Source organism: Phaseolus vulgaris, chromosome 2 (genome assembly GCF_051622355.1).
Source record: "Phaseolus vulgaris cultivar YP4 chromosome 2, ASM5162235v1, whole genome shotgun sequence".
In the NCBI taxonomy this organism is placed as follows: domain Eukaryota; kingdom Viridiplantae; phylum Streptophyta; class Magnoliopsida; order Fabales; family Fabaceae; genus Phaseolus; species Phaseolus vulgaris.
The window spans coordinates 34806619-34878707 of NC_143499.1; the positions used below are offsets into that span (position 1 = coordinate 34806619).

Consider the following 72089-nt stretch of genomic DNA (forward strand, 5'->3'; position numbering starts at 1 on the left):
TTCTCTCTGAAGCCTTGTAAATTTGTATAGAGTAATTAGGATTTTCTAATTCAGTCTTTTAAAATTCTGTATTAGACTTTTTGGGCCTTGTATTTTTGCTAATTTTTAGATTAGAGTTGAAGAACTTAAAGGGAAGTCTACTTGGCATCCACATATGTGCCACATGAACACCTACATGGAACCTTTTCCTTCCTTTTTTTTCAAAGTGATTATTCTTCTTCTACATGGAGCAATGGACGCCTACTACTTTCCTTCTCCTATTTCTTATGCCACTTGTCACATCTTGAATGGAGAGCTTTGAGATACATGGATTGCCACATGACAACTCATGAATGGAGAATTTTTAGGTGTCACATGTCACTACATGAATGGAGAGTTTTTTAGTTCCATTAGTCACTTTTGACTCTATAAATATAAGCTCTTCTATTGTAAAAATAAGACTTGAATTGAGTAATGAATTTATACCTAAATGGTTTTCAAAAATTTTCTCAAATCTCACTTTTCTTTTGCACTCACTCTCTAAGTGTAAAAGCCTTAGAAAAAGCTAAAAGTTTGGTCTAACCTCCTTCCTAGCATCATTCTCCAAACCCAAACATATCTTCTCCAATATCATTCAATCATCTATAATCGAAGAACTTAAAGAAAGAGAGGGAGAACTTCATCAGTAGGTTTTTGTCTCTAAAATACCCCTATTTATTCAATTTATTCTCCGATAATTTTATTTTTATTTTTTCCTAATATTATTATAAAATAACCACTACTTTGACATTCTTAACCAATATAAAATTTCAGACTATTCTTTTACTAATATTCACACAAATAACTTTAACCATTTCTTTACAATACACATCATCTTCAACAACTTCTTAACAAGTTTTACCAATATCACTTTTAAGTAATTGATTTCTTTCCCATATAAACTTATTTCTAACGAACCCCTTATGACATATTTTTTGGGAAACACTATCACAAAGAGGAAGAAAATATGCCATTCATTCTTTAACCCCTTGAGATATCAAAACATGCCTCATTAGCATAAAAGAATTAACAATAAAAAATATTATTGGGAGTAAACTTTGATAACCACTTCAGCTCTATCATTCTATGTACAACAGCTAATTTAAATGATAGAATAGTGAACTATACAACATTTGGTGGTGTTGAAATAGTGACCAAATTTGAATCAGGTGAAGGTGGAGGTGGTTCATTCTTGAGCAAAGCAGAATCATCTTCTGATATATCCAGCACCTCATGCTTGCTCTTACACTTCCCATCACTTCTTATATCCTCGAGTCTATCTAACACTTCTGCCATGGAGGGTCTGGCATCTTTGGAACTCTGCAAGCACTGAAACGCCAACTCAGCCACTGCATTGATCATCTTCCTGACCTTGAAATCAGAGTCAAACCCAAGAGTGGGATCCACAATCTCATGCAACGCACCACTTTGGATCTTCTTGATGGCCATGTTAGACAAGTTGATCTCATGCCTGCGCCTTGAGATATCAACCGCATGCATGGATGATACGAGCTCAATGAGCACCACCCCAAAGCTATAAACATCACTCTTATCAGTGAGGTGGTAGTACTCATGATACTCCGGATCCACATAACCAGGAGTCCCTTGTGGGGCAGTGGAAATGTGTGTGGCATGGGTTGGGAAGAGACGTGAGAGGCCAAAATCTGCTACTTTGACACTGAAGTGGTTGTCAAGGAGAATGTTGTTGGTTTTGACGTCTCTGTGAATGATGTCAGAAGCGTGGAGATACACCAATGCACTAGCAGTCTCAATGGCAATGTTCATTCTGATGTGCCAAGGGAGTGTGCCAGGTTTTGCTCTTTGACCATGAAGATGATCAGCAACGGTTCCATTTGGAACGTATTCGTATACCAACATAAGTTCTCTACTGTGGCGAGGAGTGCATCCGTATAGAGACACAAGGTTTTGGTGGTGTAGCCCAGTTAAGATCTCCACTTCATTCACGAATTGCTCAATTTTCAAACTGTTCTCGTACATTCTCTTCACTGCAACTAATCGTCCATCATGAAGTTTCCCTACACAACAAATTAATATATCACAATTCAAACCACACAAAGTTTTATCTCCTTATTCTCCTTGTATGCAAAGTTTTATAGAAATTAAGTTACTTAATTGTTAGATACCAACATTGCCTGGACCAACAACAAGATTCAAAATTGATGTTTAGTGAATAATTATAAGAAAGGACGATGAGTTTTACCAAAATACACTTTTCCAAATCCTCCGTCTCCTAGTTCTCTTTTAGGATCAAAGAAGTTTGTGGCCTCTTCAAGTTCACCATAGGTGAAGAAGTGGACTCCAAAGTATTTACTTCCCTTCTCTGAGTCTTCTAAAGAAGAACTATGTAGGATTCCTTTAGAATTACGTAGTACAGATGATGTTACTGCATGGAGATAATTCTTCTTCTTTTGACGACCATAATAGATGTAAAACCCAAGTCCAACAGCAATTGCACTCATCACAGCAGCACCAACGCCTAGCAAAAATCATTCATATATTAATGAAATATGTACAACATTGTGAATATTTTTTTCAAGGATAATTGAATATATATTACCTATAACCACCTTCCTTTTCCAGTTCCATTTATCTCCTGAGGTCAACATAGAAGACAAAGAGGTGTCATGAATATTCAAGGAGGATATTGGAGGAAAAAAACTAATTTTGATGAGTTAGTGATTAGGTAATGAGAAACTATATTAAAAAAAAGGATGAAAATTTATAAGTAACATATAGTCAAAGTCAACAAGCCAAAACAGTTTCACGCAGAATTACACTATAAAATCTGGATTAGGGGAGAAAAGAAAAAAAACCAAATCGAACATGGAAGAGTGGAATTTATGATTACACCATTATTGACTAATTCAGAGAAAGATATAGCATCAGTTTTGCAATACTTGTGAGGACCAAATTAGCAGCACTAAGGATAAAATAAACATGAGAAAAATGAATGCCCAAACACAACATAATCTCATATTATTCCCTGTGTTGACAGCAAATTCTGAAGAAATAAGTTTGAAGCCTCCTAAACCATAACCCACAAAAGACTCAACAACTTTGAAGATTCAGCAGCCACCTAAATCCTAATCATAGATTCCTGTAACAACATCTTTGAACACCAGCAATATTTTCATTAACAAAATTGTTTTCTGACTGGGTCAATGTCTATTTTTTCAGGGTTCCTAGTTCTATAGATTTCTAAAATAGCCATTGCCACAAGCTAGCGATGGTTCAATAGTCCGTTTAGAACAAAATGAATTTATTCTCAGAAGTTCAAATCCATATCTATATGTGCATGCAGGATACATGAATGAAGAGAAATGAAGAGAAGAGAAGAGAAGAGAAAGAAGGCATACTGTGAGGAGGAGAGCAATCTAAACCTTCACTTCCATTGGGGCAAAAACATAAAAACTGAGAATCATCATTGGCCCCACATGTTCCATTAGATAAAATGCATTCTAAGCAGTGTTGAACTTGTGCCTCTGAAATAAGATGTACTTCAAACCCTTTGCTCAAGGCTTGGTTGAGCCCTTCAATTCCCCCAGCAGGATCAAGTTCCTGTCCTACTTGCACTTCAATCCTAGGTCCTTCACAGTCCTGGACTTTCATAGTTGCAGGGTCCCCATAGAAAGCACCCATGTGCCCATCTTCCTTGCATGGAAAAGACCGTGTGCTATTTGAAATCAGGGAGTAGGGACAACCATAGTAGATGGTTATGTTCTTAACATTCAAGTAACTAAAGAGATTTGAATCCACGGAATTGTTAGTTACGGCCGAGGAAGAGCAATTATCATAGACAAGGCGTGTTCGAACCATTTTCACGGTGTATTGAGCTGGATCAAAGTGAAGCACTTGGAAAGTTGCTGAGCCAAGTTGAATGGTGGAGTTCTGATTACCCTCACAGTTGAGCTTGAACAGGTGGTTGCTGGCACAATAACTGGGTCTGCTCCCTCCCCAGAAAGGGTAGTAGATGGACAATAATCCGCAGCTGAATGGCTTGCTACACTCATGGTGTTTGTTCTCTTCTTGGGAACTAATGGAGGCTACCAAGACCAAGAATATTGATGCATAGAATAAGAAGGTCATTGGAGCATTATCATCATCTTGCATTACCAAATTAGCCATAGAAGAAAAGAAGATATGGGAAATGAAAGAAGTGATTAATGTCTTTTCATTCTTCTTTTTGAATATTCAATTCATTGATTCACCTTCTGATTTTTCAATATTTGAGTTTCTTCTTCAAATCCTGGTCTTCGTTATAAACCTTCAACCTCGCCACCTCAACAGCCATTACAAGACACGACAACAAGTTATAGATATATAACAAACACTTATAAAATATTGATGTTTTTTTTATTAATATACCATTAATCATGATTCACGAAACCATATTTAAGATTATAATAAAAAAATACAGTTTAATTAGATTTTTCAATTAGTATGAACACGGTATGATATAAATATTTTTGAATTTTTGAATATCTGCCGTTCATAGCCCAAAAGCTTGATTAGAAGTTTTATATATAATCTCTTATCAAGAAAGCTCATCATATTATATGGTGTGTTTAAGTGTACTCACATCACAATTCACATATTTCAACAAATATACAAATATTTCAAAGCTCTATCTGAACTACTTCTTTAATTACACATGTGATTACTTGATGTTGATCTAAATAATTTTGTCAGATATTGACTTTTCAAATTAAGGAAATGGTGGGGTCTTGAATACCGTTGTATTAAGTATTGTTTTCTGAAGTTTGACATTTCATTATAATATTGTTATTTAAGATGCTGATGTGGGCTGAGAAGACATATATATATAAAATAAGACATGATTGTGTGCGTGGTTTGACAAAGTCAAATAAATATATTAGCAGAACAAATGGACAGTTACAGGGTGTATGCAACATGAACCACTCATCAACTTTAGAAAAGGAATGAACCAAACCACCACTAACAGTTTAAAACTCGATTTCATGATTCACTTGTTAAGCTTTATTCACAGATGAAATAAACAAAACTTAAACTAAATTCATTAAAGGAATTCAACTTCAACTATGTCTAGGTTATTCATGTTTTAATTGGATATATAAGGAATAATATATTTTATATTATTATTTTATATAGATATTTTTTATAAAATAAATAAAAAATAATTATAATTTAAATGAAATCCAACTAACAAGTTAAACCAAATCATTTGCGATAAATTAAATCAAATTCATAGTTAAGTTTTGAGTTAAGTCAATTCTTATCTAATCAATTACATCCAACTTGATTCTCGAACATCTCTGTTAGCTCCCCCTCAAACAAACACTATTTGTTGAGCTCATAACATCTCCGTCTAAGCTCCACCTTAACTTAATGTTTCTTCTTCTTTTGTCTTCCACAGAGGTAGTTTTAAGACTTTAACCTTCTTATTAAGGTTTATTTCAATCTTTCTGAAGCATTTGATCTTCACCAAGTTTTTCTTTCTTTAAATTCTATATCTATCTTCTCCCCCTTAAGAACCATTGAAAGATGACTTTAGACCAAAGAAGGATGCATTCACCCCTTAAATTAGTATTATATTTTCCACCAAAGTAGAGAACATATAGTGTTCTTTTGGGTGCGAAGCTTTTTTCTTGTGGCACAATGTGCATCTAATGACTATCAAATGGTAGTTTTACCTACACAAACTCAACAAAAATATTAGTACTAAAAAAACAATCACATCATCTAGTCAAGTGACATTTGTAAAATCTATCATATCTAGACTTGCTTTAATAAAATTAAAATTGTTCTTGTGTACATATTTTCTTTGCATTTGATCCTCTCACAACGTCTGATGAATTTGATACACATGATTTTCCTTGTCATGTATGACACTTGAGTATGTAGATTTGCACACAAAAATCTTGTAGATCTAATAGTCTCCTATTAGTTTGTCCCTTTGAAGGCTACCTTGCCTCTGTCATTTTTTTTTTAGGTTTTGAAACATAGACTTTGCGCCTATCATGTGTGGTGAGCATTCATTGTTCAAGAACAAGCTTCATCCTTGACCTCTTTCCATACAACACATCAATAGAAATTACAAACTCTTTTGGTACCCAAAATTTCTTGAGTCATTTCTTGTTAGTTTTTAATGGATATTGTTTGAGTTTGCATATGACACTTGAGTGTCCAAACTTACAACTATTGTGAAAAGTAGTTTTTAGCATATTTCCTAACAAGTTTCTTACTTTCCAAGTCATACCCTAGGTCAGATTTATGAAATGCATGTCTAGTGTTAGAAAAGAGAATATCTAGAGTTCTAAACAAATTTTGAAAAATAATTTTTACAACATGTTATTTTACCTCTGAATTTTATCTTTTATTCATCTGTAATGTGAATCTACTATAGGCAAGACATCTTCCCTCCAGTGGATAATTGGTTCTCTTTTTTAGCTTTTCAGTTCCAAAGGTTAAAGTTTTAAATCTTTGTTTCAATTTCAAATATTAATTTGAGATTCGATTACAACTTTCCATAAGACCTTCATAAGAAATATCATTTTCATCATCTTCATCAGACAATGAATGTGATGAGTCAGATGGTGTTTCTAAGGAAAACTTAAGGTTAAAATTTACCTTATTCTCTACATCTTCCATGAGACATATATTTTCTTGTTATGCGTCTAACCTAGAGTCTAAGTTTTCCTATGTTTCCATCAAACTTTTCCTATTTAATCTTGACTTTCTCTTAACCTTTGGGCACCTTGTCTTCATGTGCCCTAATCTTCTGCATTCATAGTATATGATCTCTTGACTATCTTCCTTCTTTGTTATCATATCTCCTATTTCCTTTATCTTTTTATTTAAACATTTTCTTAAACTTTCTTGGCATTCAATATATTTCCTTATCAGTTGATTTGTTTTACTCAACTTTTGAATCATAGTTTTCCATATTCGACGCTTTTAGAGTTATAGTTTCCTTGCATGTGAGTTAGGTATGCTTTGATGTAGCTCTTGCATGTAGACCTTTGTCAGATGATGTTGAGGTCTCCTTTTGTTCATGATCTTGGAAATGCACCTCATGCACTCTCAAGATTCCCAAGAGCTCATCCATGTGAGCTTTTTAATATCTTATGCCTCTTGGATGGTGATGGTCTTAGGTTCCCAAATATTTGGCCTTTTATCCAACAACTTCAAGTTAATCTAAGCTTTAGATAAGCTTTGTCCTAAAGCTTCTAACCCGTTTAGAAGAATATGCATTCTTGCAAACATTTCATTTATAGTCTCACCATCATTCATGGTGAAATACTCATATTGGTGTGTGAGGGTGACAATTTTCCTCGACAGGACATCCTCTTCATAGTTGATTTTCAAAGGAGTCTCAACTCTCCTTGGACATCTTTAGCTTATAAATCTTTTTATATTCATTTTTAGATAATTCACAAATTAGAGTATAACTTGCTTTGTTATTGAATTGTACTTGATGGAACTCGTCTTGCATCCAGTCTTCCTATGGAGCTTTGATGATGACATCACCTTTTGTGATGATGGTCCATAATTGATAATATGTGTATTTTATGTACATCTCCATGCGATCCTTCTAGTAAGGATGGTCTTCCCCTAAGAATGTTAGTGTCCTTTTGAGGGATCCTCTCTTGGCAATGAGATGTCTTTCCATACCAACCATTTTCCTTTAGTCATTATAAAACGCTCAACCCTTTAGAGGCTGAACTCAAATACAAATTGTGAAAAATAGGAAAAATATACTAGAAAGGAGGGTTGAATTTTGTATTTGAAACTTTTCGCAAATCAATGTTTGATAAACAAAAAATGAAGTTTTAACTTGACAGATACAACTTCAAATTGAGAGACACATGGTTAAAAATACTTTTCGAAACTTGTTTAAGTAAAATTCTCATTCTTCATTTAGTTGTAGATTAATAAAATATTTTTAGATTGTCTAGTTCTTAATCTATACAATAAAGTTTTTTGTAAACTAATACTACAAACTACAAGACGGGTAAATATTCAAAAACCACTTTTCATTAAACACTTTATTATATAAAAATGTAATCTAAGCTTAACATAAAAAAATCAAAAGACAATATGATATTCCTCTTAAATGTAATATTTTATACAAAGAAACTTTTTCATTTCGCTTGATGATGGAAAAATATATTTCTTATCTTTGATTATTTTAAAATCCGACTTTCTTATAAACAAAGGTTATTTAGAAATTATTTTTGGATAAATTTTTTATTTGCAGGACGAGGGAAAAATAACTTTCCTAAGTTAAAATAAAATTTCTATTGAAGAATATACTATTTTACTTTTATTTAAATTATTATTATGATAAAAAAAATTAAAAGTTTTAATTAATATAATGTTGCGGTTTGATTTTTCAAAACTCTTTAATAAATATTTTCAAAAATACTTTTCATCAACTAAATAAATTTTAATAATTTCTAGAAATCACATGTGTCCAAGATTCATGATTGTCGGACATAAAACAATTTTTTCTCCTATCCAAAGCTCCTTAAAATGAAAACTTAATTTATAGATTTAAAATGCATTTCAAATTTAAAGACTTACTTAAAATTTAGGGCTAGAACAAGTGAAATTTAATTATAAATAAAGAGTAAATAATTATTAAATGCGAATAGGAGAAACAATTCCAAAAAAATTAAATATCTTTAATTTTTTTAACTGATTAAGAAAATATCTAGTGTTAACTTCTGAAAAGAAATTGATTTTTTTAGAAAAGGGGTATAATCCATTATTGCCTTTAAAGATACAAAACATAAGAAACTTAAAAATAAATAAATCTTAGCTAAATTATATTTAATTTCCCAAATATCATTATATTTATTTTAAATTGAATATTATTAAAAATATATATGATTACAGATAATTTATAAAATATAAATTTTTATATTAAATAAAAAAATGATGCAAACCTAACTAATACTTTCCATCAGGATAAATTAAATATTTTTATTTATATTTATATTGTGAGGTGGGTAGTGTTCATCCGTAGAGGTTGAGCCAAAAAAAACACGAGTCAATGAAGAGTTAGCAGCAATGTAAGGTCATCAAGAGTGACCCCGCAGCTCACACGTGTCAAATTTCGCCATTATTTTATTTAGACTTTTAAATATTTAAGTGATGATAATAACGAAGACTCTTTCAGTCTCTTGCATAAAGTCCAACTAATTCAACAAACACCCCAAAATTTCAAAGAATTAGTTAAAAACCCCAGTAAAACGGAAAATGACAGAATCTCCATCAACCTTGCTATGCACTCGTTCCTCTCTCTCTCTCTCTCTCTTCTCTCTGTGTGTTTTCTTGCAAAGAGAGTGTTGAAGTTTTTCTTTTCTCTCTTCTCTTCTTTCCTTTGCCTTCAGCCTTTCCTTTCCTTTCGACCTCTTTCTTTTCTTCCTCGTCTATTTTCGATTCGGATTCAGTACTCTTTCTTCCCTCCTTTATTTGTTGATCCTCTGCGATAACGAATTTTCTCTTCCGATACTTTCCTCCGTTTTCTCCGCGTGCAAACGGAGGACAACACAGTTTTGAAAACGATTGGAAAATGCTGGGAACTGCACTGCAATTTGGCGGGGTTCGTGGCGAGGATCGCTTTTACATTCCAGTGAAGGCGAGGAAGAACCAGAATCAGCGTAAACAAGGCCACGGAGCCAAGAATGGCGAACTTGGAAACGCCGATTTAACTTTGAAGAGCAAACTCGATGTCTCTGAGAATAACAATAGCAATAGCAATAGCAATAGCGATAGCAATCTCAGCCAATCATTGAATCCAACTCTTTCTCCGTCTATAGAGTCTGTTAGTAATATCAATAGGTTCTTGGACTCCACGATGCCGTTAGTTCCGGCTCAGTATTTCTCCAAGGTTGATCTTAATTTCTCAATTCATTTTCTTGTTTTGATTTTGAGATGTTGAGACAGTTGTCACAAATGTTTTATGGTTAGTTATTATCGGAATTCTTGTTATGATTTTATGTGGTTTATGAGAAACTCAAATTTGATTGTTTGTGGATGTAGACAACGATGAGAGGTTGGAAGTTTTGCGATGTGGAGTATCAGTCTTACTTTTCCCTGAGTGATCTCTGGGAATCTTTTAAGGAGTGGAGTGCGTATGGAGCTGGAGTGCCTTTTGTCCTTGATCAAAGTGAATCTGTTGTTCAGTATTATGTTCCGTATTTATCAGCTATTCAACTCTATGGTCAATCGGCTGAGAAGCCAAGTGCAAAGCCTAGGTATTACCATTTCACGTGCATAATAAGAATTGCTAACTTTAAGACAAGACTCACCACTGGAAGCACAGTAGAATTATGGATGGATGCTGTTCTTTTACTCATCTCTCTTAAATTTATTTGTTTATATTTATGTGTGCGCGCGTCTGTGTTTGTGCAATCAATTGATACAAGGTGTTAAACTTTTTATGTCAGAACCTCCTTTTTCCCTTCTAATGCTAAGGTTTTCTATCTTCTGGTTCTGCATTATAATGTAGCATTGGTGGACCAAAATCATTTTTATCCCTCAGCACCGCATTATTGAACCTGGTTGTACTCTTTCTGAGCAAAACATAGAATGAAAGTTGAAAACAACTACCTAGCTTACAACAACGTTTTGTTGAAAGTAAATTTTACATTAAGCAATAAGCATTCCATATATAATAATTGGAAACCATTTCTTAGTTCTCATTATCAACCATATAAAAAGTAGGGAAACATGTGTATGCTTTTTAGGTTCTGGTTGAAAGGCAGCAGTAAAAAATTGAGAAGTAAATGCATTAGAAATACAAGTGTAGTTTTAGGCTTTGTAAAATGCTTTTTAAATATTAAAAATGCAGGAGTTCATAATGTAGAATTCAGAAAGGTGATGTCATTATCTGTTCGTAGTAGTAAATTAGTTTGTTTTTACTCTGTTTTCAATCAAAATTTGTTTATAACTATTCCTTTTTTAAAAGTAGTTGTTTGGTCTCTGTAAAGAAAATGTTCAAATCTATTAGTTTATAGCCATTTGATTTTGTTAAGGGTGATCCTTGATGCAACGATGATAAGGTTGCTGCCTTGTTACTTGTTACCTGGAAATTGTGGGCTCATATCATGGAAATAATTTCTCTCTTTAGTAGGTGTCTTGTGCATTGCATTGCCTTTTTATATAAACTACAGTAATTTTACTTTGTTGTTTTGTAACTCTTTACTAATTTCCCCTTCTCTTCCAATGATTTTTGTAACAAATTTAATCACCAATTTTGATCCTCCCTTTTTCCCCTCCTTGTAAAGAAAAATGAATAACATTTATTCATTACTCTTGATTTTCCTTGAGGGTTTAATGTATAGATCATGTTATTGAAGATGGCATAAAATGATATAATTATAGGATTTTACTTACAGAAAAAAACGTCTAATTCTACTTTAAACCACTTTTGAGGGGAAGCGTTTGAAATTGTGCTTTAAAGCGCTGATTTTGTTGAAGTTACACTTCATGAAGTGCTGTCATGCTTTTACTTTTAAACTGTTTTGTTAGAATCTGGACAAAATTGCTGAGGGTACTGGGCTGTATGTGCACAGCAATTTGTTAATGATCATTGATCCTTTGCATTTTTATTAAATTTTCAAGTTATTATTACACATGAAGACATCTTTTGCTAATATTTTGTGTGCTTGTTGTGTTTACTTCACTTCTTTTGAGTGAATTATTTGATGCCAAATGCAGGTTTTTGTTCTAATGGAGTCATATTTATATGTAGCATTTTTGTTGGGTTATAGCATTAGCAAGTTACTTTTGAATTAGATTTGATATCTTTAAGTGTGAAATTATTCACTACTATAATCATTTATTGACGATTTAATGTGTTAAGTGGTTTGAGAGTCACAAAACATTGTTTCTGTATATTGATATGCAGTTTTTTTTTGCAGCATCTCCGGTTTTGTTTTGTATTTTAATTTAACTAGACATGATTGGTTGCAAAATCAGGCTGTCAGCTGGAATAGCAAATAAAATGTTTGTGAGGGATGTGATAATTGGTGTTAGAGATCTCACATTGATTAAAGACATGACTAAATTATGGTAAATAAGTAGGTGAAAACTTCATCTTATCAAGCCGATTTTGTGAAGTTAAGTTAGACATAAATTCCATTTTCTTAATATCATATTAGAGTCATTCAAAACTTAACTTATTCAAGTTTGTTGGGTCTATTGTATCACTCTCTATCGAGTTCCCCCTTAGTTTCATACTCAAGATGTCCAGCCTTCAGCATGAGAGAGTATGTTGAAGATCCCACATTGACTAGTGATATCTCCAAATTATAATATACAAGTGGTGAAAATCTCACCTTACCAAACTGGTTTTATAAGGTTTAGTTAGACTAAATTTCACTTTCCTAAGATGGTATTAGAGTGTGTTGGGCCTATTATGTCACTTGCTATCGAGTTACCCCCTAGTCCCGTGCTCGAGATGTGTAATCCTTAATTTGAGGGGTTGTATTGGAGATCTCGCATTAACTAAATATATAACTAAATTATAGTATATAAGTGAGTGTAAACTTTATCTTATGAAGTCGGTTTTGTGAGGTTGAAATAGACTTAAATTTTACTATCTTAATATGATTACTTGTCAGTTGGAAGAGTGAATAAAATTGAGGTGATAATTGGAAACACAGTATTTGAGACTATGGAGTATGGAGAGTCCTCCTGTTATTTTTTTATGTTTTGTTTATTTGATCGGTATTTAATATGATTACTTGTATTTACTGAAGGATCTCTTTAAATTGAGATTGGTAGAAATGAAACCTTGATAAATGGAACAAATATACGGCAAAAGAGTGATATATCTAGATGTTAGATATGTCTTTGTCTGATGTCTAGTCATATTTTACTTCCTTCTCTTCACTCCCTCATTTTCCGTCCTTACCCAACACAAGTGTTATCAGAACTTGACCAGTCATTGACTTGGTCAAAATACCAGGCCATTCATTGGGCGATCCAGCAAGTCATTAATTGTACTACATGAATTAGTATTTACTGAAAGTGTTCAACTTTATCTAAAGATTGTTTATACAAGTTAAACTTTGTTTAAGTTTTCACAAATATTTCGTTGGTCTGGTGGTCAAGTGTCTGTCCATCCAAAAGAACAATCTTTGAGCCCTTGTGACATCAAGTTTTGAACTCTTCTTCTTCTTCAATGCCCTTCCCAAATGGACAAGTGCACACTGGTTTACCCGTTTGATAGAAAACCAGTCAGTTCACACTGGTTTAATTCTAGTTACATCTAATTTCCTAACTAGTTCCACCTGGTAACAACAACAACAACAGTGGTTTTGGTCTAACCGTTTGGACCAGCTGATCTGAGGAAGTTTGATAACAGCCCAACGCAGTTGAAATTTAATATTTTTTTCAATTTTGCTGTTTGTATAGGATCTGTTTGGAGGAGAAGCTTTTCCATAAACCCTTTTAAGAGAGAAAATTAAGAAGAAAAAATGAAATTAATTTCTTCATAAGCTAAAACTAGCTTAGGCATAAGCTAATTGTTAGAAACTCTCTTATAGCTTCTCTAAATTCTTATTTTTAACTTGTGCATAAGCTATTTTTAGTTTATGGAGAAGCTCATTTTCTCTCTCTTTATTTTTCTCTTTTAGAAGTGTTTCTGGAGAAACTTGTCTAAATAAGTCCACTATCCATTGATTTTGACTTTTGATGAATTAATGAATCATTATGGATCTCAATGTATGTTTTTAATTTTTTATTTATACTCTCTCACCTCTTGGCTGCTGCTTCTTTTATGCAGTCAACGTAATAATAAATTTTAATTTACTTTTGCTATTTTCTTAATTTGTTGTGTAATTATAACTTGCAAGTGGTATGGGAGTGTAAGCTATTGTTATTTAGCTTGTAACTAATCAGATATGAATTTCTTAATTTCCTATGTCATTAGGTACACCAGTGAAGATAGTGATGGTGATTACTACAGAGATTCATGTAGCGATGGAAGTAGTGATTATGAATATGGAAAAAGGACTGAGTTTACAACACAAAGTAGTCAATATCTAACAGGTGGTATCTCACTGCAAATGAACAAACAATCCATAAATGACAAACACGGGGCAGTGCAAGAAGGATTTTCTAGTGATGATAGTGAAACTGGGAATCCTCAAGATTTGCTTTTTGTGTATTTGGAACAAGATCCTCCTTATAGCCGGGAACCGTTGGCTGACAAGGCAATTACTGATCTGTAGTCAATGTGTGGCTTATTTACCCAGAATCTGATCCATGGATCTTATACTTTATAATATTTTGACAGATACAAGATCTTGCATGCTATTATCCTGCCCTCAAGACATTGAGAAGCTGTGACTTATTACCAGACAGTTGGATGTCTGTGGCATGGTAATCTAATGTGTCATCACTTTTTTCCCATTAAGATTAACTTCATCTAATGTCGTAATACTGTTTTTTTGTCCATTAACATATTTTAATGTCATGTTCTAGGTATCCTATATATCGAATACCCACAGGTCCAACTTTAAAAGATTTAGATGCGTGCTTTCTGACATACCATAAACTCCATACACCCTTGACAGGTAATCATGGAACTTTAAGCCTATGTTTGATCACTCAGTGTTGCTTATACATCACTCATTTTGGTTATTGCTAGATTAAATGTATCTGTGCATTTTGAGTTAAAATCCCCATTTTTGTCGAGACTGTGTCATTGTCTGTGTCATGTTTAAGTTCCTTAACAAAGCAAAATGTCATTGATTTAGTCTCTCAAAATGGTGCAAAATGTTATCTCCTAAATCAGGACTTCATTACTCTCATTTCTGTCTCAAACGAAGGATCAGTCCGATGATACTTTACAGAATATTTACAAAAACAAATAATTTTATTTTTGCCAACTAATGTGAAAGATGGGCATCTGCTCCACTAGCATATGTATTCAATGAACTGCATGTTTTTTTTCACCTTCCTAACCATTACTTGCTCCGCAGTCAGCACACGTCATAACTGTAAATGCAATATCTTATTCTGCTTTATTTTCCCATGTGTTACAAGCTCGTTAAAGAGAAATGAAAATTTTCCAAAAACTAACCGAGGACTTGAACAGTTAAGTGCATGTCTGGATTGGTGCAAAAAAATGCATGTACTATCCCATTTTCATGTCCAAATATATGAGTGATGCAAAAGCTAGTATTATATGCACTGAAATGATAGGCATCCATTTTTGCTGATGAGCTACCAAACACATTAAATATCCAAGAATAGAAAAACAGATCCTCCTACAAGTCCTCTTTCCTTACAAACTTTCTAATTGTGTGAATGAATCTTTCTCCTCAACAATCCCTAACTACTTTTGCTCTTCCTTTTTGCCCTTACAGTATGTGTATTTTTGAAAGAAAATAGACACTCTAAATTTAAGACGGATGACATGTTATTGGTTACTTTGACAAACAAAGTATGGGCTGGGTGGGGTAGTAGAGAAAGAGATTGTTTATTAATCATAATTCTTCTTATTAACAATTAGGTGGATGTCCTCTCTTTTTTGGTCAAATCATGTCCAAACCAATTTTAAAACACGATGTCATAAGGTTTTCTAATACCATGTCATTGGGTGGAGTATCCACCAGTTTTTGTTTATAGCTAATAACCTAGTTGACCACCTTTAGCAAGGTCAACCCTACAATTTTTTTTTTTTCATTCATAATCTCGAACTTGAGACCTTGTTTAAGGGGACTATATCCAGTACCACTTAGACTAATGACTTGTTTTCATAGGCTTCGATGCTAAGCACATTAAATTTTCTTCTTAGCATTTAAGTATGGCTGATATTTAGCTAAAATGTGATCTGACCATGGTATTTGTTACTTAGACTAATTTCTTGCTTGTTTAGCTATTTCAAGCTAGCTTATAGCTTGTACTTATTTATATAGATTACCATAGTGCATGTCCCTTTCTTTGAATATCATATTTTGGGATATTCTAGGTATATTCATGTGAAAATTGACTGCATCTATTTGTCAAGTGTGCAACTAAGAACAAAATGAGTGCAAATCTGCAACTGACTTGGAACTAAACATTTTTATCTTCTAATGACGGATGATTTGTTAGACAAGAAATGACACTGGGGGATATCATTTTGCATTTGAAATTGATTGCCTCCACCACTACCATACATTTTTCCTGGAGTCAGCTACATGGATCAATTGATGTCATACTACTTTATTGTAAATAATTTCTTTTCATAAAATATTACCTCTATCTACTTCCTTTTCAATGGTTTCTCAGCTATAGTTTTTTTTACATGGTCTAGCAATAGGGCTACCTTCCATCTGTTTTACACTTAGTGGGTCTACTACAAATCTTCTCCAGACATGCCAAAACTCTTAAGGTTAACTACTGGGTTTTTCCATACAATAGTTATTACTCAACTCCTCTCTATTCCATTCATTCCCATTCTTATTTTTCTAGTATGTCCACTCACCCGATGCATCATTCTCATCTCTGTCACGTGGAGTTTATTCTTTCATCTGTTTTATTATTGCCCAACACTCAATCTCCATACTACATCACGGGACTTATAGTTGCACGGTAGCTTGAGGGCTTCCTCTTAGCCATACATAACACTAGAGATGCTTTATTTCATCCAGCCTGCTTCAATCCTATGAATTAGATCACCATCTATTTCTTTGTCATTTTTCTATGATGAGCGCAAGATACTTGTGCAATTTGTGATAATGGCCTCCAATTTTTCCTAAACTTACAGTCCATTCTCCGTACAAACCTCATCTTAAGCCGGTTTTCTAAAGTTAGGTTAGGCTTAAAAATCACTTCTTAATATGGTATTAGAATCATTTTGAGTCTATTCTAGCGAGAGTTTGTTGGTTTTATTAGGCCAGCTCGAGTTTGTTGGCCTTATCAGGCTACCCACTACCGGGCTGGTATCGGATCACCCATAATATATAAGTGGGTTTAAACCTCACCTTATAAGCTGGTTTTATAAGGTTGAGTTAGGCTTAAAGTTCACTTCTTAATAGTATCAAATCAAACCGATTTATAACCACCCAAATTATGTTCTTTTAGAAAAATATGGGTTTGGATTTATAAAAGTCTAAACTAGTTCTTAAAAAATATGAATTTGGAATTAATTCTAATTCTAATTAAAAAAAATTTGATCTATAATGTATTGGATTAGTTCAGTAATAGAACATATCTAATTTTATGGATTTTTTGCCCACCCATAATACCAATTTGGACTATATTATTTATAAAAGAGACTGTTAATTCTTGGACATGCTCAGTAAGCAAATCCAAGACTCAGGAGGTTGTAACAAGTTGAGCAGATGCAAATATATTGTTGCAGGAAATTTGCTCTGACCCTACCCTGTGTTTTCACTTCTCACTTATGTTTTACCCCTAGTACATATCCCTGATTACTTAAATATAGACAATATGAACTCTTTATTCTCGAAGGCCTTCCAAAACCTATTTTCTGTTGTATGGTTTTTCTAAATTAATAAATAACCACATGAAAGTTATTTTTATTTATTTTACCATCGATCATTGTGGCAACTATTATGCTTCCATAGTCCCTCCCAGCATAAACCAATCGTTTGTTGTCTTATCTCTTACTTTATGGTCATTTATCCTCAATTTGAAATTGACAAATATGGAAAAGCAGAAGTTAATTCTTAATCTTATTGTGCAGTAATACTTTGCTGGTTCATGTTATATCAGCTTATAGCAAAAACAGTTCTTTCTGCCAGAAACATGACATAGTTGTTGCTTGATCACTTTGATGAAACACTGACTAATTTATTTCACTTTGCAGGAAGTGGTCGTACTGATGGTCCAACACTTGTTTATCCCAGTGAGATAGATGCTGCACCAAAGATTTCTATACCTACTTTTGCAATGGCTTCCTATAAGTTAAAGGGGTCTATTTGGATGAAAAAAGGAGTTGGTGAGACTCAACAAGTGAGTTCCTTCTTGCAGGCTGCCGATAAATGGTTAAGGCTTGTTCAGGTTAATCACCCGGATTTTCAGTTCTTTAAATCACATGGTATCTATCATAGATGAACTGGATAAGACGACATGCCATTCCTGCTTTTGGCTGAAATTGAACATTAATTTCTGTTCATTGCTTTGGTGCAAACTTGATAAAAGTCTATCCATCTGTAGAGGTTGTGATGGCGTGATGACTGCCTAATTGAGGATTCTTGTGATATGCCTAAGCAGTACAAAAGATCAAGCAATAAACTTAGAGAGATTGCTTAAGTGAAAAAGAAAAAAGAAAAGATGTTTTATACGAAGGAGAAACTATCAGATAAGTTGACGGTCCTAATGAAATGAGAGAAACTAGAATATGGCAAACTCCTTCACTGGAAGGATATGTGGGATTAAGCCAAACTGTACAAGCCTTTCGGTTAGTGGTTGAGATCCCTTTAATTCTAGAGATAAAATATTTACAGATGTTGCGATTTGGAAGAAAATGGATGAAATGCTAAGATTTGGCTGTGTTGCGTGGCCCAATTTGGTACAATATCTGATGATCGTGATGTTATTCTGGTGATGGGAGAGATGGTACTGTAAGTGTACAATACTGTTTCAAAATAAGTTTTAGACTTGCGATGTTTAACGGTTGGCTTACCCCAGCTATTGGGGTAAACTTGTTCCTGTAGACTTAAAGATGTTCATAGTTAGCTCGATATTGGAGGAATACTCGGTAGAGAACGTATGATACTAATGTAGTTATCAGTTTTCACTCTGGTGAATCTGAACTAGTTGTATTGAGAAACAGTATGAAAAATATTTTTCGAGTTCCTTGCTTTAAAAGTGCGGAGTATTTGATATAATAAATGATTCATTGGCCACACACAGTTACATAGCATGCCTCTTGAAATACCGAATTTGTTTCTATGTTGTAGAATTGTACAAGGTGCATAAAGTACAGCTTCAGGGAAGCCGAAGTCAGTGAGGTAATGTAACTAGGTAAACCAAAGAGTATTATGTTTTAGTTTTTCTAATCATGGTTTTGGACTATACAAATACAGATTAACTTTTGCTCAAATTGTAGTTACGGACTTTAAAACTTGAAACCGAACTTATCAGAGACTATTTACTATACTAAATACTGCACATTATACATTCCGGGATCCGAACCATTGATACATCCTTAGTGGGGCCAGAAGGGGGTTCCTTTACATTCATAACCTTATGGCATGCTCAGATGATGCCCTGTGAATCTTTGTTGTCTTTCTACATGCCTACAAATTGAGTAACTAAAAGGAAAATACATTCTTTTACGGTTAAATATGTTTTTAATATCATACAATTTGCCTTTTTTGATCTTTATAGTTTTAGATAAGTGAAATAATGGCTCTTATTGATAGACAGCATTAATGTTTGCTAATGATATTCCACTTCAGACTTACACATATACACATAAGGTATGCATATTTTGTTTGCAGTAGTATGTAAACCGGTAGAAAATCGTTAGTCACAAAAGCAAAATGTAACCTGTTTTTTTATAACTGAAAGAACATAAATACATATTATTATGTGTTAAAGGCTGTGTTTAAATTAGTGAAAAATGATGGATTGAAGTGGCATGCAATGAAATTTTAATACTTGATTTTGTCAACTTTGAATAAAATGGAATGATAAACAACGAAGGAGTGAAATAACTCGAGCGAATCCAAGTCTACTTTTAGAATTTTGCAAATTTTATCTCCCACTGATTTTCTTAATTTGGGAGATGGAATAACTTAACTATGTGAAACAAAAAAAAATAAATCGAAGTATCAATATTAGTCAGTTTAAATTATTGAAATCAACAGTGCAAAGTTGAAGTCTAATATCTTAAGTTTGCTGTATTTCCATGTCCATATTATATAATCATAATGTGCGATTCCTAGCTCTTATTGGGTGCAAGATATCTAAGGGTAGTTTCTTTTCCAGAATAAGGTGAGGAATCTATTACACATAGTTGTGGATAGGTAGTAGCTACTCATTCCGCACAAGAAATCTTTCATCAATGGTTGTTTTTGTAATATTTAACGTTCACAGTTGTCATAGTTGCACGTCTTATTTTTCATGCACAAGCCCATCACTGGTTATTCTTCTTTTCTTGTCAACATTTATGCTTTTCCAGATTCTTGTGTTGGCATAAGCATATCTATCATCTGCGCATAATTTAATAAAGATGTCAATAATGAAGGTAGCATATACAAAAAGTCATTGCATGTCACATAAGCACGATTAAGACTCCATCCTCCACGTTCAAAAGAACAAATTTGATTCATCGGAATATACACAACTTTTTATAAGAATGTCCAAAATAAATAAATAATATCGAAAAAACATCAGTTTCTTCATTCTGGCCAGAAGAATTGATATTAAAGGTAAACTTTTTGGCTTTAAAATTCTAAAAGATTGGGCAGACACAAGTTGGTTTTATGTCTCTAGCATGCCCTGTCATGCAAGAACACTTTTGTGCTTGTAAGGTGGACTAGCACAGTCCCACTATACAAATTCAATTGAATTTGAAGAATGTGACTAAGATCAAACTCTAGACCATTAACGCATACATCCTTAAAGTATTCTTATCCTCTGATACTTACACCAAGATCACCTAACATATATTAGGAACTATGCTGGATTATCTAGAGTCATATTGTGCCAGAAAATCACAACTTACAATGCAATGTTGTCCCAGTGAAGGAATCCACCATGTCCCCTAGCGTTTGAGAACTTATAAGTGGCACCTGAAACTGTTCAAGAGAAATACTACGTGTGATCAGATTGCAAAGATATCATTCAAACCAATATTTACAAAAAAAATTATATGAAAATTAGGCAGAGTGTACCTTCATAGCCTTCAAGAACTGGATCATCTGACAGCAGAAGTGGTGTGTCTAAGTCAATGAACCTACAAGAGTTTAGAATATTCAAATGCATTATTAAAATAGTAGGTGGATAAAACAGAAGGAAAATAATATGAACCTATGTTCGGATAAACTTCTCTAAAAGACTTTTAAGAGAAGAAAAATAAAAAGATGAAATGAATTAAGATTCTCTCACAAGTGAAAAATCAACTTATACAAGTATGATTTAACTTTTATAGAATTTTTTCACCTTATATTTCTCTAAAAGTTGGAGTATACAAAATTTATATAGAAGTTTATGAATGAAAAAATGGCTTATACATACTTAAAACACCCAAGGCCAGCAGCAAGTTGGCCAGCAAAACCCATGGCAAGTCTAGTCTCAACCATACCACCAATCATCAAATCTAATCCTGCTGCTTTGGCCTTTTCAATAATTTCAAGGGCACCCATAACGCCAACTTTGGCAAGCTTTATGTTAATGACGTCTAAAACATTCCCTTCCACAATTTTGTAAATATCAAGTATACTTCTGCAACTCTCATCAGCTGCAACAGATACACCATATCTCTCTCTTGCTATACTACTCACATACCGAAGACCATCCCAATCATCTCTGTGAACTGGTTGCTCAAATAGAATAGGAGTCAACCCCATATCTGCAGTAGAAAATAAATCTAAGTTCAATGCCAAAGTGCCTAAAATATTGCAATAAAGTTTCATGAGTATATTAGTGCACGTGTGCTAGCATTTTCTCGCAAGACTGACAATTATTTGGATGGAGAAAAAACTTTAACTATGTAGTAGTTTTTAACCGTGTAATTTCTCAAGAACTTCCACTGCTTCCTCAGAGTTATACCCTTCATTAGCATCAAGAATAAACTGACACTCGGGGTGTGCAACACGTATAGCTTGGAGCACTTCTATATCTGCATTGAGATTCTTGCCCACTTTCAGCTTTAAAGTCTTGAACCCTTCTTTATAGTACTTTGAAGCCAATTCAGATGCCTCAGCTGGAGAAACAATTGGGATCTGCAATTATAAGCTGGATTAGATTTCCTTTTAGCACATAGTTCTTTTCTTATATTTTTGAAAAATTATTTTCATCATAATCATTTTGTTTGAGATTGAAGAAGAACTTAACTGTTATGTCAGTGGTTATGGTATTAGAAGCCCCACCAAAAAGCCTCCACAATGGTACACGAATACTATTTGCAGCAGCATCAATTATTGCCATCTCCACACCAGCCCTAACCTTCAATCACAGAGGGACCCCCATGAGAATGTAAAAGGTTTTAGTAACACATTTACTAAGAAAGTGAGCTATATTAACCAGTTATTCCTTCAAGAGCAATAAAATCATAAACATGAATTCCTTCAGAAACGTTTTAAACTTCAGAAGCCAATATCCACTATAAAATCCCTGGTTGCCTTTCCATGAAAATGTAAACTACTAATTTCTTAAAATAGAATAAAATAAGGATGGGGAAAAGAGGTTAAGTCCTATATATATAGGAAAAAATGGAATAGTTACTGATGTTAATTAAATTAGTAGTCTTGTAAAATTTGAAGGAAAATGCGTGAAGGAGATAATTGTGAATGCAAAAGATCTTAATGATAATCTGATGTACAAGAATCCATGCATATAATGGAAGTCTACGTACACAAGACCTCACTTATTTATGACTGTCATTAGCGATCCTGCCAAACAACCCGTGATACACTTTAATGCTCTCTCTTAGTCCCATGACATCTCTCCTTTACCTCAAAACATGTATGCATATACTGGTTGAGTGTAACCACGCTAATAGTCACACCCTTCTCAAATCAAGCATGCCCTAAAAGATTCTCAGTAATAGAAAGATCTAACATCTGGACTCTATTCTTCTCCCACTCTCCTCTCTTCACGCCAAGATTATGCTTTATCTTTCTTTCATGGTAAAAATAAAAAGAAAATGTATTAATCTGAAAAGAGAGTATGATCCATACAAAGAGGGGACTAAGAAAAAGACTCTTGTCCCTTCTTTCTCTTGAATAATCTTAATATAACCACAAAAGAAAAAAAGCTAGCAACTTTTAAGCAAAGAAAGATGTTTACAAAATAAGAACTTTCTTAAAATCAAGGAGAGAAAAGAAATAGACCAGTGGTCCAAAATAAATGTCACACAAGGGAAAAGCCAGGCAGGTAAAGATTACAAAATACAAATATTCAGATTTTCCCAAGATATGCTACCCTCCTTTTAAGTCCTCAGTGATCAAATAGAAAACTAAAACTGTTATTCAAAATTCAAGGAATTTGCTTAAGAAAAGGTTCAAAGACACCATTTCAAAAGCAGAAAAAGTTATACAGCAGGTGATAAAACCAATAGAGGATTAGAATGATTAACAACAACAGAAGCAGTAGAGAAACATGAATACAGATTATTCTCACTCACTGAAGCAAATTGATGCCCGGGAAGAATACTTCCAATCTCCCCCAGCATGGAACCCAAAGTTAGTGCAGGGCATCTCCTCAAGAAGGCGCATGCCTCAGAAGCCTTGGCCATGGCGGTGGTTTGGTCCTCTGCAGTAACAAAAGGCAAAATCGGTGCCTCTCCCCACCCCACCGCACCATTGCTCAACTCAACTCTTATGGCCACGTTCTCCACCTTGTCCAATCTAGAGGTAGCAATGGTAAAAGGAGCAATTAAGGGCACGTTCAGTTGTCTATTCTCTGCTCTATGCACATCAACAGTGAATGTTTCCAACAAACTCCTGAATCCAAAGGTGATGGGGGCTGCTGTAGGTGTAGCAGAAGCCATCATCTTGGCAGAAGGCCCAGAATTCTTGGCAAAACACTAAATGAGTGTGGAAGAATTGGAGTTCTTTGGGTTGTGGGGCAATGACTTCATCGAAGGTGAGTCCATTGGGTGTTGTATTATGCAACTTAGTGTTTGAGACATGTTGGATCTTGCGATTGGCAGCATATGATTAGGTTGTGATAAACTCAGTTTTAGCTGCAACTTGTAATCCTCTGATGCTCTGCTATGTGGGGGAATTTCAATATTTAATTCTAACCAATCTCATCTTTGCCTCCTATGTTCTTGTTCTTTTCTTCCTAACATCACTACACCTTTATGCCTTTTTTTAAAGGTTGTCTTTTTAATAATTCGTTATTTGAACTATAAAAATAGTACCACGTTAAGTTCTATCAAACTAAAATAGTAACTAAATAGAACAAATATAGAAGTCCAATGCTGAGCGTGAATCCTTTAGGTTCGACCGTACTATTCAACACTTTCTAGTCAGATTTTTTCAAAAAATCTACATTCATTAAGAAAGCTAATTAATTTATCAACAATTTGTGTTGATCTTCAAAAAATATCCTTAATGTTTTTAATTAATTATCATATTCTCTAAACTTTATTGTTTCTTAATTAATTAAAGTTTGAAGAGATAATAATAATATTTGTGTTTAATTGTACTTTTGATTCCATTATAAAAATGCCATTTTGTCTCTCACTTTTTTTTTATTCAATGTGGTTTCTATTGTTTTTTAAATGACTAAATTTGGTTTGTTTTATTAATGTCGTTTAGGTGGTACCTATATGGCACTTTAAGTTAACATAGAAAATGTGAATTCTTTGTAGGCGTTTTTTTGAGGTGGAAAAAACTTAATTTTCTAAACATTAAAGAGAGATTAAAATAAAGCTTTTGACATTCTGAGTTAAAAGTTTTTACTATTAGTTTTGTCACGCTTTGATTTTTACCCCTTATTTGTCTATTGGATTAGTACTATTATTTGTTCAGCTGTGCATTCAATCAGAATAAATGAAAATTTGTTGAGATTTTTTCTTTGTAGTAGAGGTGTGAGACAAGGTGATCCTTTTGTTATAATATATGGTCTTAAACGAGAGGGGGTGAATTGTTTAAGAGGGGTTTTTGAAAACTTTTTCAGCTACAACAAAATCCTTTGTATGAAACTCAATCAGAAATTCAGTTAGCCAAAATATAAAGCACAAAACAGCAAAGCACCAGAAAAACAATTGGTTGTTTCTTCGAAACAATCGGTTGTTTATACCAGCAAAGCAATAACAACTGAATTTAAGGGAAGAAAGAGATACACAAACAGTTTATACTGGTTCACTCTTAAACCAAGAGCTACATCCAGTCCCCAGAAGCCACTGACAATCCACTAAGCAATCAAAACAAATTACACACAAACCACCAAAGAAGTGACCTTAAACCCTTCAAGAAACACACTTCCTTTGGCACAACACACACCAAGAATGTTGATCTTGACAACCTCAAGAGCACACAACACTCCTTGGCAACAACACCAGAATTTACAAAATGTTCAGAATGAATTACACTTGTTTACAAAACAATCTGAAATCAGTACAAATGTAATCATATTCCACTCTCTCTTGAGAAAACCCAAAGCTTGATGTGAATGTTCAAAACTTGAAAGCAATCTTTCACAACTGAAAAACTCAAATCTGTTTTTCTTATTTGTTATAAAACATAAACAAACTATTTATAGCTTTCAAAGATTGGTCAAAACATTTAATAGATGAGTGTATTCAGTTGGAAATCATTTAAAGCACACTCAACTAACAAAACAAAATTCTGTTAGGATTTTCAAAGAAACAATCGATTGAAACAATGAAACAATCGATTGTTTTGGTTTGACAGCAAGTCAACCAACCAAAACAGTTTTCAACCTTTTCAAAAACACCTAAGAGCAAAACAATTGGTTGTTTCGACAAAACAACAGGTTGTTTTTCACTTAGTTTGAAAAACACTTTATACTCAAAAAGGTTTTAAAAACACATTAGCTTTAGATTCAACAAAGAGTGGATTACACAAATAAACTACCCAGATCCTTTCCTAAACACAACAGCAACTTCAGCCTTGCATCAAACACTTGGATTTGGAATCTTCAAAGACTTTGATCACTCTTGATCAACAATCTCCCCCTATTTGATGAAGACAAATCTTTGTTGCTTGTGTTGGACTTTGTTTGAATCTGAGGCAGTTCCTGCAAAACAAAACTTATGCAATACACAACATCTATGGCAACAAGTTAGAATAGCACATTTAGCTTGTTTTCTGCATAACCATTACAAGAGAGAAAACCAGCCAAAAAGGCAAATCACTTTCAAACTATAAAACATCAGCAGCAGCAGCAGAATAAAAACCAACACAAATTCTCCCCCTATTTGTCTTCACAAAGAGACTTTATGAAGAGATAAAACAAAAATTGTTCTAGATAAAACAGAATATGAAAAGAAAGAGCAGTAAAGTTTCCACAAAGAAAAAACAATTGGTTGTCCCAGCATTCAATCGGTTGTTTTTCCTTTAGTCATCTTTGTCATGTTGCAGCTCAAAGATCTGGTTCTGAACAACTTCAATCTGTTCATCAAGGGCCTGAAAGCGAGTGTCCATGCTCTAGAATCTGTTGTCAATGTTCTGGAAATTTGTAACACAAAGATCATGGAGATTTCTTTGATTTTCAGCAAAGCCATCAAGTTTATCCACCATGTATCTTTCAAAAGAAGACATTGAGGGAATCCAATCCCCTTAATGTCTAGCACTTGTTCCATCATCAAAGTCAGTTGCAGGTTGTTCTTCATTATGAATATTCATATCAGCAGCTTGATCTTCTTCATCAAAATTAGCAGCTGCAGCACTTGAGGAACCACCATGATCACCATCTTTGCTTACCCATCTTCTATTTATCTTGGTGAAACCCATTTTGCTTAGTGAACCATTGTTCACTTCTTGTGTTGATTTTACCAACTCAGAGGTTTCATCTTCAAGATTCACTTCAAAATAGAGTAGAAATTTAGAAATTAAAACAACATAGGGGTAATGGTAGTCACTTAACCTCATGGACTTTTGCATATGCTCTTTAATGATATGAATCCAATTGATCTTGACTTTCTTCATGATGCAGTAGATATAGACAAGATCTTCTTCTGTTAAAAAATAATGGTTGTTCCCCCTTGGAGTTAGAATCCAAGTGACAATGAGAGCCAACACCCTCTCATCTAATTTCAGTCCTCCAACTGAACAAGTTTTTACTTGAGCTTGTGGATTCTTCAAACAGCTTTTGTAGTATTGAATCTTGTTGAAATCTTTCACAACACCAATGTTTCTTTTATTGATTCTAAGACCAGCATACTTCAACCCAGTTACAGCAGCCCACACATCATGGGTAATCTCCATGTCTACACCTTTAACATGTGAAACAAGATTGTTTCCTTCAAACTTTAAGTTTGTGTAGAACACCCGAATTAAATCAGGATATATGTTCCCCTTCATCTCCAAGAACCTCTTCAGCAGCTGATCCTTGAGAAGCCTTCTCACATTGTCCAGCTTTTGGCTTTTCAACCAATCAAAGGAGACAACTTTTGGATTGTTGATCACTTTTGTACTTGTCTCAAAGCGATATCTCTCAATTAATTCATTATCTCCTGAAAACCAGCCTTCAAGCCTTCCTTCTGACCTCACAACCCTCGTTTTGATCCTCTTGGATGTAGGTAGAGTGGAATCCATGACAGCAGAATGAGACAAAGGCACACACACAAGGAGAGAAAGAGATGTTGCAAGAGATGAGCCAATTGGTTGTTTTTGTGAAGAAAAACAGTTGCAACAGATTTTATAGCAAAGCATACACCTTCTTTGATCCTTTGGTGATTGTGGGTTTCAGTCTTCAAGAAAGAAAAGTGGTTCAAGCTCTGCACAGAAAGCGTCAGCATAGAGTAGAAAAACACATGGTCAGCACATGTGACTTTTGACTAGACATAAAGGCTCTTGAATTTCCAAGATATGGAATATATTCTTTTATGACAACTTGTAACTTCCTCCAAAACCAAATCAGACTTTCAAGATTGCTTTATTGACTCAAGATTCCTTTATTATTGAGATCTGCAACAGAAAAAATGTTTAGAGAAATTAAATCAATTCTTAACAGTGCTGTCAGAGGAGAAACAATCGGTTGTTTCAAGGAAATAATCGGTTGTTTTTCTTTAGCAGTTTAACAGAATGTGAATTTCAAGCATAAACTGAGAAAGGTTCAAAGCAGATATGATTGCTCAAACAAAATGAAATTAATCATGAATTAGTAATTTTAAAAGTAAAGATAAGGAAGGTCTTATCCTTTTATGAAGTCCTTTCAATGAGTCATTTGTTTGTGATCAAGAATGCTTTTTTTGGCTTTTGAAACAACTTGGACTGGTGTACACACCCTTAATTCAGTTCCAGTCTCAATCTTTTTCTTCCAAGAACTTGATCAGATAACTTAGAGCTTCATGTTTCTCTAGTATCCCTACATCAAAATGAGTTCAAGCAACAAGATTTGGTCCCCTTAAAAATGTGGGTTCATTTGATTTATTTTTGTAATTTGAAACCTCACAACCTTTGGGAATCCATTTCATGAAACCTCTGGGAACAGAACATTTCCTTATTTTACAGAATCTGACTGAATAATGTCTTTTCATGCAATAAAAGCATGTAACAACCGGTTGTTTCGAATTAACAATCGGTTGTTTTCCTAGCAGTTTTGAAAAAGATTTTGAAAACTTATCTTGCTTGTTCTGTGGATTGAAACCTAATCCAACTCTTTCAAAACCACAATTTTGAGATGATAAGACATTCTCAAAGTTGGATTTACCCTTTGAAAGCTTATCCACAGTTCTAACTGTTGAACCAAGTGATGTTCAATGTTTTGAAGAATCCAAATCCTTTGAAGGATGATGAAGCCTCTGCTTTGCTTGATGCTGCTGTGCTGGTTTAAGCTTTGTTCTGGGGTAGTTTAATGTTGTAATCAACCCTTAGATTAAATCTCAAAGCAATTAGCATCTCATTTTTAACAAAGCAAAATGTTTTTCAAACTAAGTTGAAACAACCGATTGTTTTGTCGAAACAACCGATTGTTTACACTTAGATGTTTTGAGAAAGTTTGAAAAATGTTTTTGAATGGTGTATTTTGTTAAGTAACAAAACAACCGATTGATTCGAGGAAACAATCGATTGTTTGTTTTAAAACCATAACAGAAAAACTGTTTTCTTTGACTGAGCTTTAAATGCTTTAACTGAATACGCTCCAGTCATTAAATGCTTTGACCAATCTATTTTAAATGCAATTAAGAGTTTGTTAAGATTTGATAACAAACTATATTCTTAGATATATTCTGAAAAACTGTTTTTAAGTTTTAAGAATCTTGAAACAAAGTTTTGGTCTAAGAGTTTTTCAAAGAGTTCTGAGATTGCAAAAAAAGAGTTGAGAGATTGATCAAGGTGCTGAATAGGATTCTACTTGTATTGATTTTAGATTTTCATCTATAACAAGTGTAATCTTTGTAAACTGCTGAACAATTCGTTTGTGTGTGTTGCTGAGATTGGTTGTGTGTTCTTGAGGTGTTCAAGATCAGCAATCTTAGTGTTGGCCAAGGAGAGTGTGTTTCTTGAGGTTTTTCAAGGTCATTCTCTTGGTTGTGGTGTAAGTGATCAAGGTGTGATTGCTTAGTGGATATCCTCAGGGTTTCTGAGAAGACTGGATGTAGCTCTAGTTTGAAGTGAACCAGTATAAACAACTGTGTACAATCTCTCTATCTCTATCTCTTTAAATTCAGTTTGTTTGTTGTTTGCTGGTATAAACAACCGATTGTTTCGAAGAAACAACCGATTGTTTTTTCTAGTATTACAATTTTGCTTGCTGTTTTGGCTAACTGAATTGCTGAATCAATTGGTTTCTGAAATAAGTTCATTCTAGCTTTGAAAAGTTTGCGAAAACCCCTTTAAACAATTCACCCCCCTCTAGTTTAAAGCCATCTTTTCTAACACTAACAAGATAATGAACTTTCTTTTCAAGGTTTTCACAATTTTCACAAACAAGAGAGTCACACACATGAGAAGAGTTTTTGCAATGTTTTTCCAACTTTTCAAAATCATTTTTTGATTTTTTCGGCTCTTCTTCAAGTGTCTTAACCCTCTTTTCAAGCCAGTTGTTCAACTCTTTCAATCGGTTGCTTGAGAGAGCCAATTGGTTAGCTTATTCATGAGTTTCTTGAAAAGCTTGAAACAATTTACTATAATTTTCAGCATTTAGGGAAGCACATGAACTTACACTGCTTGAGCTACTTGACTCATCATCTCCTTCTGCAATTAAACATATGTTTGCCTTTCATCTTCACTTGATGAGGAGCTTGATGAGGAAACTTCATTTTCATCCCATGCAATATATGCTCTTCTTGATTTTCCCTTCTTTTCCTTGTAGCTTGATTTCTTTTCATTGCTTTCTTTATTTGGGCAATCAGCTTTTATATGCACTTGTTCACCACAACCAAAGCAAGTATAATTGTTAGAATTGAAATCACTAGTTTTTTTGTTTCCATACCTTTCTTTGTTGGCTTCTTTGTTGCTATTTCTCTTCAAGAATCTACTAAACTTTTTGGACAACAAGCTAAGGTTTTCTTCCTCACTTTCATCACTTGAATCTTGTTTGCTTTTGTGCTTGGCAGCTTTCAAGGCAATGCTTCTCACATGCTTGTTTTCACTTTCTTGAACATTGAGTCTATTCATCTCTAAGCTTACCAAACAATGAAGCCGTTGTCAAGGATGTCAAATCCTTTGATTCAGAAATTGTTGTTACCTTAGGTTGCCAAGATCTATCAAGGCACTTGAGAATCTTGATGTTTAGTTCTTCTTTATCAAAGGTTTTCCCAAGGCTCATTAGATGGTTGATGATGTGAGTGAACCTCTTTTGCACTTCAGCAATAGATTCTCCCTTAAGCATTTTGAACATCCCATACTCTTGTATTAGAGCATGTTTCCTTGCTCTCTTCACATCATTTGTTCCTTCATGGGTGACTTCCAAAGTTTCCCACATTTCCTTGGCCGATGAACATTGTGATATCCTGAAAAATTCATCCGAATTCAAAGCAGATGTTATGATATTTTGGCAATACAATCAAACTTGGCCTTTTTATTTTTAGCATCAATCCATTGGGACCAAGGTTTTTCAATAGAAGATCCATCCTTTTCAAATTTAGGAATAAAAGGGCCATTTTAAATTGCATCCTAAATTCCTTTATCAAGAGATTCAACAAAGATTTTCATTCTAACTTTCCAAAATTGATAGTTCAAACCACAGAACAGAGGTGGTCTGTTAATTGAAGCACCCTCCCCAGAAGGTAGTTTTTCAGCCATTGAAAAAAACATAGGATCAAACTTGAGTATTTTTCAAGTACCAAGCTCTTGATGTCAATTGTTAGAATATATAGCCTTAAATGAGAAGGGAGTGAATTGTTTAAGAGGACTTTTTGAAAAAAAATTCAGCTACAACAAAATCCTTTGTATGAAACTCAATCAGAAATTCAGTTAGCCAATATATAAAGCACAAAACAGCAAAGCACCAGAAAAACAATTGGTTGTTTCTTCGAAACAATCGGTTGTTTATACCAGCAAAGCAATAACCACTTAATTTAAATGAGTTTAAGGGAAGAAAGAGATACACAAACAATTTATACTGGTTCACTCTTAAACCAAGAGCTACATCAAGTCCCTAGAAGCCACTGGAAATCCATTAAGCAATCAAAACAGATAGACACAAACCACCAAAGAAGTCACCTTGAACCCTTCAAGAAACACACTTCCTTTGGCACAACACACACCAAGAATGTTGATCTTGACAACCTCAAGAGCACACAACACTCCTTGGCAACAACACCAGAATTTACAAAATGTTCATAACAAATTACACTTGTTTACAGAACAATCTGAAATCAATACAGATGTAATCCTATTCCACTCTCTCTTGAGAAAACCCAAAGCTTGATGTGAATGTTCAAAACTTGAAAGCAATCTTTCACAACTGAAAAACTCAAATATGTTTTTCTTATCTGTTATAAAACATAAACAAACTATTTATAGCTTTCAAAGATTGGTCAAAGCATTTAATAGAGGAGTGTATTCAGTTGGAAATCATTTAAAGCACACTCAACTAACAAAACAAAATTATGTTTGGATTTCAAAGAAATAATCGATTGAAACCACGAAATAATCGATTGTTTTGGTTTGACAGCAAGTCAACCAACCAAAACAGTTTTCAACCTTTTCAAAAACACCTAAGAGTAAAACAATCGGTTGTTTCGACAAAACAACAGGTTGTTTTTCACTTAGTTTGAAAAACACTTTAAACTCAAAAAGGTTTTAAAAACATATTAGTTTTAGATTCAACAAAGAGTGGATTACACAAATAAACTACCCAGATCCGATCCTAAACACAGCAACAACTTTAGCCTTGCATCAAACACTTGGATTTGGAATCTTCAAAGCCTTTGATCACTCTTGATCAACACCTTTGTCTCCTCTACTTTTATGCCTTGCAGAGGAAGTTTTTAGTAGAGGTCTGTCTAAACTTGTGAATGATAACAAGATTCTACATATGGCTAGCCCGTCAGGTTTTCTCACTCCCTCTCATATTCTACATGCGGATGACATTTTTGTTTTTTGTAAGGCGGATAATAACTCTTTTAGGAATTTGAGTATTTTTCTTAAAACATATGGTGATTTTTCGGGTCAATATGTTAATAATTCTAAGAGTAGTTTTTCCACCATGGATAATTCTGCAAGATTTGTCACCAAAATTCAACACATTTTTTCTTGTAGTCATGGTTGCTTGTCTTTCACTTTAGGAATGTCTATCTTTGTTGGTGTTCCAAAGGGTCAGTTTCTTCAACTTTTGGCTGATAAAGTCAAACTGAAGCTAGCCTCTTGGAAAGGTAAATCTCTTAGCATGATGGGTCAGATTTAGTTGGTCAATACGGTGATTACGGGACTTCTAGCTTATAGTTTTAATTTGTATAAATGGCTTGTTACTCTTCTTAAGCAAGTTGAGCAGTGGTGTACAAATTTTATTTGGACTGGAGATATTCTGAAAAAAGGCATAGCTATTGGTAATTGGGCTACGCTTTGTTCTCCTTTTGAGAATGGCGGTTTGAAGATTATTAACCTTCACTATGAAAATAATGCTTATCTTCTTAAGCTTGCTTGAAACTTTTCTTATAACAATAGGCATTGGTCTTTGCTCTTGAAAGCCATGGTTCTTAAATCAAAATACGAGCTTAGAATGGTTTATAGATCCTCATCTCTTTGGCCTAGAATTAAGTAGTTTTATTCTACTATACTTGATTATACTTCTTGGACTGTTGGTACAGGTTCTTTTATTAATTTCTAGAATGATAAATGGTGTTTTACTACTTCTTTAGCACATATTGTCGGGATATATGATGGTTCTAGCATTTCGAATACAGTTTCTCAGTTTTGGACAGGTTGTGATTGGAATATTTCATTGTCTTTACAACAAATGCCTTCTCTTTTTAGTCATATCATGGTCAAGGAGGAACATAATATTCCTAATTGGATTCTAGATGAGTCTGGTCGTTTCACTCTTAAATCGGCTATGACTTTCTTCTTGGAACCAAAAGTTCCCTGTGGTTGGGGTAAATTAATTTGGTCTTCATTTATTCCGTCTTCCTAATCTCTTGTACTTTGAAAAGTTTTTCATAGGCGGCTTCCTACAGATCAGCATATTCAGAATAAAGTTTTGCATATTTGTTCTATGTGTACGCTTTGTGAAAAGCACGAGGAATCTATTTCGCATTTATTTTTTTGAATGCTCTAATGCTTTGGGTATTTAGAGTTGGGTTCGGGAGATTTTTCCTACTTCTCATTTCTCTAATAAGGATTTTCTTCTTTATTTTATTAAGAGTGATGGTAGTCCTTTGGTTAAATTGATTAAGTTTGTTGTGATAACTTTTTCTATTTGGATGATATGGCGTATGAGGAATTTTGCTCATTTTCAGGATAAGATTGAAGTTTCTCGGGCTATTTCGATTATTAAAGATTTAACTTGTCTGGTGGGTAACTCGTCTAAAGCTTCTATGAAAAAGGATATGTTGGATTTCAATGTGATCAAGTTTTTTGGTATTAATACTTGTACTGGTAAAGTTCTTCGCCCCCTTCCTGTGAGATGATAGTTTCCTTCACCAGGTTAGGTTAAAATTAACATTGATGGGGTTGCTAGGGAATATCCTGGTCTTGCTACTTGTGGAGGTATTTTCCGTGAGAGTATGGGGGAATTTATTGGAGCTTTCTCTGCGTTCCTTGAAGTTCAGATTGTTCTGGTTGTTGAGTTTTATGAGGTTATACATGCTATGGAGGAAGCTCAAAAGATGGGGCTTACTATTGTATGGTTAGAATGTGATTCTGCTTTGGTTTGTGTTGCATTTACTACTAGGACAAATGTTCCTTGGATGCTTCGGAATTGATGAAATACTTGTCTTAATTATTGTGAGAAAATCAGGTTTAAGGTTAATCATATTTTACGTGAAAGGAATGTGTGTGTTGATAAGTTGTCTAATTTAGGATTTATTCATAAAAAAATCATTTCATTGGTATAATAGGCTTCCATCTAGTCTGTTATTAGAATTCTTTATGAATAGTTATAGTCTACCTATGTATCGTTTTTGTTAACATATAGGTTTTGGCTTAATACCCCATATTTTTGTATTTTCTTTATCTTTTATTTTTTTAATAATATTTTTTTCATGTAAAAAAAGATATTAAAATTTGGGTCTTTCATCACCAAAATCTTTAGTGCACCATTTGAAGGAATTTTACTGTAGCATTTCCATTTCTGTTTTTGAATGAAACTACAAAACTAAATTAATCAAATAGTTGTACAAAACAAATGTAGGTTTAACAAAACAAAATTTCACAATTCTAACATTGTAGTTATGACAACCCTAAACTTGTTTCCTAACATTTTTAACCGTTGTAATTGTTCTCAATATTGGAAAGTTTCTACAATGACAAATAGGTGAAACAAAAGAACTCCTACTCCCATGGTACGAGTGAAATTATACTGATTTTGTAACCGTGTCCATTACAGTTGCAAAGTTGCAAGATGATAACTAGTACCAAAATATTGAGCAGTGAAACAAACCCTCCAATCCAATAAAAGAGAAGAATAATATAATTGAAAAGGGAGAAAAACATGACCTAAAAAACTATATAAAAGAGGCAAATCTTATACCATTAATTCTACTACTATACAACTAATGTAATTATATGCCTCCAACTTTATGAGTCGAGTTAACACTTACTTCACAATGTCATGATCTTCTTTACTTTAATCATTACCAGATTTTCCCTCACTACCTTCAAGATTACACCTTGAGTATGGATCGTACACCTAAGGACATCTAATTGCCCAATAGACAATAGATTCTTTTTCAAGTCCTTCACATGGCATACCCCTTGAATTGTCCGAACAGTACCATCATTCATTTTTATTTTGATAGTACTGGCTCCAACAATCTCTAAGGCATTATCATTACCCATGTCACAAATCCACATGAGATAGGTTATAAGCGTAAAATCAATCATAGCTTGAAGTCATGTGTCAAGCCACACCTAAATCCACTATCCATCTATAATGTAACTATCTTCCACCATTAGAGATAATTATTACTTTTCTCAGTAGGATATCTCAGTCTGAGGTACTTGGAAGATGTTTCAAAGTTATTTGCTTCATTCTTCCTATGCCAACAATCTTTCTTTACATGTCTTATTTCGCCACAATGGTAGCATTTGAGATGCTTCTTACTTTGAGACTTTATTCGACATTGAGTTTCACTCCCATTAAAGTCACATTATGTTGATCTACCTCTCATAATCGTCAAAATCTCTGCTTGTTTTGGACTTTTTACCCCTTCTAACTTGCTTTTTCACCTAAATCCTTCTTCAATAATAGCTTTAGCAACATCCTCAAAGTGTAGGTGTCCATCAATATTGTTATTTGTTATATTGATGATGAGTTAATCAAACAAATCAGATAAGCTCTGAAGTAGAAGCTTCGCGTGTTCATTTTCAACTATGTTGAAATTTAGCACTAGTGTATTCAGATTGTTGATTTTGTTTATCACTAATGTAGATTCACTCATTCAAAGAGTATATAATTTCCTCTTCAAGAATATTCTTGTATGAAGTGACTTATGAGAGTGTCCAAAATCTCCTTTGTCGTAGTCTTCTCTACAATGTTGGATAAAACTGCATCTGCCATTCCTAAGTGCAAATTTGTAATGGCCTTATCATTAATTTAATTCCACCTTTCATTTGTGATATCCATTGGTCTTTCTCCAATTGCATATGTATAATTCTCTTTTCTCAAAATAATCTTAATCTTCAGTTTCCACAACAAGAAATTATTCTCATTGAACTTCTTTACCTCATATTTTGTTGTCATGACTTTAAAATTGGTTTATCACTATGAATATTTTTTTCTATTGGAACAATGATTGTAGAATGTGAGTCAATACACCAGATAAGTTCCCAGGAAAGAGGGGTGGATCACCAATGGATACGCTTAAATACCAAGTCTTTCCTAGCCAAAAAATTTCTAGACATACACTTTCACACTATCATATTGTATATCCAATAAAAAGAATAATTACTTTCTTATGTGAAAGATAATACTAGCTGCAATCATAGAAAATACTCATTTTTATAGCTCTATTCTAGTCACAATAACAATGGAATACAATCAGGAACTAAGCTCTAATACTACTGTTGGGTACTAGAATAACAATACAAGAACTCACAACAAAAGATGAAAAAAGAACAAAATAGATAATAGGCAATAATGCAATTCTACTAAAGGAAAGAAAAATGTATATCATTCTTTCTAACTTCAAGGGAAAAACAATAATATTCTCTCCTAGAAATAACAAAAATAGCTAGAAGAAAAATCTTAAAGGAGAAACTAATTTCCTCTCTTAATTTTTCTCTTAAACATTAACGCAATATAAAAGAGAAAGAAGAAATTTTTGTGTCTTCCTAAGAAAATATTGTGCTCCTTTTATAACATGAAAAATAAACCAAAGTAATTTTTTTTTATGTAGAACTTCTCTCCTTATAATATACGAAATCAATTACACAATTAAAATTTGCAATGTTATTTATTTCTTTATTGAATTCACACATAAATAAACTTCTTGTATAAAAAGTATTATTATAACACCCTATCTAAATCTCATATATTCTCATCCATACCCTTGTGTTTGGATTCGGATAAATATTCTTCATCCAGATGAAATGACGCATATTTATTCTGTCTACATCTACAATTGTTATTAATTTGAGAGCACATACATAAATGTAAAGAAAGACAATTTATCCTTTCTCATACTTATTTGATGATTTGCAAAAAAATCCACATAGATAATTTATTTTTTACATTATTACCCTTATATTACTCTACTAAAGAAACATATAAAATAATTAATTATATTACAAAATAAAATATTATATATTTATAATAAAAATAAAAAATATTATATATTTATAATAAAATAAAAATATTATATATTTATAATAAAATAAAAATATTATATATGTTACTAAAAAAATTTAATAATTAACTATATTATAACATTGATACATAATAATCTATTATATATAATATATAATATAATCGATTACACATTCTATAATTATATACATAATCAATTATATATTATATATAATTGATTATGTATATAAACTTTATAATATAATCAATTATAATAATATAATATAATCACAAAATAAATCATAAAACTTTAAATATATTTATAATAATACAAAATATTATTATTAATAATAATATAAATATTAAATAATAATAATATTAAATAAAATTAATTTTTAAAATAACAAGAATAAATATAAATTAAATAATAAAAACTTTATTTTAATTTATTGGTATCAAATATTTAATAATATTTTTAATAAAAATAATTAATAATAATAAATATATAGTTATTTATATAAAATAAATAAATTTATATAATATTATTAATTATAAAAATATAAATAAATAAATAATTTTTTATTATTCAAAATATTTTGAAAGATAGAGATAAATTTGTAGACTTAGATTTTAAAAGTTTTAAAAAAAATGACAAACATCACCTCAATCACAAATTCTAATAAATTTTACTTATCTTCGTATTTTCTTTTCAAATAATTCTAAATTAATTTTCTCAAATTCAATCTCTAATTCAAAGTCCATTGTACAAATTGACACTCTAAATATGTAAAAGATATAATAAGTATCTCAAGTCTAATATTTAAATAAAGTTTCGGTTTAAAAATGTAGAATGAAATAGATTAAACCTAACTAGGTCTAGGTTTTTTTCTTATAGTTAATTAGATTAAACCTAACTAACTCTAAATGAAATAAATTAAAGTTTCGGTTTATGGATTTTTCTAACTCTAGGTATTAAATAAAGTTAACGTGTCATTTTAAATAAACATAATTAGAAAGAAAAGTAGAAGTAACAAAAAAAAAACCTTTATTAGCATATTTTAGTGTAGATAGACAATGATTATATTTGTTTAATTAATAATTAAAAGGGCACACCAAACGTCAAAGATTGTGGTCCACCATTGAATAGTAAGGACATTACTTTTGGTTATTTCTTTACCTCCACTCCACATGCATATAACCAATCATCAATTATAAAATTTAATTTCACAGTGGTTGGTGTCTTTTGGCAATGCCAAAAGGACAGAGTGAAATGGGCTCAACGTCCCTTCTACCTAATGCCTCCATCCTTTTCCTTTTCACCAAATAATTCATTCAATTCAAAAAATTAGATAAAACGATTTTATGATGTTTTACTGCCAACCTACTTTAATTTTCGAATAAAACCATCTCAACGTAAATTACTTCAACATTTTTCAAAATCAATTTTATAAAGACTCACCAAACACGTGGTTATTTATTTAAATTTAAATTATATTGAGTAAAGTTTATAATATAAGACCACTTAAAGTGTAGATAAATAATAAAAATTCATATTTTATCATAAATAATATCAATATAAATATAAGAAAAAACAGAATGTATATCAATGAGAGGGAGATTTGTATATTATCATTTGTTAGAGATTACACATTGATTAGATGTAAAACTAATTCATAGTATTTAAGTGGTGCAAATCTCACCTTTGTAAGGTTGGGTTAGACTTAAAGTTCATTTTTTTTATCATGATATCATATTCATTTAGAATCTATTCTAGCGGGAGTTTGTTGGATCTATTGTATCACTTGCTATCAAACCATTACTAAATATCAAGTCTACGTACATGTTGGTAGGTCTTGACATGATAGGGTGTTTTAGAGATCGTACATCGATTAAAGAGAAGACAAATTCATAGTATTTAAATAGGTATACACCTCATCTTATCAGTTGATTTGTAAATGGTTGAATTAGCTTAAAGTTTATCATTCAATCATAGGTTACATAAAATGAGTTTATTAACTTAATGATAATTAATTTAAGAAACATACTAAATGTGATTTTTAATTTGTTAAAAATAGATATTAACATGGTTTCCATACTATTATTCAATCATAAATAGATATTAACATGTTTTAATACATTACTTGATGAGTATTGTGATAAAATAATTCATTTTCATTTTTTATGATTAATGTTTTGAATAGTTTAAATGGAAAAATGCATTAATATACTCTCTTTTTTTCATGTTAGAAAAATAAGCAATTGTGATCAAACTAGAGACCATTTAACAATAATAGAAACTAATTTAGAAACCAAAAAGTTTTTTAAGTCTCCGAAATGATCTCTAATTTGGTCAATATAGCAACTAATTATCTTTGGTCTCCAAAATTGGTTTCTAATAAATGATTTTCTTGTAATGATATATCATACATTCAATCATATAAATTGAATTGAATTGAATCTCATTAATGAAACATGCACCCACTAATTTATTGAGTACTTTACTCGTCTCCATATGGCTACTCATAAGGTTTTTTATCATTTACATCTTAAATCATGCAACCAAGAGATTGTTCAAAAAACTAAATAAGAGTTTAATTAAATAAAAAATTGAATTATCAACATGCATTCAAAAACAATTCTCAAAACAATAATTAAACTAAAAAAACATCAGATATTTAGCATAATAAGATATTGAAGAACAAAACTTTAATTGCACGTAATCTTTGAATTCATTGTGAAATTACAAGAGAATCAATCCAAATGAGTTTATTCTTCCATACGGAGGCAAAACAAGAAGATTACAAAGAAGAAAATAAGAAAACTCTAATGCAGTATTTTTCGAATGTTGCAATCAAAAATCGAAAATGATTTCTCCTTGAAGCTTGTATCTTTTTATATAGTTTTTTTGTTTCAAGGATCTCGGAAAAATATTTTGGTTCAAATTTTGTTAACATTTTTTCAGTTTCTAACTTCCAAAATTCTCATATTTTGTTTCTAGCTTTATCACCATTTTATTTTTTTGTATTACGTAGAAGATTTGCTTCTAATTTTGTTTTTCAAATATTGTAGATTTTATTCTAACTTTCCAAAATTCTCTTATTTTGTTTCTAGTTTTATCACCATTCTATTTCTTCGTATTTTTTGGAATATTTGTTTTCAATTTTGATTTTCAAATATTGTAGATTGTATTCTCTTATTCTTCTCCTTATATTTTATTTTTTGTTTTGGTCCAAAGAAGTAACTTAGACTTTTGTCTATTTGACTCATTCATAGTGGTAAACGCTTCCTTCAAACCATCTATCCTGAAAAATATTATATTGTCTACCCTAAAAACATATAAGTAACATAAATAATAATTAAAATTTAAATAAACTCAATTAAATGAATATTAATTAAGACGATAAATTTATTTATAATTATCGTTCCAAAACTTATGATTAAAATTATTAAATATGAATAAAATTATGTTTCCCATATACTTAAAAACTTTTGAATTCATGTTATACTATTATAAAAAGTTTTCAAAGTAAAAATATGAAATTAATCATATATAATTTTGATATTACTCAATTATTTTAATAATAATAATTATGATTATAATTATTACTTTCAAATTGTTTCCAGAAGAAAATATTTACAACACAAATCAAATCCAAAATTTCCTTATATTTTGTATATTGTATTTTACTTGTACAATTATCATTATTATTTTTCTTCTACAACTTCATTTACACTTTACAGATCACTCTCCTCCTAAAAGCACTACACGCCACAAATCTATTATTCATTTATTTTCTAAAATATAGAGAGATGAAATACTTTTTGTTGAATATATTAATTATATGAATTAAATTGAATGAGATTTATCTGACTTAAAAGTTTCATGAATTTATTATCAAATTAAATTTAACTAAATACAGCAAATAACACTGAACCTAATCGAATTGGTTGGTCACACCCCTAGTTTCCACGTCACAATCGCCAACAAATGCATCATATTACAATCTAAAATTATTTTATTTTAATAAAAAAAATGATTTTCTTTTGCAGTTATAATATTTTGGACCATTCTTATTTTAACTCATTATTGGGCTGCTGGGAATTCAAGGTAGGGTTGTTTCATGTCTCACTATTTATAGCCTCCCAAACTTCCTATTTTCAACTTCTCCCTTTCTTTTATCTAATTCGTTAAACTCCTCCAATACATTACTTTCTAAATCTATTTTTTTCAAATTAAAAAAATAAAATAAAAAATAATTTATTATTTGAAGGATTAAAAATATATAATAATATCATAACATAAATTATTAACATCTATAAATTAAGTTTTAATTATTAATATGTAAAATAATTATTATTAGATTCTTTAAAGTTTAAAGTTTAGGATTTAGAATTTATAACATTTAGTATCAGTCTGATCTATTAGTGTTTTATTAGTGATAAAAGTTCTCATCTGGATTACAATGGATGAAATTTACCTCTTATCATTCTTTTAAGTATTTAAGATTTTGTTTGTTTTGAAGATTTAAGATATATGATAATTTTGGTGTGAAATATGAGTTAATAAAAATTATTTCACCTAAACCTTAAATTCTAAAGGGTTTTTTAAATCTAAATAAAAACCCTAATTAGGCATTTTAAAGGGTATGCATTTAAAGTAGAAGTAGAATCCATCGACCCTATCATCGCCTAGATAATAATGAGTGAAGTGTGTACGAAAAGAAAGGAAGGCACAACAAAACCTATGACAAAATAGAAAGAAATAGAGAGGGCTCACTTCAATCTTTTGAAGCAATTCCAAATCCAATTGTATAAAGTAATGTTAGGAAAACAAAACTTGGCCCTACAAGAGAGATGACAAAAGTAAAATAATAAATGTACTACGTTGTATGGATTATTAGAAAGAAAGAAGAAAAAGACAATTCAAGATTTTTTTTTCTCCATTTATTTGGTTAAACGCAAGAGACAGTAGATAAATAATTATATAAAAAAAATATTTCAGTTTCTCACACTACAATCAAAATTTACTCACTTCATTCATTGTTAGAGTACTTTTTTTTTTACTTTATCAACTAATGAGAATAATTTTCACCATGACTTTTAAAATAGTAATTATAAAAGTTATAAAACGTACATAGATGATAACATAAAATATTTTTTTAGTGAAATAAAAAAAATAAAAAATAAAGACATTGGTTCAGAGAGTAGATTCTTGAGGATTTATTTGGAGTCATTTAAACAGAAAAGAAAGTTTATTAGTATATATGATTGATTTGATTGTATTAATGAGCATTGGTTGATCGTTTTTTTTTAATTTTAACGTAAAAGATATTTCTTAGCTATATTTTTTAAAATATAATTTCTTTGGTTAAAAAATTAATTGAGTAAATAAAAATAAATTATTTGATAAAAATATTAATTATTTAATATTATTATTTATTAATTTCCAATAATAATTATAAAAAATTAAGGAAAGGTCAAATAAATACAATTATTTTTAAAAAATCAAATATTGGATATATTATGAATTAATCCCCGCAAATTCACTACTTTTTCTTCATCTCACATTTTATATCTCTTTCAAAACTTTTCCTACAAAAATTATAACAAATCACTTTAACCAAATACACACAATCCTCGCAAATCAATCAATCATCCATACCAAAAGAATGCATGAGTGTTTGTGAGTGAAATATTCTTATAGGTTCTATAAAAAAAATTGTTATAAAATAAACCAATAAAAAATAGTGGTGAATTTACATGTTTCAAATAAATAATAATAAAATAATAGGTAATTGCTAAGACAAAAGTCAAGATGGCCGAGTTGGTCTAAGGCGCCAGTTTCAGGTACTGGTTCGAATCCCATTCTTGACAATTTCATTTTTTTGTTCTATCAGGCTTGAACTTTCACAACATTTTAGCATTTACATATTTAAAAATAATAAATAATTATAAAAAATATGAAAATTGGTATAAAGAATTATTATTATTATTAGTAGGCTACATGTTAAAAAAAATCCCATTCTTGACAATTTCATTTTTTTGTTCTATCAGGCTTTAACTTTCACAACATTTTAGCATTTACATATTTAAAAATAATAAATAATTATAAAAAATATGAAAATTGGTATAAAGAATTATTATTATTATTAGTAGGCTACATGTTAAAAAAAATCCCATTCTTGACAATTTCATTTTTTTGTTCTATCAGGCTTTAACTTTCACAACATTTTAGCATTTACATATTTAAAAATAATAAATAATTATAAAAAATATGAAAATTGGTATAAAGAATTATTATTATTATTAGTAGGCTACATGTTAAAAAAAATCCTATATTTACTTAAGGTATTGAAATTATTTTGAAAACATAATTTTGATAGAGTTATAAGATTAGTAATAGGGATGGCAAGATGGGTCGGGTTGGCTCGTCCCGCGTAATGAAGGCGAACTATTCTTTGTCCGGGTCAATCCACAAGTTTGCGGGTCAGTCCACAAGTTTGCGGGTCAGTCTGCATTTGAGTTTTTTGTTTTTTTATAAATTTAATGAAAATATTTTTTACTTTTTTCTCTTAAAAAATTATCAAATTGAACTTATATATTTGTTATTATCAAACATCAATATTTTTTTCTAAATATCAATATTCTTCCATTTCAAAAATATTAAAAACAACTAAATCAAAAATATTAAATATAAACACGTTAACATAGTTAATTCAAAAATATTAATATTTTTTTTAATTCAAATTATTATTGTTAAAAACAACTCAACACACAATTTTTTTTTAGACTAACAAGTCAGTCCCGTTACGCTGTTGATCCGGACGAACTACTGATTACACCAGCGAGAGTTAAAAAGTTGAACGCGCACCCACTTTTTTTACTTTTTACTAAGAGACCGACCGCAGGGTTGGCCCGCTTTGCCACTAGTTAGTAAGTTGGTTTATTGGATTATAGGGAATATTTGAAAGTAGTAATAATTAGTTGAGTATTTAGTGTTGAGTGGTTGGAGTGTCACCACAAAAGACTTTTTGTGTGAGTGGTTTTGCCGCATCTCTTCTTTTCATTTCTATCTTAATTATTTAGATGTGATTGGTTGGAAAAAAACTATACAAAAGCTATCAACTGAATCATCATTCCTTTTATATATCAATTATTAATGGAAATTCTGTAACTGTCTTTTTCACTATTCTCCTCAATACAAATTCATAATTCATAATCATTTCTTTATCCCATATTCAACTACTATCAAATAAATCTCCAATTCTCCCTGTGAAACCACGAATATATTCATATCAATTCTGTAGAGTGAAAAAAATAGTAATGTTATAAAGAGAGAGAAAAAACAAGAACAATATGGAGACAGAACTTCATATTTTAGTAAGATTTTTTCTTACTTTACATTTAAACTGGAAACGTTTCTTAGGTCAAAAAATGTTTAACAATGTCAAAGTATATTCTCTTCTTGTTAGATTGACAAATTTAAGAAAAAGACTATAGCATCTGTTAAAAGATAGGAGAACTAGGTCTAGATATTATGATGATTTCAGAATCAGAACAATTTCACTCTTCCAGGCTTAAGGAAAAATAAAAATTAAAGATTAAAAAAAATTCTTATCCAACCAGTTCCTTTATCTAGAAAAAATTATTATTATTTTTAAGTATAAAACAATAGATGTTTCATTAATTCATTAGAATAAACGCAAAATTGATAAATATATATATATATATATATATATATATATATATATATATATACTCAGAAAAAAATCTTGCTAATAAGAAAGATTTTGATAAATACATTACAAGTACAAGAAATCAAAAGATAACTTTAAAAAAAGAAAAAGAGAATTTTAATTTACGTGTTCCTAAAAACATTTTATCCGCTAGACGTAGTAGAGAATTGAGAATTAGAATTTGTTTAAATCCAAATAATATAAATAGTATGAATATTTTATAATAGAAAACAAGGTATGAGTGGATTCTTCCTCCCCGACAAATAAATTAAGAAAGTGAAATCACACTTATGCTTTTGATTAAGGAGGAAATAGATAACAGGATTCATATCCAATTCTCCTTACACTCATCAAATCATTTCAACCAATCTAACTTTTCATTTTTAACAAATCAATGAACCAAAATTGACATTATAGTTTTTAAATTAGTGTAATAAAACATTTTATTTGCAATTTCACTGTTCAAAATTCAAAATTAAATTTGACTTCAAATTGAAAATTAAATAGATTTCATAATTGCATGCATCAACACTTTAGAAAGAAATGCATAATGCATAATGTGAAATAAAGAAAGTTATAAGGTCCAAAATGTATGCATTAAATGTATTTTAAGAAATAATTATTTTAATTAAAAATATTAAACATGTTTTCTTATATATTATTTGTTGTTAAATTGTTTCACCAAATTTGTTATTGATTTAAAAAAGGTTTAAGGAAAATAAGTTTGTTTACTTATAATTTGATATTAATGATTTTGAAATTTTTCTTGTAAAATAAATATTAACAAAATTTAAATTATATATAAGTATAAAATTCTATTATACTTGTGAAAATTACGAAAATTCAAGCCCAGTTTAGATATGCAGTGGCATCCCATATTTGCTTATACACCCCACCCTTTTGAGTCCATATTGCTAAATTACACGTACTTTTGTCCTCCAAAGGAAATAGTGATCCTTAGTTCCTAAAGGATGCCAATGAGAAAGTCTGATAAAAAAATTGGAGTTTAATTCCCAGCCTTATCTATGATCAGTGTTACTCCTCAAAAGCATAACACTAGCATACAGTATCTGATAGAAGTAAATATTATACGTTATTCAAGCACTAAATACAGAGATCAGGCATGAGTCTCCTACCATTGTGGGGTCTAGGAAGGATCAGTATGAAGCCTCATCTAGGCAGAGAGAGCTTGTTTCCGCAACTGGAACCCGTGATAAGACTCCGATGTAAAAAATAAAGATGAAAGAAACTAAAATCTGGGAGCAATACAAAATTATGACAGGTGAATGTTCAAAAATTCATACACCAGAAGTCAGCTTCATGCAGTAAGCTGATTAGATTCACGCAACCGCATGCACTTCGCATGCAACCTCTCCATGAATGCTGGATTGGCACGGAGCCTCTCCTTTACATATGAAGCCCGGGCATCATCTACTAATTTATTAGCTTTTCCTGCCTCCTCAATGAGAGAGAGAAGTGTCCTTAAGCAGTCTTTTCTGTTTTCTTCTCGATGTTCATACCTTAAAAATATAGAAAATAAAATTTTGAACACATTTGTGGCTGATTCAAGTGAACTAAGATCCATACCCAAGTCTGCAAGATCAAATGATACATGAATGATTTTTTTCGAAGATAGGACTTTACCTCTCACTAGTTATTGTAAGCTCGTCTCTCCCTGGATGATAACGCTTTCCAACCAATTCTCTGAGACGGCGAAATTGATATTTTGAAAGCCCTAGCTCCTTCACGGTAACAGAAAGTTTCACTTTCCGGTTTTTCGGATGCCAAGCATCACCGCCAGGAGCAAAGACTACCCGAGTTTGCCACCGCAAAATTGGACCTTCACCTGGTGGATCATCCAAGTCCTTTTTCTTATCCGGCACAGCAGTATCATCAAACTGTGGGACCTCTTCTTTTTCCATTATCTTCATGTATTCTGCTACCATCTCATCCTCAAACTTCTTAAATTGTTCATAAGCTTCTTCAGGTTCAAGTTCTCCTCTTTCACACGTGTCCCCTAGCTCATTAAATTTTATTTCCACCTTCTGTTTTATATCATCTATCATAAGACATTAAGCCAAAGAAAAATCAGCAGAAATACAATATTAACCACTTCTAAACCTGACTATATATGAACACGTTTAAATTAATCATTTCAAATGCAAACAGAAATTCATGGTCATGAATTCTGCTGGAACTTGCAAAAAATGTCAAGCACAAAACATAACAAGATCTAGCATTCTAGTGAAATCTACCAATCCTTTAAAAGTGAACTGACTAGCCAACAACAGAGTAACAGTGACGGGAGATACTTACGTAGTATAATCCCTTACATTCTTCTGTACCCTTATTTACTACTCACTACACAAGGGTATATCACTAACAGTCAAATAAATGAAAAAAACTGAGACATGTCAACAAGTAACTGAGGTAAAAGGACGTGATTCACCCAACTTTGATTTAAATAAAATTTAAACACAATTAGTTAAGTGTTCTTGACCAGTTTTCTAGTCCAAATTAGAGTTCACCTTGATAGATTATGAAAATCTTTAATGCAAACTTTCATTATATGGATTAATAATCCAATTATAGTAGGAAAACACAATGATAACCGGGTTTTTGAAGTCTAAGTATATCTTATTTTTATCACGGATGATTTTCCTTGGTTTAAACAACAGTTGTAGTTTTGCCAATAGTCGGAGGTTCTTTAATTGTCTTATTTCCCCATAAAGGAAATAAGACCATTAAATGGTATACTTATTGTATATGTTTCATAGATCTCCTTCTAATAGCTTATGTATTTTGTTATCATTTCGAATTGGATGATCCACTAATCCAATTGACAGAAAATTATAACTGGATCCATTTTTTTTACTTTTATTGGAGATTCGGAATAGATGGACTCTCTCTTGGACCCCATTTATTAATGGGATTTATCACTACGTTAGGTACGTTATTGGCTCAGCCAGTTACTCGAGAATCTAAGTTTAGATGTTAGCAATGTATAGTGGTCAACTAGAAACATTTTCTTCTCGAGACAGTCTACTTTTTTTCATCATGTGGAAGAATTATCTTTTGGGTGCTGGATCTTGACACATCTTAATTGAGCATCTTCCTTTATTTTAATTGAGCACTTGAAACTTTAGCTTTGTCTAGATTTTTGACTATTGCATTTAGATGTTGGGTTTAATGTTTATTACCTAGGTCTAAAATTGGCTATGAAGGGAGGTGAATCCAGCAAGATGACTCATCTTAGTGATGTTCCAACACCCATAAAAAATGCTCAGTAGGAAGCTGCACGTGTTGAAAAATGTTCAGGAGCACACAAACAGGGTGATCAGCTTACTTGCTCATGGGATTCAGGTTGAAAAATGAATCACAATGGTAGGGGAAGTGACTGGTAGTGTACTTGAAATGAATCAGGATGTTGCCAAAGTGGCAAAGACATTCTTGAGAGCAAGCAAGATACATGGAACAAGAAGTAGAGGCAGTTGAGACTTTGAGTAAGCAAGCAGATAAGGAGAGGGAGGACGTTGAATAAGAAAAAACTATTGATTACTCTAGTTGATGGACATTTGGTATTATGTTTTGCTCCTACCAGATTGTACTGCCAAACACCCAGCTTAATTACAACGGCAACGAGGTGCTAAACTATCATGAAGAAATATAAAAATATTAACTTGTTGGGGATAACATTTCTAGTTCCACACTGCCTAATCGCCATATACTTAGGTCTTTGCATTATTCACAATCACAAAGAATAAGAGCAACGGAATTGAGAATGGTGAACGAACCAGGGAGGAGTTTGTCCCAGCTGAGCATGTCCTCTAGAATCTCCTCGCATTCCTTGGTGTCCTTAAGAAAACCGTGCTTGATCCCATCCTCAACAATGTCATCCCACTTTTTAGCGTCCATGTTGAAGTACTCGTCCTGCACCATCCTCTTCATCACCACATCCCTGGCGTTGTACAAATCATCGATCTCCTCGTCGGTTTCGTGCATGTCCTCGAAATCAGACTCAAAACCCTGGTCTTCGACGTTATCTAGGGGTCGCGCGCGGAACTCCTCCATCAGCTCGTCGTCCGTCTCCTCGTGCTTCCCCGACAGCTTCCGCTGCAGAATCGCCTCCATGATCGACGGCAGCACCTGCTCGTCGCCCTTCATGTAGCTCTCGATCCGGCTCTTGAGCTCTGCCAACGCAAATCCAATGTGTCAAACGGCTGTGCTAGAATGGTACGATTGATGAGAGAGAGGGATACGTACCTTTGTTGTCGACGTCATCGGGGTTTTGGGGAACCGGCGGGGGAGTTCCATTGGAGCAGAAAAGTTTTGGCCGCAGAGGAGTTGAAGCGGCGAGTGCAGGGGCGGAACGAAGAAGGTTGCGAGTAAACAGAGTTGCATTTCTCAGAACAGTTCTTCTCATCGCTCTCTCTTTCCTCTGTCTCACTCTAGGGTTTCTACTCCCTTTCACTTTACTTCTCTCTTCATTTTTCTTTTTGTTGGACCCTATTCTTCTGTTTACATTTTATTATTACCAAATAAAATATATAGTAAATTAACTATGTCCTAGTTAATTATTTTAAATTCTAAAAAAAATCTTAGAAAATAACATTTGAAGTACTTATCATTTCTTAAATCTTCAAAACCAGTACATAAATTTATCCTTAAAATATATGAGCATGTAGTTCTTCACTTTGAAAAAAAAATTATGAAAATTATTGCAGTTTGTTTTCTCAATTTTCTTGTTGTCTTTTTAAAGGAAATGGAAACATAAAAAATTGTGAAACATAACTAGTTGTGTTTGATCATTGTTAGTATATCATTGTTTTGTTACTTAGTTAAAGACTTTTTATTATTTTATTATAAAATTAGTTAAGACATAATTAGTAGTGTGATCATATTAACATTTTAGATATTGAGACTTAATACTTATAATTCGGAATGATATTTCTTTGTAATTTGTTTAGATTGAGTATGTCATTTTTGTAATTTTGTGATTTTTTGTATTTGAAAAGGATAAATGGATATGTGTTAAGTGGTTTATGTGCCTATGGATATGTGTTTGCAGGTGTAGTTTTATTGGCAAAGATGAATTTCTACCCTAAGATCATAGTGGTACTTTCAGTTTGACTATCAGGATTTTTTTTTTTAGTAGATTAGAGCTTTGTGTGTTAAAATTATGACTTAGTGAAGCTTTCTTTGGAGTAGCTATAATATTTTGCTATGTTTAGAATATTATTGTGCTTTGCATGTATTTTGGAGGAATTAATTTTGATTGAAATTTGACTAAATTGAATAATTTCAAGGACGAATGAATTAGGATTCAAGAGATAACTTTACTTTTGAATTTTGTTCTTGAAATTTGAAATGTAATGGGAATGATCAAATGGATTTATCTTGGAGATTATATATTTGTACGAATTTTAATACTTGCTAAAACAATGAAATACAATCTATTAAATTGCTTTGTGTTTGGAGTTATGTTTGCATTGAATTATATTTTGAGCTATATGGTCAAATTGAGTTAAAATGTCATAAATATGAAATATGTGTAAGGATACTTAGAATTTGGTTATTTTAAATTGGTTAAAAAAGTATAACTAATGTAGTAAGTTTTTTTGTGAAATTTTAGAAATGTTTGAGTTGTAATGGTTAAAGTTATAAACATTTGAAATGGGTGTTGCAGGGTATGGTAAACTTCTTAAGTTTTTTTTTTTCAATTGATAAAATATATTTAGTTAAATTTTGGTTTTGTTAATTAAATGTTTTCTTATGATATTTTTCTCTAGTCTTCTTTGTTCAAGAGAAAATGAGGTTAAGAGCTTGAGTTAGTCTTAGTTGTGTTTTTGATCAAGCAATGCATTTTTTGCTCAAACAATCTTTCTTGCTTAAGTAATAGAGTCTTCACTCAAGCAAAAACATAGCAGAAAATAACATTTTTTTTTCTAAGGTTGATTCTCAGTAAAGCGAGAAATTCTCACTCAAGCGATATGAATCCAAAAGTTGTCAAACCATATACTTGAGCGAGGAACTGTAGCTCAAGCAAGGAAGTCAATATAGCTTGAGCGATGAATCACAACTCAATCGAGGAATTCCAGAAATAGACTTTATTTCACTAGAGAATATCACTTAAGTGATGTGATATTGCTCAAATGACATCTTCCTGCTCCCTTAAATAAGTTTTAAGTTAACTTTAAGTGTTTGTATGTTCAATGATCATATTTTATATAAAGTTTGAATGTTTTCTTCTAAGAAATTGTTGAATTATTAAGGATGAGGATGATGTGGTATAAATTAAGTGAATTTTATTATATGTAGATTATGAAAATTATTAGATTTTTATATTAAAAATAAGGTGGATGGAATGAATTGATTGTGAAATAATATATCATAAATTTTCTGTAGTATAATGTTTGGAATTTGTACACCATTTGAATTATATATGTATGAATTTGAATGGTTTGGGTTTAAGTCATTATTGGTTCAAGAATTTAAGGTAATAATGATTGTTATTATATTATGTTGTTTTGAATGATATATTTTTTTTTTGTTAAAATGCTTCTAATAAGAAAAACATAAGAATATATTTAAATGATGAATGATATATTGAAATTAGATTGGTTGAGTCACATACCTATGGAGGGTATGTTGATTTTGGTTCTAATTGTAAGTATTAAGTAAAGGAACACATGGTATGATAGAGATTTTCTTACTTCAGTGATATTCTCAATTATGTAGATTAAAACATTAAGTATTGAGAAAGTGAGGAGAAATTCTTTTACAATGTGACATATGTAGATGTACGATTTAGGTTACAACAAATTTATTTGTATCCTCGCAGGTTTTGACAAATCAGCAATCAAAGTTAAAATAAGTCAAACTAGCATATTTTGTCACCCTATGTAACATCCTATATATTTTTTTGTAAATTATACTACTAATAATTATAATTATAATTATTAATTTAATATATTTAATTTTGTAGTAATTCACAAAATTAATTTATATTTTTCTAAGTGATACACACAAGTAATTTTCAAAATTTTGAATTAAAATTATTTTAGTAAAGTCTTGGATGCTTTAGTATATGATGTAAATACTTTAATAAATTGTGTTCATGTTAGAATGAAAATAAAAATATTAATACACATAATTAGAATTAGTAGTTTGGGGCCAATAAGTAGAAAATTTTACAAAATTGAATCCATTAAGGTGTTGGGCCAAGTTTCCGATAGGTGTGTCAATTAGTAGAAATAAAAGCAAATGGACCAAGGCTAATCTCCTTACAGGATTCGGCTAATACACCAACACAAAGCTTAAGAGAAAATAATTCTACCAATTTAGTTTTATGACTCTTCATATTGAGTTTTTCTAATTTAATTATTGTGTAACTTAAGATTCTCGAGGCAAGAGGAGTCATTCCAAACCCCCCAATTTCCCATTGTAATGATAAAAAAATTTCATTATTACAATTTACCCTATTTGGATCTATATTTATACGTGTATTATATACTGTTCTTACAACAAGGATCGAGAATACTGGAATCAGGTTGACAAGATTTAACTCTTAAACAAATCTTCTAATCTTGGGCTGGACTCTCTTAGTCTCTTCGTGGGCTGGATGCTCTGGACCTCTCCTCTCGTTGGGTGCTCTCGGCTTCTCGTTTAGCTAGGTGCTCTCGGCTTCTCGCTCAGCTAGGTGCTCTCGGCTTCTCCTTCCCACAGATGGGGGGGTGTACCTGCAAGTCGCTCCGATGCCAAAGTCAGAAACGATGTAATGTTCATCAGATAAAATTCACTCTTGCTTACCTCTCATGTTGATCTCCTATTTATAGAGTTTTCTTAATGGGCTTTTCACTTTACCTTTGGACTTTCTTTCTACACCATTTTATTATTTACGCACCCCCTGATATAGGTTTCTTATGTAATTTGGGTCTTGATATATATATATATATATATATATATGTTTTAATTTTATTTCAATAATCGAGAGGTTATTTTGATATTTAGCTTTCGGCCTAACCTCTCGGTTTTTGCCTATCAGCACAATATATTTATAGTTATAGCCGAGAGGTTATTTCGGTATTAGCTTTCGGCTTAACCTCTCAGTTTTGACCTATCAGTACACTGGCCCCCTAGGCATAAAGATTTTGATAATTTTTTTTGGTTAAAAATAATAAAAAATTGTTTATGTCTGATATAATGTGAGAATTTCAAAATATGATTTGATGTTTTAAATGCCTCGTTTACCGTGTTTATTGAATGATTTGACATTGGTATTATTTGAACCCTCAGATGAATAATTTTTTGAACGGCTTGGAAGGGCTTGTGACTTTTCAGTATCTAGGGTTTGTTTTGTTTATAAATAGGTTCCCCCTTCAAATTGTTTATCATTTCATACGTGTTTGTTTTTGTTTGTGGAGAGCTACGACGTTTGGAGCTTTCTTCTTCCTCTAAAGGTAACAATGTCTATCTCGAAATCTTCCTCTAGTTCTGATGGTCTGAGTGGTTTTTCAAGCGCGGGTGGTGAATCTACCGGTCGAGTGGTACGAGGAGAAGAAGATCTTGAATCAAAATCTTCTTCTGCTACTCTTTCTTGTATGAAAGATTCAAGTGAAGCTGCTACAGTGGCTGTTGCCGAAAGAGTCACAATGATTTCTCCAAAGAAGAAACTTCGTCCAGGTTACAACTGGGTTAATTCTAAGGTTCGAGACTTCTTCTCTCGGTATCGCTCTGCTAATGAGCTTCGTAATTTTGTGTCTAATTCGCAGATTTATTATTCTGATGTTGAGAATGATATAATTTCTTTTCGGCGTGTGGGTGATATTGATAATGTCTGTCATGGTCGAGAGGGTGATAGTAATGAATTTTTTTATTTTTATGCTTGTTTCTTTAGGGACCTTCATATTCGGTTGCCCTTGAATGATTTTTAAATGGGTATTCTTAATATTGCTCCTACCCAGCTTCATCCTAATGGTTGGGCGGCAATGCAAGCATTTAGCATTTTGTGTAAATTATTGTCACTTTCTCCCAGCCCCAAATCTTTTTTGTATTATTATAGTTCTCGGCCAGGTAAACGACCAAGTTGGTTGTCTCTGATTAGTAAGCCGGATATTTGTTTTCTTAAACCCTTTACGTCATCGTATAAGGATTTTAAGGGGAGTTTTTTCAAGATCTTAATAGAGCCTGAAGGAAGAGAATATTTTTTTGATGGAGACATTCCGAAATTTCCTTTGTATTGGACACAAGATCCATTAAAGTTCAATTCGTGGTCTTGCCACTCAATGAATGTTGTTGATCGTCATGTTATTGAAGTTTTTGGTCGCATCTCGTATCGAATTCCCACTCGCGCTTTACTACAATTGTATACTTCAAAAAGTCCACAAGAGGATCTCATTGGTATGTAATTGTTTCGATTTTCTGTTGTTTAGTAGCATGAGATTTTTAACTTTGCTAAATTTTTCATTGATTTTCAGCTTTAATGACGACCACAAATCCGAAAGGTCGTTCATACTTTACAAAGCTTCTTAACAGAGCTGGTGATGTTACTCCTCGGCGTAAAAATGTGGTCAACCCGGTAGTGGAGGTAGGAATTGTGGAACCTCTTTCTCGTATTGAAGTTGCTGAACCTGCGAAGGATGATCATGATGTTGGACCTTCAAGGAGGTCCAAGAAACGTGCTAGAAGTAGCAAAAAATCACATTCCTCTTCTCGGCGCCATCGTCATTGTGAAGGTGGCTCAACGGAACCTCTTCCTGAATCTATTTTTGGTGGTTCTACCAAATATGCTAAGTTTGTCCAAACTTCCTTTACTGAGTCGTCTTATAATATGTTGAAAGTTGAGAGTGCTTCTTCTTTAGCTGATTCTATTATCGAACTTTCGAGTAGAACTCTTTTGATTGGAAAGATGGTGAAAGCAAAGAATGGTAGCTGCGTGTCACTTGCCGAGTTTGAAAAGTTAAAGAGTGAACTTGCCGAGAGTAAGGATAAAAATGTCGCTTTGTCTTTGCAATTACAAGAGATGAGTTTGGAGAAGAAGCAACAAGAGGTGGAAACAGAATGCATTCTTCCGTATGATGACCATGATTTTTATGATACTCACAATGCTTGGTGTGATAAGCTCTTTCTAGTGTTCTTACTTTTCTTGGTGGTGGTATTGTTTCAGCTGCCATGACTTCTTGTAAAACTCTTGCTCTGTTTGTATTCAAAGGTGTATATTGTTGGAATTTTCGGCTTCTAAACTCTTCTCGGGCTCTTCTGACCATAGGTCCGTTTTCTCTTTCTATCACCTTCTTCTCACCTCCATCAAGCCTCACCTGGTTTTGGAACTCTCTTAGTTCTTCCATCTGCATAAATTTTGATGCTTGCTGCCTTAGTTCATCCAAATTAGTTGCAGGTTTTTTGCAAAGGCTATCGGCAAATGGTCCCGGTTTTAACGTTGTTATCATATGATGCATGGTAACATCTGGGCTGAGATTTCGAATACCCAAGGCGACCTTTCCAAAGCGTTCCATGAACGTTCTTAATGACTCTCCCTTCTCTTGTCTTATGTTTACCAAGGCGATTGATGTTAAATGATGAGGGCGACTAGTCGCAAATTGAGCACCAAACTTTTCTACCAATGTATCGAAACAATCAACGCTCAAAGGTGGGAGACGCGTGAACCAACTCAATGCTGCTCCTTTCAGCGTTGTAGGGAACACCCTGCACATAATAGCATCATTCTACGTATATAAGCTGATCTGAGTGGTATATATTGCAATGTGTTCATCAGGGTCTGTACTTCCATCATATTTGTCAATGGTCAAATTTTTCCAATTGTCAAGTAGTGGAGTATCAACTATAACATCATAGAACGAATGCTTTCTGGAAGATGCTCCTGCAAAAACCCCAGAGTTTTCAAGCAATCTTCTCTTGGTTTGGGAACTTTCGTTGTGGTGGAGTCTTTCATTCATTTGTGCTCTAGGCTGAACAGTTTCAAAGGATGAATTCAAAACTGTTTCCTCTTGTAATTTTCTCCTCATATGTGCGTTTTCGGCTCTCAACATACTTAATTCTTCTTCATTATTCTTTTTTAACATCTCAAATTCTCTTTGTAGTTGTACCAACATGGCCATTGGCATGTTAACATTGTCTTCCTGTTCTCCACCTTGTTCTCCTCTTTGATCCATCTTGTTTTCAACCTTTTTCAACTACTTCTCGGCCCCACGGTGGACGCCAAAATGTTCTTACAACAAGGACCGAGAATACTGGAATCAGGTTGACAAGATTTAACTCTTATACAAATCTTCTAATCTTGGGCTGGACTCTCTTAGTCTCTTCGTGGGCTGGATGCTCTGGACCTCTCCTCTCGTTGGGTGCTCTCGGCTTCTCGCTCAGCTAGGTGCTCTCGGCTTCTCCTTCCCACAGATGGGGGGGTGTACCTGCAAGTCGCTCCGATGCCAAAGTCAGAAACGATGTAATGTTCATCAGATAAAATTCACTCTTGCTTACCTCTCATGTTGATCTCCTATTTATAGAGTTTTCTTAATGGGCTTTTCACTTTACCTTTGGACTTTCTTTCTACACCATTTTATTATTTACGCACCCCCTGATATAGGTTTCTTATGTAATTTGGGTCTTGATATATATATATATATATATATATATATATATATGTTTTAATTTTATTTCAATAATCGAGAGGTTATTTTGATATTTAGCTTTCGGCCTAACCTCTCGATTTTTGCCTATCAGCACAATATATTTATAGTTATAGCCGAGAGGTTATTTCGGTATTAGCTTTCGGCTTAACCTCTCGGTTTTGACCTATCAGTACATATACTAATTATGAAAAACTAAGATTAGATTTAAAAATCACCTCAATCAATCGAAAGTTTGAAGAAAAATTTATAAATAAAATAATTTTATTATTATATTGGGTCAGAATTCTGTTTTGTTACTTATTCTTTATTAGACAATAATTCTAAATGATTTCAATTTAAAAAATTTAAATAAAATTGATGAAGATTTATACTAATTAAACTGAGTCAAAAGATGACTGATCTTCAACAAAACTTTTGAATGGAGATTATAAAACTTGAATTATTGATTATATTGATTGTTGATATTGTTTGTTTATTGTTTTAGATTTTAGGGAAGTTAGAATTGAGTCTTTATACCAGTGGATTTTTGTTGGAAAATTTATTGTGTATATGTGTTAAGTAAGATCCAAAATTTGTTTGAGTAGTGAAATGACTTTATGAGATTGAAATGGATTGATAACAAATTAAATTTATTTATGGTAGGTCATGAAAAAAGATGAATAATGTCATAAGATAATGTCACTTTATTCATACTTGTGTAAAAACTTCATGACTAGGGAGACATGTTGGCGATATATTAAAGACCAACAATACCTAGAGTACTTATATGTAGAATTACATAATAATGAAAATAAAATTTGCTTGAAGAATATGGGATTAGTATTGTATTAGATGCATGAAATGTTTTGTATTAAATATAAAATAGAATTAATTAATAAATTGATTGAAATTAATTTATTTTAGTATAAATAACCTTGATTCATAACTATAGTGAAATTTTGAATTTTGGGAAATATTCAATTTAATTGTATGTTTTTATTTAAAGTGATTATTTGATGAATTAGTAATCCCATGTTTTAGTAGTATGATTAGTGAAGTTTTAAAGGGAGAGACTCACCCTTACAAAACTTATATTTAAAAAAAAAGATATTGACAAAATAAAGGATTGTAATGTTATAAATTAGATATTCTCAATCACACACACATGTTATCCTTTTCTAAGTAATGTACTACTCCAACTCATTTAAACTTCAACAAATGGTTCGGCTACTCTTTGTTTATTGTTCTTATTCTATACTTTCTGGAATTTTTTTCATTCCTTTCTTCTACAACTGACAGACCCTAGAATCATTGCTGAGGAGCAAATCCAATATACAAAAGATACCAGGAAATTTGGTGGCTACGAAGTGATTTAAGTCACTTTGTAGTTTAGGTCACTTTGTTGGTGCTTTTGATTGAGCAGTGTTCATGGGACAGAAAGCGCGTTTGTAAAATGACATAGCACTTGTAAAACAAAATTCTTAGGTATAAGAAAAGAGACAAAATTTGGTGTTTACAATTCATATATGCACGTGACAACAAATTATTGAAAAGGTACCTTCAACCTACAAGTGTGAACAGATTTGTCATAGGAGATTCAAAATGAAGTGTGAATACCCTCATAGGAGATTAGAAATCTGGGTGGCAATGAGGTGCAATCCTTTGTAATTCTTCTAAGTGCCCATAAAGAACTCAACACCAACCTTATGAAAAGCAAAGCATTTAATTGGAGCATGGAAATTGAGAATACTTACTTTCTGGCCATTTCTCACTTGTAAATATTAATTAAAGAATAAGAATTCACTAGCCTAACTAACCCCTCACACTATGTACATCTACTTAGTTTTCACACCAGCTACTCACATTACAAAAAGAATAACAGCATAGTAGATTATACAAATTGAATGAGCCTAGCCTAACCTAACCCTCCCGCATTGGACGTTTACCTTTGGGGTCTGCTTCAACAGTAGCGGAGCTGGTCCCTGTGGCACTAGTAGTAACAGTGGTATAATTATTACTTGAATCAGAAGTGTGTGAATCGGAGGCACCAGAGATACCCAATGTGGAAGACAATGCAGAGTTTCTTCGAGGTCTTCTGTATCTAGAACCAGGCACTCCTGGTCTGCTTGGTTCTTGCATCTGCCCTGGCTTCCTCGACAGCATCACCACCACACGCCTCATCGAGGGACGTAGCTGTGGATCTCCTTGAGTGCATAACAAACCCATCTGAATGCACATGGCTACCTCTTCATCTACCATTGTACCTGCTATCGTCGAATCCACAATTTCTAAGCTCTTTCCTTTCTTGTACATCTTGTATGCCTGTTATAACCACACAAAACCAAACCAGTCTTCATCAATTCTAAATGCAACTTGGTGATGTTGGTGGGGAGAGTTAATTCTGTGAAGACTGAAAAGATATACAATCCATGACCACAATTTATCAAATAAAAAGTCCTCAAAACTTGCGGAAATGTCAACCAGAATAAGAAATTTGGTGAGGAGATAATAATAAATAAAGAGTGTTACCCAATCAAGCATGTTCTGCGCGTCCACATCCAAATTAAAAGAGGAGTTTCTTTGACCGGTGATCAACTCCAATACCAAAACTCCATAACTAAATACATCTGCCTTCACCGATAGATTTCCATGCATAACATATTCCGGAGCCATGTATCCACTGAACAATTTACCACGTAGCAGTTATTGGCTAAAAGTTAAAAATCATACGCCACAAACAACGGGTCAAGACACTTGACTTGACTAGTCAGACATATCATCAAATAGATGCAATGCAAGATGTGTCGTAACTAATACGCAAATTTCTTTATATGGTGATTTGATATATGAGAAGAACCCATGAATTGATGCCAAAAAGGATCAAGGTAAAAAGCTTTTTTATAAATATTTTAGTGATAAAAAAGTAAGAGTCATATAATGAGGGCTGAGAATATACTGTTTAATGTTGATTACTTTTCAAACTATTTGAAATGCACTAAGATTTCATAAAACGTCAAGTCTAATAATTGAGATTGTAACTTATAAAATATTATTAAATGTGCAAAATTACCAAGAGTAATGCTTGACACATGAAAGAGGATCGAATTTATTCTAAAACAAAATTAACTTTTCCTTTGCCCTAATCCAAAACATCGCTCGCAGTGTAAAATAGTTTACGCTAACCAAATGGAAGAAACATTGCAAGTTTATTTATTTTCAACAAAATACATGATTCACCGTTAACTTTTAACTTGATCTGATTATTTTATCATGTTATTTTATTTTAATAAGCTAAAATTTAATTATTATTAATATGTAAAATAATAAAAATTATGATGTGTATATTAATTTATATTTTTATCTATATAACTCATTTACTGTTATTAAGAAATTTAAATTTAAGATAAATTTGTTTTTGAAGTCATCCATCAATAGCAAGAGAACAAATGAGAACTTAGAACGTATAAAATAAATAAATAAAGTGATTTATGTAATTAAAGGGTATATATATTGGAAATTAAAATATATAAAAAAATGAATTTACTTTATTTATAGTGATAAATATTAATTTAACCTGATCTCCTTCAATTGACGAATTATGTTATCTCCGCTAATGAAGAAGCATTTAATTTTGTTTTAATTTATTTCCATGGATTATTTAAGGAGAAAGATATTAAAAATTTGATAGAAATAAAAAAAAAATAAAAAAAATAAAAGGATAGGCAAAGCAAAGCTTACTTGGTTCCAGCCACACGTGTGTTGACTTGGGACTGATCTTCGGGGAAGAGACGAGCCATGCCAAAATCTGCAATCTTGGGCGTCCATTTGTCATCAAGCAAGATGTTACTGGCCTTGATGTCACGATGGATGATGCAATTGTGTGAGTCTTCGTGCAGATAAAGCAACCCTTTTGCAACTCCTGTGATTATGCCCAACCTACGTTTCCAATCAAGCTTCTCTCTCTTTTCTGATTCTGCATCCATTTCAACTTACGTACTGTTATCAAAATAACAATTCAGTAATCTTCAACAACCTCAATTCTTACTCCTAACTTCCCCAAACAACACTTTCATGCTAAACATTCTCTTCTCTATTCTCTTATCTTCCTCAAACTTATCCTATCAATCAACTAAATAACTCTCAAGCTCTTCTACACTTTCTTCACACTTAAATCAGTTTTTGTTTCTTGGAAATAGTGAAGAACATAAACGATAGTAATTAGGAAAAACAAGGAATTGAGGATTTCTAGTGATTTGATGAATGATGAAGGAGTGGCGTGCATTGAAGAAGCACTTACTGAAAAGAAACTTGTCTAGGCTTTCATGAGCAACATACTCGTAAACAAGGAGCTTTTCGTTGCCATGGACACAATAGCCCACCAAATTCACCACATTCCGATGCTGCACACGAGCCAATAGCTTCGCCTCGTTCATGAACTCTTTCTTCCCTTGATTTGAAGTGTGTGATAACTTCTTCACAGCGATCTCTCTACCATCATTCAACTTCCCCTGCAAACAAACCCAAAATCCAGATTCCAGTAATCACAAAATGCTATAAGCTTCTTATTTTAACCTGTTAAATACAGTATAGGAGCATTTTTTTTGACGATTTTTCACGGAAAGGGGAAAAACCAAATTCTAGAAAAGCATCAAGTCATTGAATCCAACCATTAATTTGGAAGAGAGAACTACGTTTGGATTAAATTTCAGAGAAAACATGTACCAGAACCAATTAAAAGCTTATCGATTTTGATTATACCTTGTAGACAGGTCCAAAACCTCCCTCGCCTAGCTTGTGAATAGCACTAAAATTCTTGGTGACAGCGACCAAGGTTTCGTAGGGAAAAATCTTCTGCTCTTGTGCAGCCATTTTCTGTATGTCAGCTTCATCGTTTCGCTCTGACCAAACACAACAAAGCAGAAACAGAATCCTGGTAAAATCAGACAACTCGTCTACCAGAAAATCAAACGTTTTAAACAGAGATTGAAGAAGATAGAGGGGAGTTACCTTTACTAGAACCGAATTTGAAGTGTTTGACAAAACTGTGAAAAAAGCTGTGAGTGTGAGACTTGTCCTTGTCCTTGTCCATGGCGGTGTCCAATGAATGTCTATGGTTCCCGATTTCAAGAGATGCCCATGAAACGAAAAGAGGAACAGAAAAGGAGGAAGTCTTGATTGAAGCAAAGTTGTGATCTTTTTGGAAGAATGAAAAATGGGTTCGTGGGGAAAGGAGAGTAGGAGGAGAAAATTGAGGTTGAGTTGGTACAGGAAGAACAGCAAATAAAGAATGAAAAGAGAAGAGAGAAGCGTGTTGCACTTGTGTCGTTGGACTGACTTATTAAAATCTGAATTTTCTTCAATAAACCCAAAAATAATAATTTTCCTTCAATAATATTCATCACTCTAGATCTATTTGCTGGTTATAAAGGGAAATCGGATCCTGAACACGGCTGTTTCAATTATCTTGTTGCTTTTCCTTGCTAGGAATAAATAAATACATGATCGTGAGTCCATGTGTACTGAGTCTTTTTTTTATTAAATAGATTTAAAATAATAAATTAAAATACGAATTTTCAAAATTAAATTCACTTAAGTAATAAATATTTTTTTAAGATTATTAAAAAATATGTATAATCAATTTTAATTTAAAAATAAATTATTAATAAAAATAAATTTTGATATAAAATATTAAATTTTAATGTACAAATTAAAAATATTATTAACATCAATATTTAATTTTTTAACTAGTTTTTCTACTATGTTTTTCAATTTAAAATTATGAATATCTTTTTCACAAAAAAGTTAAAATATTTAAAAATATTTATTTGGAAAATTTATATAAATTATTTAAATAAATTAATGGATGAGTTGCACGTGGTTAGTGTTTTTGCATGTGGTGCTAAGAAGTCTAAATTTTAATGTGTCTGTATTGCACATATTGTTGTGTATTTGCAATTTATATTAATTTGATATTTTAAAATATATTAAAAGAATTCTATGTTAAGTGTCTTTTATGATAGTACATAGAAAAGGATAGCATAAAAAATAGGTTAACATTGTATTGATTAGTGTGTATGTTTTTAATGTAGTGATTAATTTGATATTATTATTTATGGGTAAGTAATCTTATTGTGATGGAAAGCATTTTTTTTATAACTCAAATCAACAATTCATATTTATTGCATTGGATGGATTAGAATGACTATTAATTCATATATTAATGTGATATTGATTATTTTGATGTCAAAATTTTTATTATAAATATTCTTTTATAGAACATTTCTATTAGTTCGACAATATAATTATCTACTTATAAATAGATTATGAATTTTGTTAATACATACCAAAATATTCAAATTTAATGCATTATCTTATTCTCTCTCAATATTAAACCTCTCAATATCAAACCTATGGAATTTTTTTCTCATACCCAATTTCATCACTTTTCACCAAAGAAAAAAATATACTTTGGTGACTATGTCCAAGGCACACCCATTAATAAGAGTCCTAATGCTAACGATTCTCATGACAAAAATAAGTTAAGTTTATATAAGATGAAAGTTTTAAATATCTTAAGTATTACTATTTGACATTCAATGTTTGATAATAACAATCAAGACTTAGTGTGTTTAAACATGATTTATCTAATATGCAATGAGAATAGACGAAAAGCTCAAGGTGATACTTAATCATGATCAAAGAAAAAAATTCTTGTTAAAGGTACAACTCATGATTGAAGTACAAAAAACAAAGGTGGATGATGTTGTGATCCACATATGAAGTCTTCAAGAAGTATCAAACACTACTACAATGAAAACAAGAAGTGTCAGACATATAATATGAAGAAATGAAGTAGTGTTAGACAACCATGTTATCTATAAACGACCATATTCTTCATTACCTTAGAAGTTTATCCTTATGACATGAGATATAAGTCATTCAAGACAAAAAGTTGTGAAAGTCGTGATAAGAAGAATGCAGACTAAAAAGTAAGAAGAAATTAGAGAAAATATGTTTTGAAGTATATAGATGAATGTAGCACTATACACACTACGATATGAAGAACAAAAGAATATTTGAAAAGAATCAAGGCTAGAAAACTTTATTGAAGCGCCAAACAATAAATGACTCTTATACAAGTGTCAATCTTTATATGACTCAAGTAGAGTAGAATAGATGCAACTTCAAAAGGGCAATACACTAGACATATCCTTGAGATTCCATATCTTCTACTATTTAAAGTTGACAAACAACAACTATCTTATGAAGATGTTAACAAAGCACCAACTATAAACATGCAAAAAACAATTTTTTGGTTTGCTAGTGATACAAAGACATTCACAAAGATAAATAAGTTTATTCCAACCACCTTAAAGTACCACATGTTAGAAGATGTTAGTAGAAAGTCATGACTCTCTAGGAAAGCTCTAACAAATGATGACTCTAAAGAACACAATCTCCAATGGTCTTTTTGGACACCCATATAAGGAAAACACCATCATGCAAGAAAATAAGAAGAAGTCTCAAGAAACTTTATCAATTTTACATTTTTATGGAAAAAGTGCTATAGGCCATAAGTGCTAGAATATTAAGTTATATATACATAGAGAGAGAGAGATTGAATTGTAAATCCTTCACGAGTGTATAAAGTTTTTTTTATGAAGCAAAGAATGTGCATATTTCATATCTACTATAGAGCATGTGAACATTTTATTTAAAATAATCTATTATTGTATAACCTATAGAGGCTTTGTGTACTTAGTCTATAGAGACATTATATACTCATTGCTAAACTCAGGGAGAGTTTAGTAGATATCGTAAAAAGACTGTATCTGCTTTACCTAGAGAGATCTTGTGTGCTTGTTGCAAGCTAGAAATGACAATAATAAGACTTATAATTTATTTTGAATAATGAAGTTCATTCTTGTTCACTCTTTGGAGAACTGGACCTAACCTTGTTTGGATGAAATAGTAAAAATTCTATATTATTAATGTAACACTTTTATTTGTGCATTATTTTTCGGTTACTCCCTTCTAAGGATTGTGAAAATATTTATAAAACCATCATAGACTCCCATGATAAGTAAAAGTATTTTAATATTTCTATTCAACTCTCTTATGGAACTAACTTGCAACTTCAACAATGTTATAAATACACCTCTTTTAGTTAAGAAAAATAGTACTCCAACCCACATGCACATTGATTAAGTTGTCTCAAAAGGTTAAACAAGTGCAAGATTACAAAGACTAGGAAGACATCACGAAAATAAAATATCGATGTGTTGTTTGAGTTTATATGTAAAGAGTTGTTCACAAATCAATTATCTAAAAGTTGATAACAATGTAGTCAAATGATTAAATCTTGTTCTATGAAAAACAATGGAGCTAATTATACAAATTTAGAAACTAAATAATTGGTAGTTAAAACCTTGGTGGATAATTAGATACAAATTTAGAAACTATTTAACAATAATAGAAATTAATTTAGAAACCAATTTTTTTTAGTTTCTAAAATGGTCTCTAATTTAGTTACTATTACAACTAATTATTTTGATATCTAAAAATTGGTTTCTATTTCATGATTTTCTTCTACTGTTAATATATTGTGTAGTATTGGTTTCATGCGTGGTTTACACACATAAATATATTCATGTTAGATTATGCGTCATACTAAATTACCTTTTATTTTAAATTTAAACTTTATAAAAACTCTTTCTAAAATTACTTTAAGAACTTATTAATCATTTATTATAAAGCAATTATTATATAAGTGAATTTGCTAATAATCATTAGTAATAATGGATTACTTGAAACTTAGTTTAAAACAAAAGTTTGCTAGCAATTGACTATCACCTAAATAATTAATTAGATATTTATTACTATATTTCCATATTCAACAATGAAAAAGTTTAATTAATATTATAACCGATTACATCAAACTTGTTGGAGTGACAAAGTTTCCATTTAATTAATTATTTCTCATAATAATCGATTAGATTATTCAAGTTGTGTTTTGAGAAGCAAAAGGTTATCTTTATAATTTGTAGATTAAAACAACACACAATCATTTTTTATATAAAATGCTTTTGCTTTATTGAAGGTGTCAATTACACTTGCTCACAAACATTCTATACACTCTTTTGCTTCGATGAACATTCCAAGAACCTTTGAAAGAAACTATGGTCAATCTTTTTGTGAAAAATTCTCATTCAAGGTACTTTAGTGATATCTTTAATTTTTTTTAATTGCTCTTAATCTTTTGGAAGATTTGTCACTTTTTGTTGTTTATTTGTAGTCGATTTTCACATGCAAGTTTGTATATCTCTTCATTGGGTTTCAAGAGTTTAAGTGATTCCATCTTTTACAAGTGAAATGTTATAATCGAGTTTTGTCAAGAAAATGATACCATTCCCTTTGATGTTAAGGTGGTTACAACTCTACGTAAATTTATTTAGGAAGAATAAATTATTATAAAAAATTTCATAGCATTCATTTCATCCTTATCTTTTATTTTTAGTCTTTATTTATTTCTTGGTTTATTTTTTATAAACTAAAATCTTCAAAATTGATTTATTCAAAAAATGATGTCAAAGGTCTGTTAATCTTTCCAAAAATTTTAAAACATCAATTCATGCCTTCTTGGTGGTGTAGATACTATTTCTCTCCATACTATTCAACCCTCTTTAAAGAATATATAAATTAGGAACTATTTTGTATACTCAGCCATCATATTCAACTCCTTTATTTATTATTTTTTTCTAATTTTGTCTTACTACTTTTTAAAATTTTATCTTGATCTCAATTCTATTTAAAATTTTAGCTTTTTGGCTAAAATAAATCCACATAGCTTTTGAACCACAATTTGAGACACAATTCTGAAAGACGTCAACTTTTTTCTGTATTACTAATCTCCCAACTTGCTGCATTTTTTCACCTGTTGTGTCTCATTGTGACTTTCTTAAGGAGATTAACATTAATTTAGGGGAAAAAAAATGATATGTACTCTTTCTGAATTAAAATAAAATAAAATAAAATACAACTAAATTAAATTAAACAGTAAAATGAAATTGAAAATGTTCTAGTATAAAAAGGGACTAAAAGAATTTCTACCCGCTGATGTGTGCTTTTGTCGGTCGGTTCACCTTTCTTCTTGTATTGAACGAATCAAACTGTTTCATCCTCTCTTCCTCCATCACTCCTTCACTTCAATTAAGCTCTCATTTTCTTCGTGTGTTTTCGGTCGGGAGGATACTTAGAAAATGTGCTATAACCCTACCTACAAAAAGTGTTTCATCGCTCAAGTAAGTATTTAGTGTTCGATGCTCAATGGTGCAATTAATGTACGATAATGACATACATTTCTTCTAAAAAATTGTGACTATTTATATGTTTATCATAAGTCTATTATTACGAGGTCGAATTAGCGTTTGGATCATGATTAAGAACATATTACTTAATGTTTTTGTACTGCTTAAGCTTGTTAATCTTTTTCTGACTTTAATGCATTCTAGATATGTCGTCAAAATCGGATACCAAGACTTCTGAATTTTGTCCGATACAGAAAATAAAAAAATAAAAAAGATAAAATAAGTCATTTAACCTATTTTTTTTATATTTGTTCATATTTTTTTAAAGTGTACTAGTTGTTAAAAATTGTTCGATTAAAATAAAAATAAAATATACTTTTAATTTGAGTTGTTAATTTTATAGTAAAATTTTATTATATTTTTAATTACTTGGTTTGAAGAGATTTTTATTTAAAAATAAATTTATATAATCATAATGTCCAAACTGTAAATTTGTAAATAATCAAACACAATTATAATAAGTCACTATAGCTGGATATATTTTTTCAACTTATAAAAAGATGATAGCTGGATATCTATAACTAACTATATCCACCCTACGTCACATAGTTAACGTAGAAATGAGCTCAAACGAAACGAGCAAACTAAAATAAATATAAAAAACCATTTTTTTACTATTTAATTCAGAAGGAAAAACACCGAGTCAAATTTTCTTAAATTAAATAGAGAAAGAGTATCGGAATAATAAATCTATTGATTGTTTCACCTATTTATTATTAAAAAGAAATAAAAGTCATTTAGCATAATTATATTTCTTCTCTTAGTTTTCTTTACAACCAACAAATGAAAAGAAATATTTAATTTTTAATATTATATCTATTCTCACATTAATGATCGATCGGTCGTATGTTTAACAATAGAAAGCCAAATTAGGTCAAACACATGGATTACAAAGTCTTAACCTTTATACATGATTAAGAAAAATTTTATGTGAGCTTGATATTTAGGTTACTTAAACTATAATTTATTAAGAAATGTTTCATGTTTAGTGGAATTTCAGCCACAAGAAGGCCAAGTTCCAAGTTTTTGTATATTATTTTAAAAAACCCATTAACCTTATAACAAGAGCCTTAGGGTCACCATTCCTAAAAACACACATTAAATTCTCTACGTTAATCAAAAGACACATTAAATGTTCTACCTTAATCAAGCAATTAAATTCTCTAAAAGATTATTTTGCTAAATATTTTGGTGTCCACTTTAAGATAAATAAAATTGTTCCTACTTCATAAAAACAATCCCTTCTAAATGAATTGAAACTCGACAATAAAAGGGTCACGAACAAATTTTCAACATAGTAAGGATGATGATGTTCCTACTCTACAACATGTCACGCAAATGGTGAATGACTTGAAGCAATAGAAAGAGAAAGTTCAACAGAAAGTCGAGGGGGCTAAGAAAGATCAAGAACAATTTCATAAAAGGAACAATAAATTGCAACAATCACTTTGACTAACAAAAAAAGGATAAATCTCGACCTTTAGATAAATCAATAAGACTTCTAATGGTTCTTTATCAAGGTCATGAATGAATCAATTACAATTCATTACATGATCCAAACACTTGATTGACTTATTAGTACACAAGACCTATTTGAAGACCTTTCAAGTATCAACTAAGGAGATTTGATGGAGTACAATCCAAAATGTTTATTGGCACCCTGGTAAGTACAACATTAAATTGGTTCACCAGTCTACCAAATTAAGTGGTGAAATCCTTTGAGAACTTGTCTGGGTTGTTTTGTAGTCAAATTTGCAATAAAAAAAGATGAAGCCACCTAAGTTTAGTGACATATTTAATGTCAAAAAATATATTTCAAAGTTGTTGAAGGAGTACTTGAGTATATTATGTGATGTTATGTTATAGATCCCTAAGCCAATGAGATTATGTTCATAAATGCCTTTGTTAGAGGGCTCCAAATTAGTCCTTTTGACGAGTCTTTGATTCAAAAGCCAACAAAATACATGGGTGAAGCCCGATCTTGAGTTGCATCCTACATGGATGCCAAAGAAGTTCTGGATTGAAAATGGATCAAGGAGAAGAAAAACAATGGCACTCCGTAAAAGAGTTTGCAATAAGACTCACGAGGTAGTTAGACAAAGTACGATTCCTAATCATTGAAAAATAACTAATGCCATTCAATTTATAATTGTAATCACGTGGTATAGATTTTAAACCAACATCACTCAACATATCAAAATGTCAACTTTTGAAGGAGAGGAACACAATAAAGTTGTTACATTCAAAATATAATCGGTTAAATAGCTTTGTCCTTAATGTGATGCATGGTCTAGGTTTCATATTGCATCAATGGCCATGACAGAAAGAAGTGTTATGCACCAATCCAACAAATTAACAAGTTAATCAAAGAAGGAAGTTTGGTGCTATACAAAAAATGTAGGAAGGTAATGAGTTTGCTAAAAGTTAAGAAGGATGAATCGAGAAACGACATCGAACAGATGACAACCATTATGATCCTATTTTTTAGGGAATTCAACACTATCATAGAAGGGTTTGTAGAGGAGGATGCATAAGTTCGTCTAGAAAACAATATTCTCAAGTGGTAATGAATGTCTAAAGATTTCATACCCGTCGTCAAATCTTCGACCATCATATTTTTAGATGAAGACTTGAATGACATAGTTCCAAACAAAGATGATTGAGTTTTCATATATGTGGTCATGATGAGCCAAAATTTGCGTATGCTCTTAGTCCAGCAAGGATATTATATTGGGATGTCACCTTAGTCGCCAAATTCCAAAAAACTGTCTCAAGCATTTTGATAGGCGAGCTTTGGTGAGTGTTGGTGTGTTCCAACTTCCCCTTTTTAGCTTTGTATATTCTCCTTTTGCCCAATCTTCTACATTGTTCCCTATATCCTTAAATTAACACAAATTTAGAAATAAATAGTTTTTATTCAAATTAAAATCACAAAATATGTAAAAAGGTATAACTTTACAAATTAGGATATATTTAATGTTTATTTTATCAATTAATATTCATAAGTGACTGTTTTAATATGAAATATTATTGAAATCTGACACTTATCAATGAGGAAGTCTCTCAAACTCATATGTGTGTGTCTTTCCTTGCCTATAAATCACTGCAAATATCTGGAAACAAACACGTGGAATCCCACATTTCTATCATCAAGTACAATAAATACGTGGATACAAACACAATGTGAGGTATTTACGAGAACAAAGTAATATGAGGAGTGTTATGATATGATGTTTTGGAAAAAAATGTAATATAAGATGTTGGAGATCCCATATTGACTAGAGATGAGAATATTTCATTGTATATAAGTGGGTGCAAACCTCACCTCATGAGTCGGTTTTATGGGATTGAGTTAGGCTTAAAGTTCACTTCGTAATATAAGACAAAATGATATTTCTAATTCTCCAAAGTTATTATGAGGTGAAGTGAAATTTAAAATTCTCCCAAACACTTCAAATCATCACATCCTTCCTTCTCTTTTGGTGGCGAAAGAAAAAAAAAAAAGATTTCCATTTTTATAATTTTTACACTTAAGTATTATGCTTATAGTATTTGACTCTCAGTTTACAATGGATGATTACAAAATTTTGACTCTCATGTAAGATTTAAAAGACTTTCCAAAATTCCACCTTATAAAACTACTGGAGGTCAAGTTCTAAGTTAATATAATGTCTTGTTTTACAAGATCCATTAACCTTACAATCATCTAGACATGAAAACTTTAAAACTTATAAATAGACACTTAGAATCACCATCACCATCACTTAGAACATACATTAAATACTCTAACTTACGACATTAAATTTTCTAAAGCAATGTGTTGAAAAAAACACCAAATATATCTCAAAAGGTTCATAGAAAAAGAACAATTATAGCATTTGATTTCCTTAAGAGACCATGGGATTCTTTGTTTCCTTTGGCTCAAAAGTCAATAGAAGTTCTGTAGGATTTTAACATGCACGTGAAATAAAAGAGATAATGAATCATGACCATTCCTCAGTGTTTTAAATTGACAATGTATTTTTGTAGCTTAATTTTATAAACAACAACATTGAACAGTACAAAACTAATTGGTGATCCACTCATTCAAATTTTATTTTTTCATCATTCTCCATGTTGAAAAATAGTTCCCCACATCATTTTTCATATGATAGTATGATGTGTTTCATGTTCCCGCCTTATTTTAGATGTGAACCCATACTTCATAGTTTGACATTTTTGCAGGACTTGTTGAGGTTATATGCATGGGTATGTATGTGTTTTCTTGACTAGTGATGTATAAATGTTGGTGTCTTTAAAAGACTCATCACAAACTTCCGAAAATGCCTCGAAACCTATATCAATACTTTCACATCATCCAAAAAAGTTACACTCACTTAAACAATTATTTTAATAATATAATACTATATATTATTTTACAACTTTTTTTAATAAACTTTTAAAATTTCTTCAGAAATAGAGAGAAAATAGAATAAATTTGGAGATATATGTTCTTGATATGGTTTGAGAGAGAATTTATTTGGGAAGATGTGTGAAGGAAGAGAAGGAAAAAAAAATTACGATGTAAAATTGAAAGAGAGTATTATAACTTTAGTTGTGCATTATAATTTATATGACAAGATTATATTGCCTTTAATTTTGTTTTTCAAAAGGCATTTTCCGTCAGAGACAATTATTCTCAGTCTCTTTTTAACAAAATTTTACTTGGACCAGAAATTTTATACATTTTAAAAATTTAAAATACATTCAATTTGAATTATTTTTTATTTACGGATCATTACAATCATCATCAACCATGAAAATAACGGTAAATTCAAAATCAAACCCAATAATGTAACTATTTATAAAATGTGGAATCAGCATAATTGTTTAATACATTCATCAATTTTTAGAAAATCAAGATTTGAAGCAAAATTTATATTAAAGTTTATTCTTTTTACTTTGTATGTGACTAAAGATCTTTTCACATAATTTCTTTAGTTTGAAAGATTTTCAAGATAATTTTTTTATACAGTGTTTGGATCTAGGGGTGACACTGTTGTCGACGACAGATGTTAAGTGCCACTCTCGTTTGGTTTCAAAGTTGCATGTGGGTGAGAGAGAGAAAGTTA

General features: G+C 31.7%; 5 protein-coding genes across 6 annotated transcripts; 1 reads left to right on the plus strand and 4 right to left on the minus strand.

Annotated features, from left to right (window-relative positions):
• Positions 1 to 1044: 1044 nt before the first annotated feature.
• Positions 1045 to 4628, minus strand: LOC137811625 (LEAF RUST 10 DISEASE-RESISTANCE LOCUS RECEPTOR-LIKE PROTEIN KINASE-like 1.2). The gene is made up of 4 exons (XM_068613429.2): positions 3396 to 4628; positions 2597 to 2632; positions 2240 to 2515; positions 1045 to 2054 (listed from the first exon to the last, which is right to left on the minus strand). Exons 1-4 carry the CDS (start codon positions 4162 to 4164, stop codon positions 1141 to 1143), a joined length of 1995 nt encoding a protein of 664 aa, XP_068469530.1. The 5' UTR covers positions 4165 to 4628; the 3' UTR covers positions 1045 to 1140.
• Positions 4629 to 9200: 4572 nt separating this feature from the next.
• On the plus strand, positions 9201 to 18909 carry LOC137811626 (uncharacterized). Its single transcript, XM_068613430.2, has 6 exons — positions 9201 to 9916; positions 10069 to 10283; positions 13967 to 14249; positions 14333 to 14418; positions 14521 to 14612; positions 17858 to 18909. The coding sequence occupies exons 1-6, from the start codon at positions 9599 to 9601 to the stop codon at positions 18103 to 18105; spliced, it is 1242 nt and encodes a 413-aa protein (XP_068469531.1). The 5' UTR covers positions 9201 to 9598; the 3' UTR covers positions 18106 to 18909.
• A 963-nt stretch (positions 18910 to 19872) lies between these two features.
• Positions 19873 to 24136, minus strand: CYP77A5P (cytochrome P450, family 77, subfamily A, polypeptide 5). The gene is made up of 7 exons (XM_068613431.1): positions 23348 to 24136; positions 22057 to 22167; positions 21728 to 21944; positions 21238 to 21571; positions 20895 to 20956; positions 20726 to 20798; positions 19873 to 20210 (listed from the first exon to the last, which is right to left on the minus strand). The coding sequence occupies exons 1-7, from the start codon at positions 23714 to 23716 to the stop codon at positions 20207 to 20209; spliced, it is 1170 nt and encodes a 389-aa protein (XP_068469532.1). The 5' UTR covers positions 23717 to 24136; the 3' UTR covers positions 19873 to 20206.
• Positions 24137 to 45975: 21839 nt separating this feature from the next.
• LOC137811629 (Ribosomal protein S24/S35) lies at positions 45976 to 49502 on the minus strand. The gene is made up of 4 exons (XM_068613432.2): positions 49251 to 49502; positions 48782 to 49177; positions 46632 to 47046; positions 45976 to 46507 (listed from the first exon to the last, which is right to left on the minus strand). Exons 1-4 carry the CDS (start codon positions 49408 to 49410, stop codon positions 46306 to 46308), a joined length of 1173 nt encoding a protein of 390 aa, XP_068469533.1. The 5' UTR covers positions 49411 to 49502; the 3' UTR covers positions 45976 to 46305.
• Positions 49503 to 58351: 8849 nt separating this feature from the next.
• LOC137811630 (cysteine-rich receptor-like protein kinase 43) lies at positions 58352 to 62001 on the minus strand. Of its 2 annotated transcripts, none has more exons than XM_068613433.1 (6): positions 61619 to 62001; positions 61370 to 61509; positions 60909 to 61119; positions 60350 to 60584; positions 59141 to 59291; positions 58352 to 58933 (listed from the first exon to the last, which is right to left on the minus strand). In XM_068613433.1, exons 1-6 carry the CDS (start codon positions 61698 to 61700, stop codon positions 58532 to 58534), a joined length of 1221 nt encoding a protein of 406 aa, XP_068469534.1. In that variant the 5' UTR covers positions 61701 to 62001; the 3' UTR covers positions 58352 to 58531. The 2 variants fall into 2 exon arrangements, with proteins under 2 accessions (XP_068469534.1, XP_090154799.1); XM_090298673.1 differs by having other exon boundaries at positions 60350 to 60607; positions 61619 to 61926.
• Positions 62002 to 72089: the final 10088 nt, after the last annotated feature.

What these genes read in the sequence shown, in the direction of transcription:
- LOC137811625 (XM_068613429.2), bottom strand. Translation starts at nt 4,164, where the DNA reads ATGGCTAATTTGGTAATGCAAGATGATGATAATGCTCCAATGACCTTC. An exon ending in AGATTGCTCTCCTCCTCACA is followed by an intron (nt 2,633 to 3,395) that starts GTATGCCTTCTT and finishes TGTTGACCTCAG; the next exon opens with GAGATAAATGGAACTGGAAA. An exon ending in ATTTGGAAAAGTGTATTTTG is followed by an intron (nt 2,055 to 2,239) that starts GTAAAACTCATC and finishes TTTGTTGTGTAG; the next exon opens with GGAAACTTCATGATGGACGA.
- LOC137811626 (XM_068613430.2), top strand. Translation starts at nt 9,599, where the DNA reads ATGCTGGGAACTGCACTGCAATTTGGCGGGGTTCGTGGCGAGGATCGC. An exon ending in CGGCTCAGTATTTCTCCAAG is followed by an intron (nt 9,917 to 10,068) that starts GTTGATCTTAAT and finishes TTGTGGATGTAG; the next exon opens with ACAACGATGAGAGGTTGGAA. An exon ending in AAGCCAAGTGCAAAGCCTAG is followed by an intron (nt 10,284 to 13,966) that starts GTATTACCATTT and finishes CTATGTCATTAG; the next exon opens with GTACACCAGTGAAGATAGTG.
- CYP77A5P (XM_068613431.1), bottom strand. Translation starts at nt 23,716, where the DNA reads ATGATGGCTTCTGCTACACCTACAGCAGCCCCCATCACCTTTGGATTC. An exon ending in AGTTCTTGAGAAATTACACG is followed by an intron (nt 21,572 to 21,727) that starts GTTAAAAACTAC and finishes TTTCTACTGCAG; the next exon opens with ATATGGGGTTGACTCCTATT. An exon ending in GCTGGCCTTGGGTGTTTTAA is followed by an intron (nt 20,957 to 21,237) that starts GTATGTATAAGC and finishes AAACTCTTGTAG; the next exon opens with GTTCATTGACTTAGACACAC.
- LOC137811629 (XM_068613432.2), bottom strand. Translation starts at nt 49,410, where the DNA reads ATGAGAAGAACTGTTCTGAGAAATGCAACTCTGTTTACTCGCAACCTT. An exon ending in CTGGGACAAACTCCTCCCTG is followed by an intron (nt 47,047 to 48,781) that starts GTTCGTTCACCA and finishes GTCTTATGATAG; the next exon opens with ATGATATAAAACAGAAGGTG. An exon ending in CTTACAATAACTAGTGAGAG is followed by an intron (nt 46,508 to 46,631) that starts GTAAAGTCCTAT and finishes TATATTTTTAAG; the next exon opens with GTATGAACATCGAGAAGAAA.
- LOC137811630 (XM_068613433.1), bottom strand. Translation starts at nt 61,700, where the DNA reads ATGGACAAGGACAAGGACAAGTCTCACACTCACAGCTTTTTTCACAGT. An exon ending in CCTAGACAAGTTTCTTTTCA is followed by an intron (nt 60,585 to 60,908) that starts GTAAGTGCTTCT and finishes AAATGGATGCAG; the next exon opens with AATCAGAAAAGAGAGAGAAG. An exon ending in CGCAGAACATGCTTGATTGG is followed by an intron (nt 58,934 to 59,140) that starts GTAACACTCTTT and finishes TGGTTATAACAG; the next exon opens with GCATACAAGATGTACAAGAA.